Here is a 72,089-nt window from a genome sequence, read left to right as displayed (position 1 = left end):
ATGGCTGGCCATGGGCTCTATCAGATCCCTGAACTACCTCAGAGCTGGAAAAAATAAGAGCTATTCTAGGAAAGGGGTGAAAATTTATTGTGGTTTTTCTTTTAAAGTTCGAGGCACAGATGTCTGTAAATATCTACTATAAATAGAAGGGCTTCTTTTAAAACTCAAGGTCCCACTAAGCCATGAAAGGTCATGGAAGATTCTTAAATGCATGTTACTAAGTCAAAGAAGCCAACCTTAAAAGGCTACATAGTGGGTGATTTCAACACAGCGCACCAGGAAAGGCAAAACTAGAAGTAAAACCTCAGTTTTAGGGCCAGAGGTGAGGTGGGAAGGGGATGAACAGGGAGAGCAGAGGGCATTTTGAAAGCGGTGACAGTGTTCTATATGGCACTCTAAAGGCGAATACACCCCATCATGCTTTTGTTAAAGCCCATCTAGAACACCAAGAGTGAATCTTCGTCACCCTATGTGGGTGACAATGGTGTGTCAACATAGTTTCACTGATTGCCACAAAATGGACCACTCTGGTGCAGGGTCAATCTCAGGGAGGCTGTGCATGTATGGGTAAGAAATGGGAACTATGCTTTCTGATTTCTCCCCTTCCACCCAATTTTGTGAACCTGAAACTGCTCAAAAAATAAAGTATATTTTTAAAAAATCATCTAAATATGGTAATATCTGCCTATGTGCCTGGGTACTCCCCTTCCCCTCTCCCCAGCCAGTGTACTGACACGGGCATAAATTTTAGTGTTTGTATCATTGCATTTGGAGTTTGAGGGCACAGTTAGGTCCTGTACATCAGAAGGTAATGTACTTAGGGAATTATTCATTGGCTTCCTCCTTTTCCTCCTTGCTTCCCTCCCTCCCTCCGTCCCTCCCTCCCTCCCTCCTTCCTTCCTTCCTTTTGCAGAGTACATGCTATCTGGGAACTGATTTGCTTCTAACGTAATTTAAGGAGACTTCTGTGTTTGCTTTGAGGGACAGTGAAGAAAACTTCAGCCTCCAGAGGCAGAGAGCTAAACGAATGGCTTAGAAAAGACTGAAACAGGGACGGGGGCAGTTTGAAGAATGTATTAAGCATTCACGGGTCTTTGTTTTTCTCTCTCTAGTATTTATTAATTAGCAACTGTTTTCCAAAGCTGTCAGGGGGCTCATCATAAAAAGTAAATGTAGTTTTATTTATTGACTTAATTAAAAGTAGGTGCTCTGATTGGTTACAAAGTAAGTCCATTGGTTACGAAGTAAGTCCATTGGTTTAGTAGATTTTACCTCAGGAAGTACATCAGGCGGGCACGTGGGTGGTTTGAATGGAAGGTGGGGGCTTTCCTAGTTTTGAACCTTTGCCATGATGATTGTTCATGACCCTGGTTTGAGTTGCCTTTACCCTGACTTGTGGTCACGTGCGTGTGTGCACACAGACTCCACATTTGGGAAGGACAGGGGTTGTCTTCTCCAGCCTCTGGAGGGACCATATTGAGAACACTTCCTCTGGGCTGGGATTGTGCAGGACAGACAGGGAGAGGGGTCACCACCAGAGGGGTGCCCCTGATCCGCTGTCTGTGTTTTTCACGTAGGAATGACGGGTATGCCAGACTTGTGAATTAAAAACACTTTGTTACTCGCATTTATTAATTGATTAATAAGTCACCATATTTATTAATAGGTTTTTGGTTTTATGAAAGTTGTACGTGTAGCAGGTTTAGCAAGTCAATTTTTTTAGGATTTCCATTGAGAGCCAGCAGACCCCTACTCGCCCATCCTTTTCCATCTTGATTTTTCTTCACGGAGGCAATTACTTCTCTTTCCAAAACCTACTGCTTCTGGATTTTGCCTCCATGTTTCTTTTTTCTTTTCTTTTCTCTTTTTATTTTTTGGTACCAGGGATCAAACTCAGGGGCACTTGACAACTGAGCCATATCCCCAACCCCTTGTTGTATTTTATTTAGACACAGGGTCTCGCTGAGTTGCTTAGGGCCTCACTAAGTTGCTGAGGCTGGCTTTGAACTTGCATTCCTCCTGCCTTGGCCTCCCAAGCAGCTAGGATTATAGGCGTGTGCCACCTTGTCTGGTCCTCCATATTTCTTAATGTATGGTGGAGGCGATCCCCCACTCACTGTCTTGACAGGGTCACAGTGAGAAAAAGTGTTGGCAAAGCCGCTCTCCCACTGTCTTGACAGGGTCACAGTGAGGATGAATGCTGGCAAAGCCACGCTGGTTGGTGGGTAACCGAAACCAGTTTTATGAGAATAAATGTAGGAATCAATTAAAATAGGTTTATAAGACACAGTTTTAGAATAATGTTAAAAATATTATTTTATTTAGATTCTTAAGTTTAGAAATTCTTAACTCTTTAAGTTGTATAGGTTTCTGATATGTTTTAAGGATGATTCACAAACTTTAAGATATTTTAAATATAAGATTTAAAGGGACTTTTTTAGATGGGAATTTTGAATTAGAAATAAAGTACAAGTGTACTTTAGGTTAATGATTGGCTAGGAGACTTAGAGTCTGGTTACGTAGTTTGGCATCAGTTAATAAGGAAATAACATATCTTGGGAAAAATAGTAAATCTTGGGAAAATCTGAAGGATGTAAATTGGTGACATGTTTTATTGATGATTCTGTACTTTGATGATTGTATGGCTGGGGGTCATATCCTGGAAGAATGTAGATCGGTGTGCTCTCAATCATGGTTAAGGAAATGTCATGTTATATAATCAATGACGTATTGTGAATCTATAATGATGAGAAAAATTGTAATAAAAAGGGGACCCAGAGAAAGCTGCTTTAGCTCTCTCTCTGGAGATTGCTCAAACGGAACGACTCCTGTCTCATCATTTCGCCGACGCCACTCCTCCTTCAGGACTCCCTGGACCCCGCTGGGGCTGGACCCCGGCAAATGTATACTATCCTGCTTTTTCATATTCTTTTCTGTAAAAAGGGCGTAAACTGCATGACGTGGGTATGAACATTAGAAGGAATTAATCCATAAAAAAATCACTTTAAACAAACAGTACCTGGCACTGTTGTTGTTATGTTGATCTTTCAGCTTTAGTTATTATCTATGGTCCTCGTGCCACTAAGAATTATGATTGAGATGAGCATGGTGATGCATATCAGTAATCCTAAGCAACTCAAGAGGCTGAGGCAGGAGGACCACAAGTTGGAGGATAGCCTCAGCAACTTAGTGAGACTCTGTCTCAAAATAAAAAAATTAAAAAGGCTGGGATGTGGTGGCTCCAGTGGTAAAAGAATCTCTGGGTTCCATCCCCAGTACCAAAAAAAAATTTAACAATTTAATTCCATCCTATGTCCCCTTCCCCTTTCCCATAATCTCCTGCCATCTGCTAGTATATGAACCATATTTTTCATTTATATCATTATGACTATACCTATAGCAGAATTACATAGAATATTATGATCCTATATTTTTCTTTTGCAACTTTTTCATCTCACATTTCTTTTGGTTTTTGCTTAGTTTTCTAAGAACCTCTACTGAAATCACCCCAAACCCTTCACCAGAAATGGCGGTCTCCTCTCAGTAAGTTCTACCGGTGCAAACATCTGGGTTGGGACACCCCTCCTTCCTGGAGTGAGCTCTGTCCCCTGCTGCTATCCACACAGCTGGGATGTCCTTTAATTGCCAACCTCAAAATTCCTTTCAGTTCTCCTCTGTAAAAATTGTGTTTTGGTGCCATGAAACCCTCTTTCTTGTCATACACTTTCATCCTGGGGACAGCACATCCATGTCTGGCTTCCAGATCATGAATGTGTAGAAAATCATTTCCACCTCATTCCTGATCCATGTCGGGTGGGGGGTAGAATTCTAAATGGAAAATATTTTCCCCTTAGAAATGCAAAGGCCTTGCCATTTTAGCTTCCATTGCACCAAGTGAGAGGCCTGATTTTGTCTTTGGAATGAGATTTGTTATCCCCTCTGGATGCATTTAGAATCTTCCTTTTGTTCTTGGAATTCCAAAATCTTATGACGATGTGTCTTAGGACGGGACTTCTTCAACCCACTACACACAAAGAGCTTTGTGGGGTCTCTTGACATGAAAATGCATGTCCTTCAGTTCTCAAGATTTTCTCAAGTTGTGTTTTGAATAATTTCAACCCCTCCTTTTTCTATATTTTCCCTTTCTTTTTGAACAATGTAACTCTTCAAATTTCATATTTTTTTTCTCTTCTATTTCACGTTTCTGATTTTTTTTTTCTGCTTTCTGGGTTATTTCTCAGACTTTAACCTTTCTATTACTGCATTTTGCATTTCTGCTGTTATAGTTTTAATTCCAAGGGCTTGATTTTTGTTTTTATTTCAAAGAGCTTTTATATAAAATCCTAATTTTCTTCTTTGAACATATTGATTACAGTTTCTTGAAGTTTTCTTCTGCTCTTTTCATTATTTCTGTTTTTCCTGAGCTCTTGGAAAAATTATTTTTACCTCATTTTTTTTTAATTTGCAAGTTCTTTTTCAGATATTTGGTCATCCTTGGTTCCTATCTCATATTTAAGAGAGAGACACTAAAGAGATAATTGCAAGCTAGCAGTCTGTGTGTACCTGTTTTAGTGGCTGTTTGGGCTCTTCTCTTTCTCAACTCTGTTCCCCAAATCCTCTCTGATTTCAGAGTCATGGACCTGGCTGCCTGTATTCTGAGATCAAAGTGAAGGGAAGGGGTTGAGGCCCCACAGTTTACTAAGTAGAACTCCAGTGGATCCTGTGACCCCTGTGGTGCTCCATAGTGATGTCCCTGAAGCCACAGTCTCCCTGGCCCACCCTCTTGGGACAGCTGGCCTCTGGACTTCAGAGATTGAAGTCAGTGTGTGTGTGTGTGTGTGTGTGTGTGTGTGTATAGGGTGAGTACTCTCAGGAGGGTCTGTGTGCTGCTTGTACAGACTTGTCACCTGCCGCAGTCTGGCTGGGCACAAATCATGAGCCACTGAAGCAGGAACAAACTTTATTTCTGAACTCCACCAGCACACTCCACACACGCTCCCCAGGAACTCCAGGAACCAGCAACCGGAAATATCCCTCCTCCGGCACTTCCCCAACCAATGCGAGCTCTCCGGGAATCCCCTCGAGAGCTCAAGTGGAACTCAACGGGAACTCCGCCAGAACTCAAAAGTCATCATCTTAATGGCTCGATAGCGTCACCTCTCAACCACTACTTCTGGCAAAAATGCCATGCGTCATCCCGACTCAGCTGTGGCCCTCAACAGCCACCAGTCTTCTGTTCTCAGCCTTACTAGCTCCCTGGAGCCACCAACTCCTGAATCGCTCAGTGGTTCTGTGACTCAGGCCGCCTCCCCGCCTCCCCCAACATTAGCTCTGGCTTCGGTTTCCTTTGGTCAGCTGAGCCAGGAATACTTGTCCATGTGCTTTTCAGCTTTCCAAACATTTGCTTTCTTTTTAACTTTCTTTTCTCTTTGTCATTATGAAGATACATATATTCAAAGTTGATTTTCCTTTCAAAAATGGTATAACAAAAATGGGGTTGTGGCTCAGTGGTAGGGTGCTCATCTAGCACCTGTGAAGCACCCTCTGCTAAACATCATTCTAAATGGAGACAAATTGGAAGCTTTCCCTCTAAAAACTGGAACAAGACAGGGATGCCCTCTTTCACCACTTCTATTCAACATAGTCCTTGAAACTCTAGCCAGAGCAATTAGACAGACGAAAAAAATTAAAAGGATATGAATAGGAAAAGAAGAACTCAAACTATATTTGTTTGCTGATGACATGATTCCATACTTATAGGATCCAAAAAACTCTACCAGGAAACTTCTAGAATTAATAAATAAATTCAGCAAAGGAGCAGGATATAAAATCAATACCCATAAATCAAATGCATTTCTATACATCAATGATGAATCCTCTGAAAGAGAAATTAGGAAAACTACCCCATTCACAATAGCCTCAAAACACACACACACACACACACACACACACACACACACACAAACAAAAACTTGGGAATCAACAAAAGAGGTGAAAGACCCCTACAATGAAAACTAAAGAACACTAAAGAAAGAAATTGAAGAAGAGCTTAAGAAGATAGAAAGATTTCCCATGCTTTTGGATAGGCAAAATTAATATTGTCAAAATGGCCATACTACCCAAAGCACTATACAGATTCCATGTGATTCCAATTAAAATCCCAATGACATTCCTTATAGAAAAAGAAATCATGAAATTCATTTTGAAAAATAAGAGACTCAGAAAAGCTAAAGCAATCCTTAGCAAGAAGAATGAAACAAGTGGCATCACTATACCAGACCTTAAATTATACTACAAAGCTATAGTAACAAAAATGGCATGGTATTAGCACCAAAATAGACATATATACCAATGGTACAGAATAGAAGACACAGAGACAAACCCACATAAATACAGTTTTCTCATACTAGACAAAGGAGCCAAAAACATACATTGGTAAAAAGCCTCTTCAACAAACGGTGCTGAGAAAACTAGAAATCCATATGCAGCAAAATGAAACTAAACCCCTATCTCTCACCATGCACAAAACTCAAAGTGGATCAAGGACCTAGAAATTAGTCCAGAGACCCTGCGCCTAATAGAGGAAAAAGTAGGCCCAAATCTTCATTGAGTCAGATTAGGCTCCAACTTCCTTAACAAGACTCCTAAAGCACAAGAAATAAAATTAAGAATCAATAAGTAGAATGGATTCAAACTAAAAAGCTTCTTCTCCACAAAAGGAACAATCAATTATGTGAAGAGAGAGCCTACGTTTTGGGAGCAAATTTTTGCCACATGCACATCAGATAGAGCCCTAATATTCAGGATATATAAAGAACTCAAAAAACTTAACACCAAATAAACAAACAACCCAATCAACAAATGGGCAAAGGAGCTGAACAGACACTTCTCAGAAGAAGATGTTCAATCAATAAACAAATATATGAAAAAATGTTCAACATCTCTAGCAATTACAAAAATGCAAATCAAAACTAAGATTTCATCTCATGCCAATCAGAATGGCAGTAATCAACAATACAAACAACAATAAGTGTTGGCAAGGATGAGGGGGGAAAGGTACACTCATTCATTGCTGATGAGATCGCAAATTGGTACAATCAATCTGGAAAGCAGTATGGAGATTCCTTAGAAAACTTAGAATGGAACCACCATTTGACTCAGCTCTTCTACTCTTTGGTCTATACCCAAAGGACTTAAAATCAGCATTCTATAGGGGTTTGGTGTTGTGGCTCAGCCATAGAGCACTTGCCTAGCACGCGTGAGGCCCTGGGTTCCATCCTCAGCACCACATAAAAATAAATAAAATAAAGGTACGTAAAAAGATGTAAGCATAATATATTTTTTAAAATCAGCATACTATAGTAATATGGCCACATCAATGTTCATAGCAGCTCAAGTCACAATAGCTAAATTGTGGAAGCAACCTAGATGCCCTTCAATAGACGAATAGATAAAGAAACTGTGATATATATACACAATAGAATATTACTCAGCCTAAAAGAGAATAAAATTATGGCATTTGCAGGTCAATGGATGGAGTTGGAGAATATCATGCTGAGTGAAGTAAGCCAATCCTAAAAAATCAAAGGCTGAATGTTCTGATAAGTGAATGTTGATCCATAATATGTGGGGGGGGGCATGGGAAAATGGAGGAACTGTGACTGGGCCAAGGGGAGGGAGGGGGCATGGGGGCAGGAAAGATGGTGGAATGAGATGGACATCATTACCCTAGGTACATGTATGACTGCACAAAGGGTGCAATGCTACATCGTGTACAATCATTGAAATGAAAAGTTGTGCTGCAATTGTGTACAATGAATCAAAATGCATTCTGCTGTCATATATACCTAATTAGAATTAAATATTTTAATTAATTAAAATAAAATTTTTTTAAAAAAGAGAAAAGCATACAAGCTTTTTTTAAAAAAAAATATGTAATTCATCAATTAAGAGAAGAAAGGCAGTATTTGCACCAAAGTGTACATTTGAGATGCTTTGCTATCAGGTGGAGTTGAGGCAACTCGGGAGTTTTACCCATAATACACCAATCAAACCAGTAGTGAGGACATTTTATCCAATCCAGTTCATTGGCTGGGCATGGAGAACTGGGCAAGTCAAAACGGAAGGGGTGTGGAGGGGAATGCAGTGACAGAGAGAGACATACGTGGACCAGGCCCAACACCCAGAACCAGATATCAGGGATGCAGAACACAGCCTGGCGAGGAAGGCCCTCAGTAGAAAACAAATTCCCCTCACTTCCAATAAATACAGAAACTTCCTAAAGAGAGAGCTGGTTTTCAAAATATGTTAGCACTTCTTAAGAGTTGCTCAGTGTTTCCTAATAAACAACTGGTTCAAGTTCCTTTTGATAACATCTCAGCTAGTTTTGATCTATCCCATGTGTTCCCTGGTTAAAGGCTTTGGTCAGCTCTGACCCAAAGAGAAGAGGGTAGTAGGGGTTCACAGGGGTACACCAAGGAATGACAACTTTCTCCCCTTAACCTGCCAGTCTTTCCCAAGAGACTGGCCTCAGAGAGTCTGGCTATCTTTGAGGTTGACTGTATATCATTTTTCAGAATTTTGGGCTATCCACTTTAAGGTTGAAACCATGATGCCTTTTTTATTTTTTCCTGGTAGCGCGGGCCTACTAGCCTAGTGGTCAGGAACATGGCTTTTAGAGACAGACAGTTCTGGGTTCAATATCCAAGTTACCAACTCAACTGAGTCAATTTGGTTTCTTCTATAACCTAAGAGATTTGAAGTGAGTGTATGAGGATTCTCCAGAGAAACAGAACAGATAGAACATACATAGTTATAAGAGGGGATTTATTGGATTCAGAGGCTGAGTTGTCCCCTAATGGCCATGAGCAGGCTGGGGAGTCAGGGAACCAGCAGCTGCTCATTCCAAGAAGCTGGAGCCTCAGAATAAGGGGACTAATGATGTCACCCTGGTCTGAAGGGGAAGACTAGAAATCCCCATGGAGAGCTGCTGATGTGAGTCGGCTTTCAAAGGCTGAAGAACCTAGAGTCGATGTCCATGGGTGACAGCAGCAGAAAAATTCCTGCCAAGCAGGGACAAGCGAACCCTGGAGCGAGCTTCCCTCTTCTGCTGCTTTTTCATCCCATCTGTCCCCCAACCACTCACATTCCAGACAGGTCTTCCCCACTCAGTTTTACGACCCACATGCTAGACTTTCTGGAAACACCCCACAAACACCCCCAGAGGTGTGCTTTCCCTATTCTCTAGGTGTCTTTCAATCCGACCAGTTGACACCCAAAGTTAAACATCCCAGTGAGGCTAAGTGAATTCCTCTCAATCATGCTTACAGGTTCTAATTCATCCGTGTCTACTGAGACGTACGCAGATGTCTGTTAAGCAAACATTTATTCGTAAGCAAATCCAGAGACATTTCTGGAACCTGTTCTTTGGGGCGGATGGAAGCCCCAGCTCTCTGTCCATCCAGGTGCTCCTCTACTACCTGCATGACAAGGTCATTCGGAGCAGAAACACTAAAGCTCCAGATGATTCTGTTGCCCTGACAGCTGGCACTGGATAGAGAAGGAGCTGGAATCCTCTGGATTATGGCCATGCCTGGAACCCACCAGGGATTTAGCCTGGAGCTTTACCCTTAAGAGGGGAGGTGACAGGTGTCAGGGTCCTTGTATCTCATTTGTGTAATTGTGGGGAATACCTCTAACATATTTTAGCTACACCTTGTATTTAAAATGCCCTTAATTATTTTAATTGGAGCCCATTTCTAAAATCTGTCATGCTATTTAGCAAATAAGAACCCATTTTTTTATATTCCCTATGCAGATTGGCAACCTATTAACTGTTGATTGAGCTATAAATAACTGAAGTGTGCATATAGCTACTGGTAGAGCCCCTGTTTCCTGAGCAGAGAGCCTGCTGACCTCCCTCAGACTGCACATTCTTGCTTAGAATCTATCACCTACATTGTGGCTTCCAGTAATTCATATGCTATCACACTGTCTACATGGACATATTTAAAAGTAAACTACAGACATTGAAACAACCATCTCTGCCAAATCCTAAATAAAAATATGGAAAATTTATTCAACATTTCTTTGCCTTAGTTTGTCCATGCCCATGAATTATTGTGTCAATAACATAAAATAATAAACATAAAGCACTTAAGAGTTGTGTCTGGCATAAAAAAAAACACTCAATAAACAGTAACTTCTATTATTAACTGTATAATCTACTTACTTCTCAGAAAGCCCTGGTGCTCTGACAAAGTTTGGTAAAAATGGAGCGTCCACTAATGTCTACCCAGGTCTGCTGTGTGCTATTGTACATGGGGGTTGGGTAGACACAGCACAAACACAGGTCCTGGGCTTAAGCACTTGGGAAAATTATTTCCTTCATTATTGCCAGAGGTAATTCATGGTAACCAAGCTTATTAGAGACTGATGTATAAATAAAACTTTCAATTTATGAAATGGTAATGAGAACTACAGCTACTGAGTGCACTGGATATTTGAGTTTCTGGGAGTAAATGATGTCTTCAGGATGGGTTCATTTTATGCAATGAATACATTCCCAAAGACCGCATTATTCAGAATGTATGTAATTCTAAGCAATTTTCCCACATTAATAAATTTAAAGTACGAAGGAATATCTTTTCAGAGCACATAAATCTACATTTATTGGTGTGTAACTGCCTTTTAATGGTGCTTTTCATTTCTTCAGCATGAACTCTAATATTTTGCAGAAATCAATCTGCTGAATTATAAGCATATCACATCATAATGGCCATTAGATTTTCTTCAGAGCCTTTTATGACATCTACAGTCTGGAGTAAATGTATTGCTTTTGGTGCCTTTCTGCACCACCAATTATGAATGCTAATTGGCAGAGTCTTAGGATATAAAAAAAAGTATTTTCAATTGTAATAGCAGCTCAATTGTCACCAACATCACTTCAAGTTCGGAGCCACGTGAATAGAAACACAGTTCAGGAGACATGGCGAAAGAAAGAGAGGATTTCTGTTTCAGAGCTGAAGGGGCCCAGCTGACAATTCACTTGTCTGAGCGATTCTTAATTTTATTTTAATTTGGGGACAGTGTCCTCGGATTGTGGCACCATGCCATTGCCCAGGTCCTTTCTGTCAGAAGGCCATGCCAGCAGATACTACATCCCAGGCTTTGGCTCTGGCCCTGCAGAGAGCTCTTCAGGTGGAAGGAGCTCCCAGCCCTCTGCCTCTTTCCTTCTCTTCCTTCATTCATTCAGCGTCCACCTGTCTGTCACCCTCCACACAAGCACTTGCTGCTTGCTGAGTGGGCCCAGAGTAGTGCTAAGGGCCGAGGTGCCGAGTGGGAGGACAGGAAGGTCTCTCCTGGTTCTCATGAAACTCCATCCGAAGGGTGGGGAAGGGAGGGAGGGGTGAGCGCTCTGGCAGGGGTGGTGCAGGGTGCTGTGGAGCCTCAGAGGGGACACTAGTCCTTGGATCTGGAGAGGCGTTCCACAGAGAGTCATGCCAAGCACAAGTTTTTCCAGAGAAAAGGACAGTGAAGCCGTTCCTACCTCCAGCTCCCCTGAAATTAACCTTTGGGGATCCCCTGTGTGCCCACTGCCCCCCACCAGCACCCCGCTTTCCAAGCCCTGGTCTGCCCAGCTGTCAGACCTCTTAAGTGTCCAGGCCTCTGGGCAGTCCCATAGCTGCTGAAGCTACTTCCATCCCCACAACCACCAACACTCCACCCAAATGGACACGGACGCCTAGAAGTCGTTCTGAACAGACATGTGTATGTAGAGTCTTAAAGATGTCCACAGTATGTATGTCTGTAAGTCCAAAGCCTTGAAAGGGAATATAGACACGTACGTGTCTGCATATACACATATATGGGTTATATGTATAAAGTGAATGCACAGACATAATCTCCAAGTTCCCCAAAAACGAATTCCTCATTCGGGGTTATCTGTCCCTACCTCAGAAACCTAACTGCATTCCATGTTCCCCAATGGCAGAAATAAAAAATTGCAGCTTATTTTGCCATCATAGAGAAAGCCAAGAGACTCGGCAAACTTTGGAAGTGTCTGGCTGGTTTGAAAGTCAGGCTATGTTTCTCTTTTGAGGAAGATTTTATTATTATTATTATTCGCATAGTGTGAGTGACTTCCTTCCTTCCTTTGGTGTCTACAGTGGTCGTCCATGACACCCACCAAGATGTGACTGGCTGACAGTTAATAGTATCAGCTGCTTACTCAGGAGACTGGGTGGAGGATATATTTCTGTGCCTTGTTATCTCTGCCATCCCCCTCCCTGTCCAGTAATGATTCCCAAAGTGTTAGAACTTCTGACGGTCACAAGAGTGACCTTTAGGGTTGAGAGAGAGGAGGAAAGATTTCTCTTAGATTTTATTAATAGTAGTGAGAACAGTGATGACGGCATTCACGATAGCAATAATGGACACTTTTCATACTATGCACCAGGCACTGTTCTAACTGTTCTGGACTATTGCTTCCCTTATGTCTCAGCATTTGACATGTTATTTCATGTACACTTCATAGGTGCTCTGTGAGGTAGGCTCTATCGCATATTATCAACCTGGTTTTATGAATGAGGAAACTGAAGCACAGGGAAGTTCGATGACCTGCCCAAAGTCACATAGCAGTGGCAGAACCAGGATTTGAACCCAGGCAGTCTGGCTCTTTATCCCTAGACCTGTTGCTTTTTCCTGCCTACTTTCATGCAATCCAGCCCAGGAAGGGCAGGAAGGAGAAGAGAAGATGTGCTGAGAACCCTCAGACCCCAGACCCCAGGTTTCTTCCAGGTTCTTCCTTTCCAGCAGGGGGCGCCCAAACCTTACTTTTTTCTTTCCTGGGTTCTCCCTTGAGAACCTGACCCTTTGTGGGAAAAAGCCCTGATCTTTAAACTTTGTCTATCAACTCTTGAAGCACTTGTAGTGTACAAGTCAAAGAATTACCCAGCATGTGGAAATAATCCAGGGACTGTTCCAGTACACTTCTCGGAGGGCCTGCAATGGCACTGATAACCAAGAGCCCAATAACCCTACATAGGCCCCAAGCTTGCAGCAGTACTGCCAACTCCGGGAACCACAGCCACGTCTGAGACAGGCATTCCTCTCAGAAAGCATGCTCTTAAAATGGACTGGCCCTGATGGTGTCAATCTTCCCACAGGGCCTGTGAGTTTGGAGGAGCCACTCTGTACTTACTGCATGGGCCATCTGTGCTGGGGTGTTCTCTCTCTAGTGACCTTGGTAACCTCCTTTGCAGGAGGTTAGCTTAGAGGACAAGCCCTCGAAGGCCAAACCTCAATCTACATAGGCAGAGGTGCCAGGAGCTGAGAATGGGCAGGATGGCGGGAGGTGAGTGGCTCTGTCAGGAGTCCCCACTGGCTCTGGCCCTCACCCGACCTTTGTACTCTGCAGTAAACACCAGGTGAGAGGCCTACTTTTATTGGGGACCTTTCAGATGGGGAACAGGAACAAAGTTGCTTGGCCAGTGTATGCAAGTCTCTCCAGCTTCCTAGCTGATATTCCCCAGGTGTTCTGAAGTGCCCTAACAGGCTACAGAAGACCTACTAGGATTGAATGCTTGTGTCCCACCCACTGAAGTCCAGATGCTGAAATCCTCACCTCCAAGGTCCAAGGTAATGTAAAACAGAAGTGGCCCTTTGGGGGGGGGGAGGGATGATTAGGCAGAGCCCTCAGGCTCTGTGTGAAGACACAGCTGGAAGGTGCTGTCAGTAAATCAGAAAGTGGAACTTCACCAAATACCAGATCTACCGGCGCCTTATTCAGTTATTTTTAAGACAGCCCAGTTGTTGTGGCAGATGGAAGGAACAAAGACACCACCTCAGAGGGCTGAGCAGCCCCTTGAATAGGCTACTTACTCTCTGGACCATGGTTTCCTTACCTACACAATGAAAATAATGGCATCTACCTCACAGGGTGGTTGAGGGCATTCCACCAATGAACCTGTGTAAAATCTGAGGCCAGTGTGTGGCCCACGGGAAGTCTTTCCTGCAGAAAGGAATCGTGCCATCCCTCACCACTGGGATCTGTACTGGTGGCCCGGAAGTTTCTTCTTTGCTCTGGTGACACTGGCAAATCCCTGTCTTCCCCTAGAGAACAGGGTGCCCCTCCTGCCACCTCCCCACATGAACTTCCTCCTTCGAGGTAGCCACCAGATGCCACGCGGCCGTTTACTCTCCTGGAATCGGGTTCCCAGGCACTTGTCCTCTGTGCTAACTGGCATGGAGCTGGGGTCAGCTGAAGTTCAAGAGGGCCTCCATTCTGGCATTTACTCTTGGCATTTATCAGCGCTGGTCCTGCAGCCTCAAGGCCCCCAGGGACGAGGTGGCAGGCACACAATGCAGCCCTTCTTGGGGCCCTGTTTACCTTCCTGGAGAAGGCAGGGTGTGGCAAGAACTTCTGGGTGGCAGGACTGCGGGGTGTGGTGAGAATTCTGGGTGTGGCTGCCCAGGCCAGGCCTCTGTGAAAGCTGCGAGAAACCGGCCACTTCTGACTGCTGGGGCCCCAGGAGGTGGCCGCACTGTTGTGGGGTAACTATGGGGACTCAAAGGCTCTGGCCCTCCCTTTTCTCTGCTGTCAGTGCAACAGGGGCAGCAGGGAGAGCTCGCCTCTGCTCCCCACGGGCCACAATAGAGCTCTCCCTCAGGGTCCTGGCACTAGCTCACTAGCTCTGCCAGAGATGTCACTCCCTGTCTTGGTTCCTCGACTTCTTCACCTGTAAGAAGTGGGGCAGTTAAGAACACCTTCCCTACACCAAAAAAATAAAAATAAAAAATAAAAAGAACACCTTCCTTTTCAGCTGGTGTGAGAGAGAAAGGCCTGGAACACTTTCCAGACCAAGTATTTTTAAGGTATTTTCTAACAGATTTCACAGCGTGATTCTGTGTCAGTCCCATAAGAACCCTGGGCAGTAGGTCCCCTACAGCCTGGAGGCCCAGGGCACGGGGAGAAACAAGCAAAGCTGGGATTTGATCCCAGGATTATCTGATCCTGAATCCCAAATTCTGAGTCCACGTCACTGTGCCTTACTAGCTTTTATTTACTAACTTCACTTGAGGAGACATTACTGAGCACTGCACTCAATGGCCAAGCTGTTGAGACCTTACGTCACTGGTTGAAAGCTCCAGTTGAACTCAATTCGTAGGCACTTAGCAAGCTCCTTACAACTAGGTACTGGGCTGGGTCCAGGATCAAGTAACCCAGGCAACCCAAAGCACTAATGACAAGATCTTTGCAACTGGAACTCAGGCCCTCCTGGGGCTGCATAAACACTGACGGAGCTTGAGACTCTCCTGCCATTTTCGGGGTCTCCATGTTGCCCACACATTTTTGTGGTCACATCAAGGTTTTAGGCCCCCATGAAAATGTGAACCACGTACATCCGTTTCCCTGAACCTCACAGCTCAGGGTATTCAGAAAAAGATCTAAGACTCTACTTTACACCATCAGAGGACCAAACCCATGACAGGAGACTGAGGCAAGAGGATCTTGGAGCCTGGTGTTGGAGATGAGCCTGCGCAACAGCGGAACCCTGTCTCAAAACAAAAAAAAAAAAATAATAATAAAACCTCAATAAGCAAAACAAAAGTCAGAGTCCCTTCAGAAAACAGATGGTTTGAGGTCACACAGCAGCAGAACCAGGGCTGCAGCTGGGTTTTCCTGGCTTTACTCTTGGACTTTCTCTACCTGGAGAGGACTTTAAACAGGGATAATGTTCTGAGAGCATCAAACTTTATTCTGAAGCTAAGCTTAGGTGGCACCATGTAGGCTTTTCCCTAGACACAGTCTTCACTAGGAGGAGCAGGTGTCCAGAGGCCTGGCAAAGGGACTGGAGGTGAAGAGCCTGGTTTTACAAACTTGAGGAAAGGGTTGAAGAACAGGTGGATTTGAGGAGCCTCCAGGTCTTTGGAGAGACTGCAAAATGGTTGGGTTAAACAGAAAACTGGATGCCTGATAGGGCCTCAGAACAGCTCTTAGACTCTTTCTGTTAGGGCCTTAGCACCTCCTGCAATTAAGGAGAGAAGGGCCTAGGGCTCTCAAGGCGTTGGCTTGGGTGAGGCCTGGGAGTCAGAGTGTGAGTGACAGGGCTCTCAACCCCACCCACTTCCAGCCCTGGAGGTGTTAGAGCAAGACCCAGCGGATGCAATTTTAATTGGAAAGTGCTGGGGTTTGACCTTATTGAAAAAGTCCTCAGGGGAATTTGGCCTCCAGGAATCCAGGATATCTGAAAATGCCAGCAAGCACTCACTGTTTCAGTTCAATTCAGTGGGACAAGCAAGCCTAAGCCCCTCCCGTTCAGCAAGGGCAGGGCTGGAATACAGCAGAGATATAAGGAAGACAGTGGCCCCTGCCCACCAGAGGTTCACAGTCGAGATGGAGAGACAGTTAAATTGGCATTTAGTTACAAATTCAGTGCATGCTATGAAATGGCCGTGGCAGAGAATCAAGGAGGAGCGCTGCTCTAGACAGGGTGGCAGGAAGTGACTTGGCCCCTGCACTGGCAGCTGAGGAGTCCCCTGGGAAAGTGGTTGCCAATTAGCAGTTCACTTCTCTGCAGTTCTCACTGCTCCAGAGTCAACCCCTCCCAGTCCTCTTGCTTCATCCAGTCTGACGATGCTTTTGAAAGTTCTTTCCCCCAAAATTGTACCTAGTTTTTCCAGTTTTTCTTGGCAGAAGCTTTGATCTGCTATAGGTTACTCCATCCTACACAGAAGTAAAATTCATATGACTTTTCCTTCCACACATTGCTTTCTTTCTTATGTAACTGTACCAATTGCACATCAATATGGTATCATTATAGAAAATTAATTTTAAACAGTAGTTTATGGAAGAAGCCATGACAGTTCTCTTTGACCCTAGACATCGGACTCCCTGCCCTTCTCACCCTCTTGATGATTTTCCGTGTGAAGTTGTGCCACCTGTGACCTCTCTCTCCCTCTCACTTTCTGTGGTGGCTAGGAGTGAAAGGAGGTGGCTTAACCTGGTTGGCGAATTTGGAAACAATAAAGGGTGTGTTCAGCTCAGGAGAGTGAGCTATCTGCAAGAGACACAAATCTCCTCTGCTTCTACATCCCTTAAGTGTTACCAGGTCATCCCTCCCTTGCCCCCACTAGGGCAAGGCCACTACCTGTTCTGTGTCGCCCTGGTCTGGCAGTAACCTGGCCAGATCCTGGGCTTCAGTTGCAGGCCATCGGGACCTCATGCTAAGTATATTCTTCAGCTTAGCCTTTATCAATGAAAGGGTGATATTTTGCAATTCATCTGACTTGCCTTTGGTGGAACCTGATTCTTGTCCCAAATCTTAGAGCCATTTAAGAGAGTCTAAGAAATGTTTTAGTTTTCCAGGATGAGCAGTTCAGAAAGGTAAAGGGGAGCGGAATTTGCCACCCAAAATGTGGCATAAGGATTATTTAGGCCAAAGGCAATTTGGAAAAAGCAAATACAAGGAAAGCTCTCTGCTCTCCCTGTTTTCCTAAAAGCGGGACATAAACTTGTGCAGAAGTTAACCACCAATGTCTGTCCTTACCAGCCCAGAGATGGCAAACTGCACCACAAACTTCCCCTACCGGCTCCAATCTTCCTAGTCCTCCTTAGAGTTATCATCCTATAATTTCCCACCCTAGAAACCCAAGGCCTTTTCCTTGTCTTGTTACTTCTCTGAAATGTATTGATGCTGTTTTTAAAGGATGTGACAGAAGCCCCAATTCCAGCTGTCTGGGTTACAGCTCCTTGAGTGTCTCCCATGCATATAAGACACATGTCAATAAACTTCTTTTGTCTTGTTAACCTGTCTTTTGTTACAGAGTCCCAGCTGAAACCCTAAAAACAAAGAAAGAAAGGGATTTTTCCTGCCCTACAAAGACATAATTAGAAAGAGGCAGCATGAATCCAAAGGGTGAACTGGCCATATCTGTCATGAGTGTTAGCAGAGAGTCTAAACAGCTTATCTTGTTGTCACCCTAGGGACAGTGGGTCAGCATTTGAAGTATCCTAATCAGAAATCTACAGTTGAGGTGTGCGGCTCTTAACATGAAGTTTGGAGCCTTTACCTCTATTCACTGGAGTCAACTGAATTTTATTAAAACCTGGCAGTTATTGCCTAATCAAATGAGTTTAGCTTAGTATGCAAGTCCCTAGAAATTAGGTACGTACATATTAAATTTTGATAAACACTATCAAATTACTTTCTAAAAGATCTTTACCAATCTTCCTGTTTATGGCTAGTGTTTGAGAAGGTCCTTCCTCTGAAGCCACAACATCTCTAGGATCTCCTCTTCTCATTTGCATGTTTTTATTCTTTCTGAAATCACTAATAATAATATAGTGAAAATAACTATGATTTATTAAGCAAAGGACTAGGTTGCACTAAGTACTTGACAAACACCATTTTAGGGGTTGGGGATGTGGCTCATGTAGTTCAGTGGTACAGCCCTTGCAGCATGCTCAAGGTCAAGGTCCTAACCATTTTATCAGCTAATTATGATCCCTCCTCGTTTGGCAGCCCAGGCAACGGAAGCTCAGAGAAGTTGAGAGGTTGAATGACTTGCCAGAATGGCACACGACAGCAAGGCACAGGAGAGGAATGTGCATGGAGTCCTGGGCACTTAGGAGCAGAGGTGTCAAACAGAGACAGATTTAATGACAAGGCTTGAAATTGTCTTAAGAATATTATTTAGTTGGTATTTGATAGTTAAAATGTTAGGGTCGCGGTTATGAAAATCGTCTCCAGCAATGCAGAAATAAAGGCTTGTTTTTTAGTTTTTTAAATCCTTCAGATTTAAGGAGCTTCCCACAAACTCCAAGTGCATTGCATGGATTTCATCATTCTTCTGAACTGTGCGTCTGGGAGATGGGTGGAAATAGAATCACCTCCATTCTAGAATTCAGGGAGAAGACCAAAGATTTCCAACTTCCCAGTGACCAAACCCAGATCCAATGGCTAGGTTCTGCCCTTGAGTTCATGTTTGCCCTCAGGGTAGTAATTCACAGGCGAACAAGGCTTTGTGTGCACTTGAGCTCCTTATTTCAAAGTGGTCAGAACAGGTACCCAGAGGGAGAAGCAGGTGGGGTATGTTGGTGGTCTTAAAGGGAATGATTACAACTTGGAAAAGGTGAGCGTGGCTGTCATTTCTCAGGACCACAGGAGACTTTAAAAGGTGGTTGCCCAGACCAGGTAACCTGAAGATAATGATGTTAGAGGGCCCAGTTAGATCCCTCTGTTCTCTCCTCCCTGCCATCTCCCCGCTCACCTTACCCCACCCGCTTCCCATCACTTCCCTTTCCACTGAGGAAGCAGAACCTCAGGGTAGGGCGTTGGAGTCTGGATTTCTCTTATGGGCCCCAGATGGGCTTCATTATCTACTGTGCAGCCCCACGGGGTCGGAGGTGGATTTCCTATGTAGGTGAAAAGCTGCAGCTTCAGGGACCTTCCTTGCTCAGGCAGGAGTCCAGTGTTGTGCTCCCTGGACATTTGCAGAAACACATGCAATATTTTCACTGCACAGTGGTCGCCTGGACTTTCCTTCATGTACTTGGCCTGGAGCAGCTCTCTGCACTTTTGGGGTTCACCTAAAGGAATATGAACTAGGAAATGTCCTTTCCTTTGGGCTTATCGGGCTCTAGTCATGTCTTGTGTCACACCCATATAAGTTGTTGTCAGTGCATCCTGGGCTGACTGCACCTGGTTGGTGGCAGGAAGCTGCAGGCCAGAGGTTATATTCCAATATGTCCTGTGAGGATGAGATTTCAGGGTAAAAGCTTATTGCAAGTTCTAACAACCAGCTCAGAGAGTCGGAAACTAAATACCAGGAACTACTACTGTGAGAATCTGATTGGTTTTGAAAATCCTTGTGCTGTTTGTTTAGTTTTTCCAACTGATTGCCCACAGGGGTAACTTGATCAATAATGCAGCCTTTATTGACTTCTTTTTCTTCCCTTTCTCATGTTTCAACTCTCTTACCAGTGTTTCTTGAGGTAAACTCTCAAATAAACTCCTCCTTTCACTCAAAAAAAAAAAAAAAAGAAAGAAAGAAAGAAAGAAAAAGAAAAAAGAAAGAAAAGGTATGTCCTGTGGCATCTAGCCTAGATGTGCCAATAGAAGAGAGGCAAGGCTTGAAATGTGTAGAGACGGAGGTTGACCATAGAACATTCTTCCAGTCACCAGTTGTGTCATCTTGTAAGCAGGGGTTGTAATTATCGGTAACATCTGGTCCAAACAGTTCTTTCCTATCAAGAATTGACCTAATAATGCTACAAATTAAAAATGAATCATTTATGTTTTTTCCTTTTTGACAGAAGCATGAGTGTTTTAGTCAGCTTTTGAACCACTGTGACCAATATACCTGGCAAGAACAACTTAGCGGAGGAAAAGTTTATTTTGGCTCACAGTTTCAGAGGATCGGTTCATGGCTGGCTGACTCCATAGCTCTGGGCCCAAGGTGAGGTGGCATAGCATGGTGGAAGGGCGTGGCGGAAGAAAGCAGCTCAGGACATGGCAACCAGGAAGCAGAGAGAGCTTTGCTCTTGTAGGACAGAATATAAACTCAAAAGGCATGCCCCCAGTGACCTACTTCCTCCAGCCACACTCACCTGCCTATAGCTACCACCTGGTTAATCCATATGGGTGGATTAACCCCACCGATTAAGTCACATATCTGATAATGTATCATTTTACCTCTGAACATTCTTGCATTGTCTCGCATGAGCTTCTGGGAGACCCTTCATATCTAAACCATAACAATGGGAAATAGATTTTGTCAGAAGTTACAGTTACAGGGCATGACCCTGCGGCACTCATACAAAATTGAGTATATCAGTGTGTAAAGTCTCATGTTTAATTATATAATGATTAATAATAAAAAAAGAAATTTTAATCATTCATAGTAGGGTAAAGATAGATTTATCTTTATCTTTTCATGTACAAAATATTTCAAAATGATTGTCTTAGAAAGAGTCTATAATATTATGCAACCAAAAAATATAGAAAATATGTATTATAGAGATGGGTAGGCAGGTCAACAAGAGATGCTAGATTTTTCTAGATTTTTGTCATGTTTAACTTATCTATCAGTTTTCAAAATTTGTGATTTATTGTGACTTCTTCATCAAAATAAATATTCATAATCATAACTGATTTTGTATTCATTTCTTATAGGCTTTTCCTAATCCTTTCCCCTTTTTCTACCAAATGGGTGAATATCAGGCCTCACAAAACCTGGACCTGCCCCTGACTAAATTACCCTGCATTTCTGAGCCTCATTTCCAGTGTTGGCTGCTCGCCCATCCTTATCCTTGCCCACCCATCCCTCCTTTCTTCCACCCCTTCCAATAAGGTTGTAATTCTCCTGAATTTTTTTTTCCATTCTCACTTAGCAAGATAATCTCCTATTTAATCCCAGCCAACTTGTCTTCCCATGTATTAAATTCTTGTAAAATCGGCAGCAGTGATTTTTGCAGTGCTTGGCAGGCAAAGGGCTAGTAAGCATATTAAATTTGGTCTAATTAAAACCTCAGATACAACCAATTGTTCACTCCATTCTTTATTAGGGTAGAATGGCCTGTAAAAGAAAATTAGACAGATGACTCCTTTCTCATTTTGAATATTCAGTTTGGCCTTTTGCTCAACCATTTTATTGTTAGTAAGAAGGAAGTTCTGGTGAGTTGAAAGCTTTTTCTTATTGAACAAACTTAGGCTGGGTTGCACAACATTACATGGATTTTCCAGGCAGTTGTGGTAGAAAGTAGCTAACATAATTCAATAGCTGGCATGTCAGCTTTCTGTTCATTGTCACCAAAAGACCTGACAAGAACAATGTGGAGGAGAAAAAGTTTATTTGGGGCCCTCGGTTTCAGAGGTATCAGTCAATAGATGGTTGATTCCATTGTTCGGGGCCAAAGTGAGGCAGAATATCATGGCGGAAAAGCATGGAGGAGGAAAGCAGCTTAGGACATGACAAACAGGAAGCAGACAGCTTTCTGCTCACCAGGGACAAAATACAAGCCCCAAAGGTATGTCCCCAATGACCCACCTCCTCCTGCCATAGCCTATCTGCCTACAATTACCACCCAGTTAATCCATATCAGTGGATTAATCCACCAATTAGGTTACACCTCTCAAAATCTAATCATCTTCCCTCTGAACATTCTTGCATTAGCTCATATGTGAGCGTTTGGGAAACACCTCATATCTAAGCCATAAAAGACAGGAATAGCTAGACACAGAACTGAGTTACTCAGGTATGGATTAAAGATGGCTTTACACCACCCACCCTGAACTGAGGCATACTTCTCCCTCTTTATTAGTCCCTTATCTCTGTCTCCTACTCCCCTTGGCATCTATTTAATGTGTTTACTTTGTGACTTACAAGCATTTATTCTTGTACAACACATAGATTTGTTCTGTATGATTGTGTGTATCTAATTTCTAGTAATGGTATGTGATATTAGTATTGTTCCTTACTTTTCTCACTCAACACTGTTTTGAGGCCAATATATTTACATTTATATATTTACATTTGTACTGTTCTAGTAAAACAGTGGAAATATCTTCTCCCATTCTGTTAACTATGGCTAACTTTGCTGACAAAAATTAATTTTGATACAGTCAGATTCATCAAAAGTTTGCGGGGATATGGTTTATATGTTTTCTGCCTCATGGAAGAAATCTCTCCCCACCTACCACTCCATGATGGCCTCCTATGTTGCCTTCAGTTAGATTCCAGTGTCTTTCTTTTACAGACATCCATCTTTGGATAGCAAATTCAGCGTTTTCTCTAATAGTGATCCTATCTACGCATCATTTCCTAAGTAGCTTATCTTTTCTGCATTAATTTCTGCGACTACTTTTTACCTATCAAGAGCCCACAGAGTCTATTCACTTTCATGAGTCCATTTTCTCCCACCTACTCTAGTATATTATTGAGTCCAAACTCCAGATATGTGGAAACTGAATAAAATGCTACTAAATTGCTCTTGGGTTAATATATATATATATATATATATATATATATATATATATACACACACACACACACACACACACACACACATACATACATACATATATATTTTTAAAAAAATAGGTAGGGCCTAGCAGTAACTGCCCATTGGGCTTCTCACTGCCCAACGAGGTATCTCTGAATCAGAAAGAGACACCTGCTCTGGGCAATAGCACCCTTCGGCTGGTGAAGAGTGAGTGGAAGGTCCCTTTGTACAAAAAACAGCCTCTCTTCCCCTCTGTAGAGAGCCTTTGACCACCCCTCATTCAGGCCTGGTAGAGTGGGCAGAATGCACTACATCAAGGGCTACCCGACCTGTGTGCCAAAACATAAGGGGCCAAATCGAAGCAGAACTTAGAGAGAAATCCATAATGTTAAACACGTATTTAAAAAGAAAAAAAAATGAAATTGGAAACAAATGAGTTAAGCAATTATGCCAAGAGATTTAAAAACTATATAGCAACAATGCAAACTAAAACAAGAAAGAAGGAAATAATAAAGACAGAAATTAATGGAATTAGATGCTAATAAACTAACACAAAGCACAAACAAAGCATGCTTGACTGTTGGAGAAATCATTGAGAAGCAAGAGTTCTGGCAAGATTGGTCAAGAAAAGAAAGAAAAATACATGAATATACATAATATAATAAAAAGGAAAATAACTATGGACCTGGAGATTAAAAGCACTATAAAATGCTGCAATGACTGTTCTTTGATAAATGTGACAATTTAGAAGAACCAGATGTATTTCTGGAAAAACATAAAAGACAACAATTGATGGAAGAAAAAATAGAATAATGACTATTTAAAAAACTCAAAAAAGGAATAAAATATCCCCTCCTCCCAGGATTTTGCTCAGGCAATTTTTAAGGGAAATTTTACAAAATTTTCAGGGAGGATTCTATTTTTTATAAGATATTCCAGAAAACTGAAAAAGACTCAAAATTGGCTGACTCAGTTGAGAATCACTAAATAATCAGATAACAGCCTGATGGCATATAAAAATAAAACTCTGACCCACCATTTCAGCAACTAGGCAGGAAGCTAACCTATTACCAGCTTAGGAAATCAGGCTGCCATCTCTAAACCAGAATTTGAGGAAGTCAAGCCACTATCTCTAGCCAACAATAACTAGGACTTGATTAAAAATTGACAGATTCCCTAATTTTTGTCCCTGCTTCCAACTTAAGATCAACTAGGAAAAGCTAAATGTGCACCCTAGCCATTGCATGGGGTGCCGTCTACTAGACCAACCACTGTGTCCCCGGGCCAACAGCCTCCAGCCAGGGCCCACCCAAAGCCTTGCCTTCTGTTTTAGTTAGTTTTTATCGCTGTGACTAAACTACCTAACAAGAACAACTTAGAGGAGGGAGTTTATTTGGGGCTCACAGTTTCAGAGGCTTCAGTCCAAAGACAGCCAACTCCATTGCGTTGGGTCCAAGATAATGCAGCACATCATGGGGGAAGGGCCCAGCAGAGGAAAGCTACTCAGCTCATGATGGGGTCAAGAAGCAGAAAGGGGCATGGGGAAGGGGCCATAGGGAAAATGCACCCTTTTAGGGCACACCTGCAATGACCCACCTCCTCCAGTGACACCTCACCCATCTACAGTTACCATCCAGTCCACTCAAGCAAGGATGAACTGATTAGATTAGAGCTCTCACAATCCATTTTACCTCTGTTCCTGCACTAACAGAAACTTTTTCGGGACACCTCATATCCAAACCATAACACCTTCTTTCCACTATACGTCTGTTCCATGCTGCCTGCCTTGAGTCTCTTCCAAACTGCATGTGGTGGTGGACATTGCTGTCACAGCTTTGAACAAGTAGCTTTTGCCTGTTCTCATCTGTTCAGTCTTTGTTTATTTCCACATAGTTTAGGAAGGTAGTGAAATCTTGATCAGGCAACTGTAAGCTCATTCACTTATTTTCATAGATATAAAATCCTAAATAAAACTGGCCATATATATGTGTTTGTGTATATGTATACACATACACCATACACATATATATTCAAAAAATGTGTGTGTATCTTGTACGCAATCAGGCTTTATATAAGAAATACAAAGATGACTGCATATTAAAAAACATCTATCACACCCATTTACCATATTAATGATCAAAGGAAGAAAAATTAGGAGTATCTAAAAAGGTGAAGAAAGAGCTTTTGTTCAATACCTATTTATTTTAGAAATGCTCAGAAAACAAAATTTAAAAAAAAAAAAAACAGACAATTTACACTACTGGTGTGACTCAGCACCCTGTACAGAGGAAGGAGAAATTGTGCTCCATTTGTGTACAATATATCAAAAGGCATTCTACTGTCATGTATAATAATTAGCTAGAATAAGTAAAAGAATAACTACTTAAAAAAAAGGAAGAAACTTCTTTTTCAGATAAAGATTGTGTACCCCAAATCCCATAATAGAATCATGCTATTGGGAAGTTTAGGCACTTTTCCATAAAGATCATCAGGATGGTGATCAGCTTATGATGGGGTCAAGAAGCATTAGCTGCCACTAACGCTTAACACGGAGCTGTGTAATTTGGTCAACATCATAAGAGGAGAGAAGAGTATAAGAGATATGGGGATGGAAAGGAAAAATCAAACAGTTATTACTGTAGTTATTGCAAGTATTAGAACAATAACAGCAATAAACCCAAACACCATCAGGCAAAGGAATAGAACTAAATAGATGGTATAGCCTGTTTCCCAGATGCAAGATTATATAATAAAGCCAATAGTGTTCATCTACAGCAGAAACTAGAAATGGTAATAGAAACAAGGAGAGAAGAGTAAGACCATTCCAAACATTCGTGGGATCTGGCACAAGAATTCAAATGAAGACCCATTGTATGTTTAAATATCTAAAACCAAAGCTGGCCAGTTTTCAGACGTGATTTCTTCAAATATTTTTTAGCTAGGACCACTACTCAGGAGGTTGAGGCAGGAGGATCCCTCCCCCCCAGGAGTTGGGTCAGCTTGTGCAACATAGTGAGACTCCAAGTGCAGTGGCATTTGCCTTTAATCCCAGCGATGCAGGAGGCTGAGGCAGGGGGTTCTCCAGTTTGAGGCCAGCCTCAGCAATTTAGCAAGGACTCTGAGACCCTGTTTCAAAGAAAGAGGGAGACCCTGTTTTAAAGAAAAAAGAAAGAAAGAAAAAATGAAAAAAAGAGCATATGTATATGTACACACATAATCTAAACCAAACTATTTAAAATAAAGTATAAAATGGTAGTACATTTAATAATAATATCCACCAGCCAGCTCACCACTGTTGGTCTCACCACACTACCATCTGAAAGAGCAAACCAGGGTCCTCTTTCCCTGCCACTATGCCAATGGCACATACCTGTATCAGGTCACCTGGAAATGCATTCAAAGACAGATTTGCATGCAGGTGGCTTAATGGGAACAACACCTGTGATAAAGGAGACTCCTGACCGTGAAGGCGACAGGTCTGGACAGAGGAGAACCTGGGAAATTTTATTTAATTGTTTCCTACAATTAAATACTTTTAAAAGTTCTCATAAAAATAAAACCACCTACTCTTCCTGGAGCTAATATCAATCTAGTTTCTATATAAAAATTCAATATCAAGCTTCATGCATGTTGTGTCTGACTCCACATTTTGTTGTTTGTGGTTGGTCTTTGTTTTTCAGCAGTGTGATGATGATGTGTCTCAGTGAGAATGTCTTTGGATTTATCCTTTTTGGCCTTTGCTAAGTTTCTTAAATCCTTCTGTCTTCAACAAATTTGGGCAGTTTTCAGACGTGATTTCTTCAAATATTTTTCAGCCCTGCACTTCTTTCTCCCTTTCTGGGATCCCAGTGACATGGCATGACACCTTCTGTCCTTCTGCCACGTGTCTCTGAGGCAATGTTCATTTTTGTCAACTTATATCCTCCCTGACATTCAGATTAGACAATTTGCACTGATCTATGAGTTTTCAGATGCCTTCCTCAAATCTTTATTCTGCTTGTTGAGCCCATTTGGTAGGTTTTTGTTACCTTGGATATTGTTCTTTTCAGTTCTAGAATTTGTCTTTTGACTTTTTATATATATATATATATATATATATATATAATTTATTTCTTTGCTAAGATTTTCTAGTTTTCCATTTCTTCCAAGAATGTATTTATAATTGCTTTAAGGAGAATTTTTATGATAGTGATTTTAAAGTCTTTATCAGATAATCTCAACATTTCTGTCATTTGGGAGTTAGTGCTTTTTTTTTTTTTTTTTTTCTCTCGACCAGGGTGAGATTTTCCTGGTTCTTCCTATTTAGAGTAACTCTGGATTGTAGTTTCGAATCTGTGTATTAGGAGACTTCAGTTGAACCTTCTATCTTAGCAGACAAGCAATCTGTTTAGGTGTAGAACACACCTAAACCCTGGCCCACTTTTGTGGGCTGTGATTGGAATATGAATTTCATTTTTGAACCTGTGTAGTGCATTCTGGTCTGATGAACCTCATGCTGCTCAGAGGCCAGTCTGAGACCTGGGTGGTTTTCTACACAGTCCAATTCTCAGAGTTTTTTCAAAGGTGGTCGCCTAGGAGATGAGGCTAGGACTTCAGTCTTGTATTTAAATACCACTTTCTGCTGTTCCCTTCTCCCCATAATCCTCTCCCAACTGATTGAAAATGGGGATAGGGTGCATCTTTGGGGCTTGTGCTGGGCAAGTATTGCCCACAGGGTCCTGGTCCACAGCCTCTGCCATTGCACTTGGCAGTGAGAAGGAGCAGTGAACTATAAAAATCTTGAGAAAGACAAAATAAGAGAAAACCTGATGACTTTGGGTTGTGCAAAGATTTCTTAGAACAGGAAAAGTATGCTCCATAAAATTTTTAAAAAATTAATAAACTTCATCAAAATTAAAAATTTCCCCTGGTCAAAATATAAGCTATAGACTGGATGGAAAGATTAGCAAAACAAGACTTAATGTCCACAATATAGAGACTTCTCAAAACTTGACACTAACAGCCAGGCATGGTGGCGTACACCTATCATCCCAGGAGCTCAGGAGCCTGAGGAAGGAGAATCCCAAGTTCAAAGCCAACCTCAGCAACTTGGTGAGGCCCTAATCAACTTAGCAAGACCCTGACTCGGGCTGGGGATGTGGCTCAAGTGGTAGCGTGCTCACCTAGCATGTATGAGGCACTAGGTTCTATTCTCAGCACTGCGTAAAAATAATAATAAAAAAATAAATAAACTAAAAAGACCCTGACTCAAAATAAAAAAAAAAAAATTAAAAAGGGCTGAGGATGTGACTCAGCCGTTAAGCACTCCTGGGATAAATCCCTGGTACCAAAACAAGCAAATAAACAAAACTGAACAATAACAATCAACCTAATACAAAATGGGCAAAATATTTGAAAAGACCCTTTGCTGAAGAAGATAGATGAACAACAAATAAAAACATTGAAAAATGCTCATTGTAAGTCACAGGAGAAGTACAAATTAAGGCCACAGTGACATTCCACTCCACCTAGTAGGTGGACTGAGACGAAGCACTTGGTGATAGCAAGCTGGAGAGGTATGGAGACCTTAGCCATTGCTAGTGCAAGTGCACAGCTGCTCTGGAGTTCAGAAGCCGTTAAAGAGCCAAGTGTTTACCTACTGCATGATCTAGCAATGCCACTCTTCAGCAAATGAACAATGAACAAAAACATAAATAAATAAAAAATGAATAACAAAAAGGTTAATGCACAGCCTGTATATGAATATTATATAATATCATATAGTGACTTGATTCATAATTGCCCCCAAATTGAAAGTAATCAAATAGACTTTAACTGGTGAATATATAAAGCCTATCATGGGACATCCATATTCAATATTAAAAGGAACAAATACATGTAGGCACATGGATGAATCTCAAACCCACAGTGCTAGGCAAGAGATGTCAGACTCAAAACAGTTGCAGACATAAAAGGCGAAAAAACAGAGAATCAATAGACCGGAGGTGGGGTTGACTACAAAGGAGCCCAAGAGGATTTTAGGGAAAGGTGTAATCGAGCTGTGACTTGATTGTGACTATACTGTACGTGTTTGTCAAAGCTCCTTGGAGCCAAATGCAGTGGCACATGGCTGCAACCCCAGCGACTCAGGAGGCTGAGGCAGGAGGATAGCAAATTCAAAGCCAACCTTGAAAATTGAACAAGGCCCTGCCTCAAACTGAAAAATAAAAAGGGATGTGGCTCGGTGATAGAGCACTGCAGGGTTCAATCCCCAGCATCAAAACCAAAGCCCAACTCATTGGAATGTACATTAAAAAGCGTGGTTTTACTTTATGTAAGTTCTATTTGATATTTAAACATATACACCAAACTGCTTGTTTACAGAGTCCGTTAAACCCACCCACCCCTCACTTTCACCCCTTGGAGGAATTCTGATCTTGTAGTTATTGAAGAATTAGTATTTTTCTAGTCCAGGATGGGACTGGGGCCTGGGATGGTGGGAGGGAATTCCAGAAGGTGGCTGAATATGGGCACGTATGGGGCAAATTTTGAGAGGAAGCACTGATATGTCCTGGAGGCCATCCAGAGATCCATGTGAAAATCGAGAGGGTAGGCTCTGGAGATAGATGGCCTGAAATTGAAATTAGTTCTCCTGCTTCCTATCTTTGTGAGCTTGGGTAGATTACTTAAACTGTCAGTGTCTCAATTTCCATATATAAAAAGAGATTAATAGTTAAATGTCTTATGATGATGATAAGCAACCAATCAATACTTATAAAGTACATAGACTAGTGCTGGGGATATAATAAGTGCTCAGTTAGTGTTAGTTCTTATTATCAGGGGCTCCTTTAAACACCTCTTTGACATACTTCCAAATGCACACCCAGGCACACTTTGTGCCTGGCCCTGGGGACTGGATGCTGGGCACCTGGAGTAGCAATATGTTTGGGACATCTGAGATCTAGTGAAGAAGACATGTGGGGCAAACTGACAATATAAGGTGATAAGTTCTAATAACTGAGAAAACACAAGGACTATGGGGCCATGGAAGGAATTAAGTGTTTCTGTGAAGAGCGTAGTGGAGTTAGCCTGAGGAAAATCCCCCAAAGCCTTTACTTTTGAGGGGGGTTTTGAGGGGTAAATTGGAGTTTGGTGAATACTTCCCTGAATACCTTGTGTACCCATCAAAGTCAGAACCTGGAAAGTGTTTGAAGAGTCTTAGGGTGAACACACACACACACACACACACACACACACACACTTCAAGGTCCAGGTGCAAGGAGAGGCATGGAAAGATTTTAAATGAGATCAGATCTTAGTTTTAGAAGGATGGCCTGGGTGCCTGGGGAGGGAGAGAGTGAGGATGCCTTGTGCATCCCAAGCAAGAAATAAAGAGGCCTGCACTGGGCCAGGTTGGTGGCAGAGGATAGGACAGGCAGATGGAGAAGGTTTCCCGGTGGCCAGTTGCATGTGAAAGGGGAGAGAGGCTAAGGCCACAGCTGGGAGCAGACCTCAGATCTTCCTATTCTTTCAAAAACTATCTCACAGTCCCTTCTCTAGTTGTGGTGCCCAGGACACAAGTGGAAGAATTCCCAGTCCGCTCATGGACTGAGATCCAAGCAGAGAAGGGTCTTGGGCAGCGATCAGGGTGCGCAGGGTTGCGCACTGGGCCGGAGGTGAGCACTGGCGGTGATCCGGTGGCAGCTGGTTTGAAAGTGCTGGGGTCTGCAGTTCCGGTGAGAGATGGCCTGAGCGCAGCCCAGCAGGCCTGTCACTGAGGCGAGCTGTTGGGCTTGGCCGCGGCAGGTCAGGTCTCTTGTGGAGAAGAGCAGCAAGGCTTGGAGTCTTTAGATGCTAGTCCCTGAGTGGATGGAATTTCTGAATCTTGAGAGAAGGAGGAAGCATTGAATGCATTAATATGTGTATGCAAAGGACATGATCTAGGAGCAGGAAGAGCCTGTTCTGCCTTCTATTTTTAACAACTACCCCGTGCTGGAGGGAAAGCAAAACCAGGATGTCAAGCGCAGAAGCATTCACAGCAGTCAACTTGTCTCCACTCGTTGAGGACTGGCCCCTGCTCTCCCACCCCCAGGTCATAAGTTTAAAAATAGTTCTCATTTACAGCACCCGTCACCCCAGTTTGGGAATCTCTCTCTGTTCATACAGAGACATTATCAACTGCGACCATGACCTGCTCTGATAAAAGACAACAGGTTTGGTTGACAGATCTTAAAGTGAATGTGCCCGCGGGGGGCAATTCACCGTTGAGTTTGGTGCATGCTCTGGTCCCTAGCAGTTTAACTTACATGCTTATACGTGTTGACTACCAACTCAGCCCATTGCTAAGAAGAAAGAATTGGAAGGTGCTATAGTTTAGTGACGCCGTGTCCCCCAAAAGTTCACGTGTGAGACAATACAGGAACATTCAGAAGTGAAATGATTAGATTATCAGAGATGTAGCCTGACAGAGGATGGCTCTACTGAACAGGGTGGTAACTGTAGGCAGAAGAGGTGTGGCTGCAGGAGGTAGGTCACTGGGTGCATGCCTTTGGGATTTCCATTTTGTCCTTGGTGAGGGGAGCTCTCTCTCTCTCTCTCTCTCTCTCTCTCTCTCTCTCTCTCTCTCTCTCTCTGTTTCCTAGTTGCTGTATCTGGTGCTGCTTTCCCTCCCATGACCTTCTGCCAGGATGCCCTGCCTCACTTTGGGCCCAGAGCTACGGAATCAGTGGATGATGAACTGAAACCTCTGAAACTGTGAGCCAAATACATTTTTCCTCCTCTAAAACTGTTCGTTTTAGGCCTTTCAGTCACAACAGTGCAAACCTGATTAAACCAGGAGGCCACTAGGTTGAGACAGCTCCAGAGCCTTGGGTTCCCACATGAGCAAACTGAAAGGTAATCCAGGGGATGGTCAGAGCCTGGGGAAAGTTTAACCAATCAGAAACTGCCTTGATCGCTAGCTAGAGATTTCACCAATCAGAAACCACCAATTGACCGGCAGTGATTTAACCAATGAGAAACCGCCAATTGAATTCTAGCTAGAAATTACACCAATCAAAAGCCACCAATGTCAAATCATGGACTTTCCAGTTCAGCCAGTCAGTTTTTCTCTCATACCTTTTTATTTTTATTTTTTAAAAATATCTTTAGTTGTAGATGGCCACAACACTTTTAATTTATTTTTTATATTTATTTTTTAGTTTTTAGGTGGATACAATATCTTTATTTTATTTTTATGTGGTGCTGAGAATTGAACCCAGTACCTCATGCATGCGAGGTGAGCGTGCTACCACTTGAGCCACATCCCCAGCCCCTCTCATACCCTCTTGATGGAGCCCAACTACTGGTGATCACAATGTCTCACCCATTAGTTGCTGTCTGCTTTTAACTGTTTAGAATTTTAACCTACCCAAGTTTATCTGTTTTTTTTTTTTTATTATTTTTTTATTTTTTGCAGTATTGGGGATTGAACCCAGGAGTTTCCCATTGTGCTACATCTTTAGCCCTTTTCTGTTTTTGAGACAGGACCTCACAAAGTTGCAGAGGCTGGCCTTGAACTTGGAATCCTCCTGCCTCAGACTCCTGAGTCACTGGGATGATATCATCCTTCCCTAAACAGTTCCTTCCCTCCTTTAATTCACACTAGAAAGATACCCTCCACCCCCACCCTCACTGACCCAGCAAGATCCCTAATCCTGCTTTCTTCAACCAGATTGCATTTAAACAACTGGGCAATGATTATATATTGTCTCTTGGTGTCGAGCATTCTTACTTTGTTCAAGCATTCCTTAAATACTTTTCTTGTAGATTTGTATTTGTCACCATCCTGATCATTCACCTGGACAGAACCCATTCCTTGAAGGAGGACAGGTCTTATTGAACTTGGCAAGTGTCCTGTCGTCAATACATTAGAAATTCAGTAGGATAATGTCAGTCAGTCCTCTGGATAAGTCCCAGCCAAGATTCCACTAGGATTTAACAGGGAACTTCTCTGCTTTATGATGTAGGTGATCATATGTGACTGTTGAAGGTGAGTCATGTGGTAAGTGCAGGTCAGATGTCACTTCATGTTAAGGTGAAGTTCAGGCTGGAGGAAGCTGCTGAGATCTTTTCACTTACACTGAGCTGGAGATGCAGAAGACGGGAGGTTGCTGGAAGCCATCTGTAAAACACATGAGGATCTCTCTGCATGGATGCCAGGGAGAGAGAGGCCTGGCACTGTGAACTTTCCCTTGCTCTCCCATAGCAATAGATTGCCCAGTGCACATGAGCTTTCCCTCTGCTCTGCTAGGAAGGTTCCTCACAGTAGCTCTGGAGATGGGCGTAACTGTTCAGGAACTGAACAGCCCACCTTTAACCTTTTTTGGAAAGGAACATTCTATACAATCTCTTTCGATGTCTCCTAATATAAAAAAGCAGACGCAGGGGCCATTTTGCCAGCTTAATCCATCTGATCAGCTTGCCTCATCCTGCCCCTGCTTTGAAATTTTCTGTTTTGTGGTTTTTTCGCTCATTTCTCTTAGCTTTTATTTCTCAGCCAGCCCATTCCACTGAGGGGAACCCCTTTTCCACCACCTGGGTGGAAGGTGGGCGGGAGAAGGCTATTACATTTTTGCCCCCCAAAGAATTCTAGATCCTTATCAGAAACTTCCTATTGTCCCTGTGAGGCTGCAAAGACTATGTCCATGGATGTGGTCACTAAAGGCATGGACAGTAATCATACTGCTCCAGAATCATTGACTTATTATTTAATTATTTAATGTGGTTACATTCCTGTTCCTGACCACCCCCAAGTGATGAGCTGTGAGGTTTTATCCTATTTAAAAATTTAAAGCACGTTTGTGTCTCAAGTCTATTTTCTGTTGCTATAAACAGAATACCCAAGACTGGATAATTTATAAAAGAAAAGTTTATTTAGCCTCATGGTTGTGGAGATCCAAAGTTCAAGATGGGGAGGTGGGGGTGGCCACACATCTTGTGAGGGCCTTATGCTTTCACATAGTGGAAGCTGAAAAAGGAAGGGAAAGTGGTTGTGTGTGGAAAAGGCAAAACCCGAGGCAGCCTCCCTTTATAACAATCCGCTCTCCAGGTAACTAATTCCCATGAGAATCAAGAGTCATATGAGAAGGCATTAATCCACTCAGGAGGGCTCAACCCTTATGATACAAGCACCTCCCACCAGGCCCAACACCTCAGTGCCACTGTACTGAGGAATTAAGTTTCCAACACTTCTCAGGGACAGACTTAAACCAGAGCCAATGAGGCTCTGCAAATTCATCTTGGAAACAGGTAGGGCTTACAACAAATAAATATTTCAAGAATGCACTAGGTGAATTTATAGATTTATGCTGGGTTGTTTGTTTTATGGTTTGAGCTTAGACTTCCTGCTAGTTGGGTTATAGTTTTAGGGAAGAGTTAATTCCTTGAGTGCAACATGGAGTTGATCTGTTTTTCTTTCCTTCCATCAATGAGTGACTTATTTCAAAATTTCTAAGCAGGGTATTTACATGGTTGTTTTTTGTTCTTAGTGATCACTGCTTACATAGTAATCACATGATCACATTTAATATTCTGATGGTTTTATTAACAAGTATATAATACATATATTGCATACTGTATATAGTAATATGAGGACTGTACAGTACAAATTTATGTTCACAGTTTGACATGACAAAATGTCATTACTGAATTCCCATTGGACTACAGAGTAGAAACAGAGAAGGTACATTAAACATTCACATCTTTAGTAAGAAAGATTACCAAAATGTTTCAGTATTTGCAAGTATACTAATGCATGCTAAAAACCTTTACCCATTCAGTCTTATTAGCTTATAAAATATATTACACTTTATTAAAAATTTCTGCATAGTTTATACAAGTATTAAAGTACTGTAAATGTAATAATCCTGCTATACTTGCAGGTATGGTTTAAGAGATGCTAAGCAGAAAGATTATTTTGACCCTCTAACACTAAGTACATAACAGAAAAAAAAAGTGCTAGTATTTGTAAAACATGTTGTAGCCCTCGTTTAATGCATGTAAAATGGCTTTGTAAATGTATTAAGTGAATTTGCAATCATTTAGAAATTGTTAACCTTGACCAAGAAGAGAATAAAGACAACTCTGAGTGACTTTATGTGTGACAGCAATTCCTTCAAGACAACTGTGTATTTTCAAACCAAATTGTTTTAAACCTTAAATCTTTGAGATTGTCTTTAAACCAATCTAATCAGGAATGATGTGCAGATATACAGTCTCAGCAATAGTCTTTCAAATCCCACATTAGTGCAATACTGATAGTGCAGATGGGTGTTAAATAAAACATACATATACACATATAGTTCCCCTGTAATTCTGTTCCAAGGCTCTTGAAACTTCTGCATATTTAGCATCTCCTTGGTTGAACATAGCTATGCTGCAGACATTCTCCAAACCAAGCAAATTAGAATGTTAATGCCCATTTATGATGTAAATTCACATTTCGAAACTCTAATATGATGGATTCTGATTTAATTTTTATGACTTCTCCAAGATGACACTTGAGCAATGATTGAATAAACTAACAATTTACATGACGACTTCATGTTTACAAATCATTCTCACCAAATTAAAATATTGCAATTAAATAATGATTGAGAATAACATGGCGAATCATAAAAAAAAAAAACCATGTTTCAAGGGCATCTTATCTCATATCTGAGGTCTTCCACAATAATAGCTAAATGACTAAGAGACTAAATTTCTCAACTATCATAGTAAAATACAAATATATATATATATAAGAAAATTTGGTAAGGGCCAATGGCATCTAAAGAATATCAAACCAGCATGGGAACAGAGAATGGCCACTCTGAGCTGCTTTTCTTTCAGAGTAAAAATGGATCTTTGTTAATGAACTATTAACAAAGATCGAAGCACGCTGCACAGTAACATAATACAGTCTTCTGAACAAAACTTAAATATGCTGTAGCAGACATCAAATTTCATGAGAACCCATGAAGCCTTCTATTAACTGCACTCAGACTTTGAGCTGTTTCACAGATCAATTCTACCCTTTCTTGTCTCCTTTCCCCGCTTTATATGGGCTGGAACACAAGCTGGTGATCTTCCCTACAACAAAAAAAATCCCCTGCACTCCCTCTCAATTCTTCAGTGTATTGCTGAAAAACCACTTCAAGACAGGAACACTCTGGCATAAATGTGACTAAGCATTGACAATGCAGATGATACCTACTAGAAAAGAAGTCATTTCTGTTCCTTAGTTCATTTCATAATTGCAAAAAAAAAAAAAAAAAGGAAAACAAACAAAACCCCCGATTAGCATGTTGTAATATTCTAAACATTTTGCAGTGCTGAAAGAAAAGAAATCCAAGTGCCAAGATAAACAAATTTCTTTGCGTTTCTCACCTACATTTCCTTCCAGCTGGTTCACAGGGCTCACGAGTAGGCCCTCACAGGGGTGCCGGCCCTACAGCAAACTTAAACATAGCGCCACCAAAGTAAGCTCCCCAGGTGATTTGCAGGCCTCCAGAATCATTCAATGATGTTTTAAAACAGTTATGTATTCCTCCCGGTTTAGATTGTGTTGGATCCTGAGCTGTGGCTGGGATGAATCTTCAGGATTCCGTTCTTCTCTCTTCTCCTCCTCCATCCTTCATGGAGGGATGAAGGGGCATTTGGTTATGCAACCATATTGATGACCTTTGCTCATTTTCTTCAAATGAAGACTAATGACATTTCTACATTATCAATTATTTTTACTGGACTGTGGTACTCAAAAGCCTGCTTTTGAAAAACTTTCCGATAATGGTGCTATTTCTCTTAAATACGAGTCATTATTTTCCGTTTCTTCTTCTGACAGGATAATGGATAGTGATGGGAAACTGCTAGTTCTGACAGTAAACTTTTGGGAATTTTCAAGCTACATATATAAATCCCTGAACTGTGGTTTTCTATTTTTCAAAAGTCTGTTCCTAAAATGAAGGTATGTGTGCTTCACAACTAGTTATACTTACAAATAGTGTCACTCACGTGTTAACTCAATCAATCTCCTAAAGCCTTAGCAGATGCTCACTTATGATATGTGCCGTGAACACAAAGGACAGCCAATCTGGCACCTCCCAGCTCACACAGAAAGCTATGTGACTGATTTGACAGGGGAATACAAGTACCACTCAATGTTTCCCTGTATGCAAAAAAGCTATAAGTAAGTTAGATAAAAGAAAGACCATTCATACCCTTACCCAAAAGATTTTTTTTTTTTCCAATCATTACTGGGCAAATATTTCTGTGGATTCCTTATTCTCAAACTTGACCATCCAAGGATATTGTAGAGGAATGGAGACAGTTGTGTGGATAACCCCACAGGCACCTGGCTTTTCAGCATGGTTCTGCACTCTGTACAGAGACTGAAGCTCTACAGATGCACGGCACAGCTGACCAAATCTGGACACCTCACTGACAGGCCCTAGCTCAGGAGGAACTGCCCACTTCCCGCTTTGCACCCTGCATCTCCCCTCAATGCCCCTCTGCTTCTACTGATTGCTGTTACAAGGCACAGCAGTATCCCATGTCTTGAGCTGTCACATAGCACCCACCCAATTTGGCAGCCCTGGCTCATCACCCAATGGTGGCACAGCCCTCCACGTAGCTTCCGGCATACAAGAGGGCATTGATTTAGAAGTGACAATAATCCAGGTCCACACGGAAGATGTGTGAAGGACAACGGCAGAGTTGACTGGGCTCGTGTGACATCTTGCTGCATGTCCTAACTCCTTCTCTTTGCTGTCAAGCATAAAATGGAATCACCATGGAGAGAGGTACGGAGGTCTCTGGCAAGGACTAGCAGGCTTGATACTGTATTTCTAACACATTTACTTTGACATTCTTTGAGGAATACATGGAGAAACTGACAATTGGTATGTTAGTTTACATGTTCCCTTATTCTCATTACATTAAACGTAAGAAGGGTTTGCTTAGCATCCCCGGAAAAAAAAAAAAAAGTGTTCACATTCTTTAGGTCTGACCCGTGGTAAGGAGAGGGAGGATTAGAGAGTATTGACTACTGACCATATGGAAGTTTTGAATGATATAAATTCAGAGATTCAGACCAGCTGAATCAAAATTAAAATGTACATGTAAAAAATGAGTTAGATAATGGGAGGGAGGACAGAGAGAGAGCCAGGAGAGTGGGGAGTCACAATGAGGCGGAGACGGAGGCTTTCAGACTAACATGTGGCGTTTCCTATGTAGGGCAAGGTGGTCAGAACGGGAGAAGCTGCGGTCACAGTCTGGGCACTGGAAAGGTTTGATTCCAGTATGTTTGCGGAAATGTCTTGTTAGTTCATCAGACCGAGCAAACTTCCATGTACATCCTTCCCATGTACATTTGTAGGGTTTTTCTCCTGCAAAAGGAAAGAGAAAAGAGCTTAATTTTTTTGAAAAGATGGTAAAGGCTGAGTTAATGCTATTGAAAAATATTATTCCCAAGAGAAGGTCATATATTTGTCCCTTCGATAACACACTGGTCTGTAAAGCATTTCGGGACAAACAAGAAAAAAACGAATCAATTCTTCTAATGTTTAAATGACTGCTAGCAAAAACAAAACAAAACCCCCAAATGGGGATGGATTTTAAGAGTTCTTAAAGCATAAAGAAAATGAGATCCATTCTGAGTGACTACCAATCTGAAGCACATGGTGATCTATACTGGTATTTTTCTGAGTCTTCAACCTACTTGAGAGCTTAATTATATGTAGTACTACGGATTCAATAAGTCAAATTTCAAAGTTTGAGGCATTTTCCTATAACTATTCAAAAGTTTTCAAATAATATGCCATCTCTCAGAAGCTAGGTTTCTACATCACCCTCCTGTATTACAGTGATAATTACAGGTGATGATTAGAAGACCCTTATAGGAAAATGATGAGGAGAACCAGTCTGAAGGCTCTTACTAATAAAAAGCGCTATTAATAGCAATCTTAACATTTAAAACGACCAATACAGGTTAAGCATCCCTAACCCCCAACAATCCCAAATCCAAAATGAGCACTGACACATTGCTGTAGGTAGAAAATTCTACACCATGAAACTTCATCTCATGCAGAAAATTAAATTATTATACAAAATTAGCTTCAGGCCATGTATATAAATAAGGTACATATGAAACAAATCTTGTGTTTAGACTTGGATCCTATCCCCAAGATATCTCATTATGTATTTGCAAATATTTCAAATTCCAATCAAATCTGAAATCTGAATCACATCTGGCTCCAAGATAGCAGATGAGGGATACTCGGCCTGTAGTGGGTACTGGGTATCAGATTAACATGCCCGCTCTCTAGAAATCTTGCTAGATTTATAGGATCTCCTTTGCCCACAGAATATACATACCAAGAGGTATATTTGTACATCTGAATTGTCATCTAAATATTTCAATGCCTTCCTCATTTTAGGCTGGAAGTTGCTAACCATGCCTGAGTCTCACCGACAACTCAGGATGCTTCCAAACCCAAATTCCTCTCTTTGTTAATGTTCCTAATAAGAACATTCTCAAAATTCAGTAGGGCAATCTGCATTCTGAGTTTAGGCAATGTACACAGAGGCAAATTGCTGCTAAACCAAATTTTACATTGGACAGTCTGAGGTGACATGAGCTTACTGTACACATCAATCATCAATACTGACTGCAATCAATCAGGCTATTGAAAACGTTTCTATATGATTTCCTTAAGTCAGGAAAGCAGTGATAGCAAGTGCACATTTTCTCCATCTATGTAACAATGTTTATATGATCTGGCTACTCACTATCTATTTTCAGTATTGACCAAAATGGAAGATTTCCTAGAACAAATAGTGTAGGCAATGGCATAGAAGTTCCTTCAATTTTAAAAGATGGACACTACCTGAATAATATTCAATTTTTATTTCTATGGAGGACAGCCTTCTATTTGAATTCCATTTCTATGGCACTGTTGCATTTTATTGCTCTGTGTAAAGAAGTGTTCTTTGCTATGATAAATTTTATCATGTACGCATGCTACAAGAGCTCACAGGAAGGCCACATCCTTGGTGGTGAGAGCGCTTCCCCTTCTGTTCCAGCAACAAAGTCTCCCTTTCCTGGCTAGAGGACAGTACTTCAAGTGATTGTGAGGGACCTGGTTGTAAGGATTATTCTAATCTACTCAAATTCATTACAAAAGGCAATCATTATAAAAACTGCTCTTCTATGACTGACAGACACATCTGTGGGTGACTGTGGTAACTTTGCAGAGGCCTGGAAAACTTTCATCAAGCAGGCTGAGAGCTCCTAATACAAAACCCTGGAGACTAGAAGTGTCTCAGATTTCAGAGTTCTTCAGATTTTGGAAAGTTTGCACAGACTTTGTCATCAGTTCATCAGGTCTAATCCAGAAATCCAAAGTGCTCCAAAAATTTCAGATTTCCAATTTTTAGGGATGCTCAACCTGCAAAATATGGTGGAAGCCAGAAGTTGACTTTTATCTGCCTACTTCTTAAGACAAAAGCGGGGCCGGTGTTTCTACTACCTGTATGTGTTCGTCTGTGTGCTTTCAAGTGGGAGCTTTTAGTGTACACTTTGTTGCATCCATCATAATCGCATCTGTGTATCCTCCGCTTCCTTTGGGTATCTGGAGATTCCACAGGTAAAGGTCTCTTCCCAGGCTGCACTATGACTGAAGGGTGATTCCTGTGAAAGCCAAAGTCAAGTGAGAACTGTTGAGTGAAGCTGCTGCCTTTTCTTCAGTCGACTAAAAGCATTAACAACATTGGGCAAAAACAAACAAACAAAAAAAAACCCAACAAAATAAACAACAACAAAAAAATTAGCCGTTCAACCCAAGAAGCACTGCTATATTCATTCAACAAACATTGAGTGAGCACCTACCATGAGCCAGGCACTGTGCTTGGCACCAGGACACAAAGATGAATAAAAACAGGGTTCCTGCCCTCGAGGAGCTCACACTCTAGGGGGAGACAGACATGGAGATAAGTAATGACAGCAAGAAGGGTTAGATGCTATGCTAGAGGGAGGTGCCACGCTGGGAGAGGATCTTTCCCGCAGTAAAAACCTGCCTATCGATAAGATTTCACGGTACTAGGCAATGCTGAACACGGTACTATATTTTTCCATCGGTGGCACTGTTTTTTATTATTATTCTTTGGGGAAAAATAGAAAAAGTCAAATTCTTATATCTCGAGCAACAATACTGTAGGATGTCTCTACATTTCATCCTTTATATAACTAACATTTAGCAGCATCTTTTAAAGACTGCCAATTCACGTTCAAATTTCAAATGCTGGCTCTTATGAGGAAAAAAAAAAAAAAACGTTGGCATTGCCATCTTCACAAACATAAATGTGTAGTACAGATAGTAACCAAGCCTCTGGCTGCTCACTGAGCTCCACATATGTGGGATAGAAGACTGATAGCAGCCTGTGCTGGCACGACCACTCCTGCACTAGAAAGAGTTCCACTGCAGCGTTAGGAGGGAGGGTGAGGGCCAGGTGCGGTGGCAAACACCTGTAAGGCCGGTGATGTGAGGCTGAGGCAGGAGAACAGCAAGTTCAAGGCCAGCCTCAACAACTGAGTGAGACCCTATTTCAAAAAAAAGGACTGGGAATATAACTCAGTCCTAAAGCGTCCCCCTGAATTCAATCCCCAGTACTGTCTCCTCTCTCAAAAAAAAAAAAAAAAATTCCCAGAGGGGAGAGAGGAAGGCCATTCCCCACGATGTCAGCTCCCCAGCATCAACCTGCCAGCTCCCCTGGGATGCCTGACATCCTCCCCGCTCTCCTGTTTTCTCTCACATTCCAGAATTTGCATAATTTTCCTAGGTGGATCTGAAATCAAATCCCATTAAGCATCATTACTATCGACTGTGTCTTTCTCAGAAAGGAAATTTGGTCGAGAGAAAAGGCAGATGGGGAAAGGCTGAGAAAAGCTGTGCCTCATGTTCTCAGGCTTCCCTCTGACAGCATCTGCCACCAAGAAGCTCCAACCGCCCATTCACTCTCCTGATGATGGAGCACTTGATACATTACAGGGGCACGTGCTGGCCTCCAGCTGAAACCAAAGATGCCTTTCGCTCCTAAAGATGTTCTGGATCACATGGGAATGTTTTGTGTGAGTGTGCAGGGGGAGAAAAAAGACTGGTGAAAAGGGGAAGAGACAAGGATTTGATGAGGGTGAACACTCAAGTTGTTGAGTCCCAAACAAATAAATCATGAAATCAAAAGGGAGCCCCTGAAATGAGATTTGTTTTTTGTCTTGTTAAAAATCTGAATACACATCCCTTGTCAGTAAGGTTGACAGGCATGCTAAGAAGTGATGAGAAAAAAGAACAAAAGGTATGATTATTTTAAGTGACCTTGACTTACTCCTCACACTCCTATTAGGAAAGAAAACTGTCAGCTGCGAGTGTCACTTGGTCTTCCTACCCTGATGCCTGGAAAGTAGGAGGGAACAGATGGACAAACCAGGAGTGTTTAGAGACTCGGGGCAGGATGGAGAGAAAGTCTTTAATCTCACACACACACACACACACACACACACACACACACACGCATGCGCACTTACAAATAATGGGGGAAGCCAGAGGTTTACAGACATGCTTTTTTAAAATGCGGAACTATTCATTTACAATCCTTCATAAAAAAGAAATTTATCAATTTATTTTTAACTTTCAACTCTAGGAAACCAAATGCCGAGGAAGAAATTCAATGGTTAACTATATCTCCTAAGTCTCTGGGATACGGGGCAAATACCTATCCCAAGATAACTTTAGAAATCTCTTGCAATTATTGGACTTTATGGGACAGGAATCTAATAGTTTCAGCACAGTGATTACGATTGCTTTTCCTAGCTGTGGATCTGGATACACCGAAAGGTTTTGGGCTCCAACTTTAAATTCCAGTTCTGTCACTGACAGCATCTGTGATGCTGGGCCAGGTACTTAATTTCTTTGTGACAGGCACGATGATTGCAATGCTACCTCAGAGGGCTTTTGGGAGACACAGTATTTTCTTCAAAGGTTATTGTGGGAAATGTGCTCGAAGCACCTAAGAATGACATTTGCTCCAGAGGTAAACTTCCTAAATGATAGCTGTTGATAGGGTCTTGAGACCTCACAGTTTTCTGGTCTTCTAACTCCTCATTCTTAAGAGGAGGTTCAGGATCATAACCAAGAAGTGAGGACAGCTATCAAGTATCAGATACCTGATCGCTGTTTATCTGGTCTTTGTTTTGAGTTAGGCTGACCTCTCCTAAGTTTGCTGCAATACAGATGCCAGAGCAATTGGATCCTTAAGCTTTTTGTTCTACATACAGCTTCACATATGCAAATGTATAACAAGAGGCATCTGATATACCTGTGAGTGCTGTTAAGGCTAAAGTTCTAACTCTAGGATCAAACAAATGAATGTTAAAGCTGTAACCTCAGTCTTTGGGAAGAGGTGCTTCCTAAGGCAAATATTCCTGGGTCTGCCTCACTGCAACAGTCCTGGGCTCTTGGTTCAAGTGATTCGTTCCTAGCTAGCTGGTTTCCTATGTGGGCTGCTACTGGGCCCACTCCAAGACATTACTTAATCACATCTGTAAGAGAAGTTACTTAAAGAGTCCATGTCCCAGTTGTGGCTAATCTGAATTTTTTTTTCTCCCCTTTTGGAGCAAAATGCATTCTTAGGTCAGCATTAAAATAAGCACATTACTCATTCTTCATTAAAAGCCATTGGGTTTGAGATCACCCAGAAAATGAGAGACTGCTTTCAAATATTCTTCTAAAATGTTTTGAATTATAATTCAGAATAGCCTAGACTTTGGACAATACTTTTTCAGTCAATGGATCTCTCCCTATGTTGGTTCTTGGCTTTATTTAGTTACATGATTATCTTTTCTATCAGGGGGCAGGAACAATTACAAGTTAACAATTATATGTTACCTTGCCAGAGATACCCCTCATCATCAGAAAGAGGTGATTCAGCCCACAAGATGTGACCATTTTACTCAGTCACTGTGCTTCCTTTTACCTGAGTGCTTAAATAGATGCAGTCAGCTCCTTAGCTATGGACAAGACAGCAGAGACAGCACTCATCAGGAACAGATCAAGTGCAGGTCCCCACGGCAAACTGTGATTAAGGCCAGTGACTGAACGTCTAGCTCATCAGTTCTCTATTTACCCTGAAGGAAATAATTCCTTTGCAAATACCTGGAAAAGTCTCTTTAGGGAGGGCACTATGTCATTGTGAGTAGTAATGGTATACAACTCTCTCAGACAGTCTCCCTGCTGGCTGCTGTAGCTGGGTAAGAAGATGCATTCTTTACTTCATCTATCAGGGAATAAACGATAACAAAAACAAAAAAGACTACAGCTCACTGCAAGGGAGAATTAATACGTGGGCTACCAGGAAGGCATCTCCCCAAGCTCAATGTGGGTACCATTAGAATACATTTGAAGTCACGAGAAAACAGCTCCTCTAAAACCAGAGACTTTGATTTGGCTGTTAAGTGTGTAAGAGGAAGGTAGAGAAGTGAAAAGATGGGCTCAGCATTTATTCAAGGTGGAGAAAAAAGTGATACAGGAGGAAGATGATGGTGGGACCCAGCAGAGACAATGGCTATTGCCCTTGAACTAGGCCACTGAACTGAAGCACCACAACATAATTACAACAGCAATGATTCTAATCAATAATGAAAGTAAAGAGGAGTGATTAGCCCAAGGTCATACACGTGGTGAGCAGCCAGGATTCAAAAGCCATCTTTGCAGCAACCGCAAACATAGCCTGCAGAGTGACCACCCGGGCAAGGCAAGGATGTCTACAGTGGCCGATCCCACATGGGATATTATTTGACCTGTGTCAGAGCACACAGCACAGGCCTCCTGGGGATGGCACTTGTACAGGATACAGAACACCCTGCAGGCAGCTATGAAGATCGGAGAATAGAGTCCTTTCAGCACTGAGCTTCTCTGGGTCTCAAGAACAAGCTTCTATTGCCAGTGCTGTTTACAGGACTCTTTTGGAACTCCTCTTTGGGGCTTGAGGCTGGCTGGAAGACATCTCCCATAACAGACATATCAGGAATGACACCTGAGAGGAATCTGTGTCCACGTGAACCATTTCATGACCCCAGCTACGTGGACTCTCTAGAACACCAGATCCAATCTATGCAAGGATTCGCCCTTTGTACAGGAAAACTATGCACACAAGCCAGGAAGGATGGAAAAACAAACAAAACGAAAAAGATTTATGTGGTGAGGTGAAAAATCATGGGTGAAACATTCACTGAAAAGCTGAGGTAACTGTTGTCACAAGGCTAGAAAGTGCAGTTTTTGGAGAGAGTCTCTGTCTTTGACCAGAGCTACCATCCACTAGATGCAACACAATGTAAGAAGTTCCTGGTCATTCACAGCATGTCACGTTTGTAACCTGTCTTTCCACTCCAGGTCCCAAGATGCAAAAAAGCCAGGTACGCCTAAATATACTTACTCTTGCAACAATGCTTGAGGGGGGGACACCGAGTTCATTAAAGGGGGTGGTGACATTTCTTCGGGATAATAATCTGTTCTCTGTGGTTCAATCCCAGGTTCAATTTTAATTTTTTTCTGTAATATGGGCTTCTCATATGATTCAATTACAGGTACTAAAAAATAAAAAAGGAAAAGTCACTCTACATATAATTTGCCAATTTCAGCTTTTAAATGCTCACTACATAACTCCTATCTACAGCATTAATGTGTGTATATTTATTTGCCTTTGGCAGGATTAGAGCAAGAATAAATTTGTGAGAGACTTTCTCCTGACTATTGTTTTACCAGCAAGCAGCAAACATGGGGACCTGGACTTCTTTGCAGAGATTCTTCCTTATGAATTCTGGTCATCTCTTTCAACCTGTAGCCTTGTGTCCGACCAGCTGGTAAACAAGGTGGCTTTTCAGAGCCACTACTTATCACTGTGACCAAAAAGTATTTACTAAATGCCTTCTGTACCCCAAACCATGTTAGTATTCAATAAAACAAGGTACAAAATCAAGATTTTTTACTATCCCAAGGCTGACAATTATATAATGAAAGCAATCATCTCAGGATAGTAAACAGCCTAACTCTCCAATATGGACTCTTCAAAATAAAAACAAAACCAAGGAAGGGTCTCGGGCAGATGAACGTTTCCTTCCCAGAACTCAACAGCTTTGCCTGTGCCCCCGCCCCCCTCCCCACAGCCACTGTCCAGGGAAGACCTGGCACATGAAGGGGCCAGCAGCTCTAGCGCCGGCAGAGCTTACCTTGCATGCTACTGTTTGAATTTTCCATCTCTTCCGACAAGGAGACCATGAGCGGCTGCTGGAGGTGGCTGGTGTACATGAAGGGGACGGGCTGCACCACGACTGGCTGGATGACAGGCAGAATGCCCGGGCTCCGGATTCCGTGCCGAGAGAGGGCAGCTGCCATCACCGGCGGCATGGACAGCGGCACACTGAAGGGCTGCACGCCCGGGGAAGGGGGTGAGTACTTTTTGATGGGCGGGCTAGAAGAAGGCATGCTCAGCCCAGGGGACGCCCTCCTGTGAGAGGACGGGAACTTGAGCGAAGAGGGAGAATTCCCAGCCGAGGGTGGCGAACCCCGCTTGTTCACCGTGAGGTCCACTGGCTCCATCTGTATTCCGTGTGACAGGCCCTCTGGGGTCTGAAAGAACTTATCGGGTAACGGCGTGGAGTAAATGACCCCATACTTGTTGGGCTTCATGGGCTCCATGTAATTAGACGGGTAGGACTGTTGGAAAGAAGAAAAAAGAAACACGCGTCACCACAGTCAGATGAGAAATGTTATTTGCTTGAAGTACAAAGTAAAACAACAATATCTAACAGGGCACAATCACATGGGCTTTAAAAAACAGTTTACATATATAATTGATTCCCCGCCCCCAAAGACCATGAGAGAGATGGTCTAGCAAAAACGTTCGAACCAATAAGACCAGTGTGGTCCTGGGATATGTGGGAATCTGCAGTTTTATTCTAAGATTGCCCAGTCCAATGTCAAGGTTGATACCGGGTGAGGCTCTAAAGCAGGTTGTATCACAGGCTTGTGGGTCTTTATTATTAGGACTCAGTGTTAGGAACCCCCAAGACCCAGCCAAGACACATTAACCTTGCTGCTTTTCTGATGGGACTTCTTCAACTGGCAGAAGCTGTCTAGTTTTCCTATCTTTAAACTCTGCAGGACATGAAACATTTCTTATGCAAGTGGTACCTTCTGATGGGTTCCAGCTGTGAACAACCCATTCTTAGAATGGCAGAGGCAGGAGGTTTTCAAGTTCAAGGCCAGCCTTGACAACTTAGGGAGACCCTCTCTCAAAATAAAAATAAAAGGGTTGGAGGTGTAGCTCAGTGGTAGAGCACCCCTGTTAAACTCCCAGTACCAGGAGCTGGGCTCCCGGGGAATGAAGCAGGAGTGGTTTTGACTGACTGAGAGCTCTACTGGGACCATACCTTTCCTCTCTGGACCTAGACTATGTGCATCTCCACCTGACTACACATCAGGATCATCTCCTCTTTCTGAAATTCCAGGTGCCTGGTTCCTACTCCAAGCACCTAGCATCATCAGAGTACCCAGAAGTAAGGGATTAGCCAGTGAAACCTCTTTATTATCTAATTTTGATGTCAGTTCCGTATCCTTATCCTTCTGTGTTTTGTTTTCTTCTGCTCTTTCTGTATCTGGATCATGATAATCTGTATAATCTCCCAAAATAGCAGTAGGGTGCATGCCCACGGGACACCTATGATACCCAAGGAGAATGACATTCATTGCTTTAAAATGGTTATGTGTTTATTTAAATGTGTAAGAGAAAATGGTTCAATTTCTTATAGTAGTGATATATAAAGAGTTCAAAGCCAGCCTCAGCAAAAGTGAGGTGCTAAGCAACTCAGTGAGACTCTGTCTCCAAATAAAATACAAAATAGGACTGGGGAGTGGCTCAGTGGCAAGTGCCCCTGAGTCCAATCCCTGGTACACCCTGTGTATACCAAAAGCAATTCTAGAAAAGAAGGCAAGAAAAATGACTGACTAAATATCAGAAGTGCAGGTGCTCTGAAGGTGGGTACCCAAAAATCCAACTTCCTGGAGGTTGTGAGGTCAACATTTAAAATTGGATTCAAAGAGAAAAACCATGTAACGAGCTTAACATAAAACTTGACACACCAGGATGTCTTAGGAGTCCCTTCTTGTCCTTACACAAGAGATGCACACTGTAATGGGCTGTGAAATTCCAAACAAGGCTTCTCAAACTTCTCTGTCCACTCAAATTCACTTGGGCATCTTGTTAAAATGCGGATTTTGAATGACTAGGGAGCAGTCCAAAGTGCCAGAGACTACTTTTTGAATAGCAAGGCTCTAAATGACAGAATAAAGATTGACTGAAGTGGGGGGGGGGGGGCAAAAAGAATTGTAACTGCTAATACTGTTCAAGGACAGGAAGGATATAAAATTAGGAAATACAAAATACACAAAATTTTAACACCAGCTTTGAGTTATATGTCAAGGATTGAATGACGATGATTTCTACATTTCTTTAGAACCTATCACAAAGAAGCACACCAGCAAATGAGAGGTCCAAAATACACAGCAATATCAATATTACATATGTTTCAATTTAAATATTAACCAACAAGAAAAAGAATCACAAGGTTCACTAGAAATTATTATAGATGACGCATAATGAAGAGTTCAGGAATTAATTAAATTCAGGGAAGAGACAGACTTCTCCTAGTTCTAAAGTTGAGCGTGCTTTTTATAATTCTCCAGAGGGCAAAAGTTCTGGTGCTAGCAGAAAAGTTCAGGAAATGGAAGGCAGCATCGATTCTATTTACCAAAATGTAGCTTCTCCCTTATTTTCAGCCCTATTCTTCCAAGACCTCCCTCTGACCTAGATTTTAAGGCCAATAGTTATTGGCAGCTAAATAGGAAGCAAAATGAGGACATACTTTCATTGCTGGATTTTTCTATCCGTGGCATGGGTTTAAGGCAAGTAGGAATTTAGAACCTTGGGGGATTTGTAAATTTAATATTCTCAGGTTTCTCAAGCCATCAAGAAAGAAGTCACACATGAAGCTCAGCTTTAGAAAAACGCAGTTTTTACCAATAGTTTGCTTTCAAATGCATGTCCCCTCCCCTACTGGACATGTATTTCTTCTGAAGTGCCAGGGAGACATATATATGTCGCCAGTCACCCAACTCTTAAGTACTAATTAACTATTTCCAGTCCAACTGCCTCACAAAAGGGTGAAGAAATATGGTCCTCCAAACCAGTTCACTGGCAAAATGCACTGCAGTGTTTACCAGAATCTTCTCCGAGCCATGTTTACTTTAATTATTTGGGTGGAGCACGCAGCTACTGCAATCAGCTGGCAACCATTTCGATCTCCACAGAGTTAAGAACTGATACAGGGCTCCATCTGGGTGTGCCCCGGGCGAGTCCACTCTGGTAACAGTTGCTTCCCTTCTGCTCCAGACCATTCCTATCTTCTAACAAAGCAATGCAAATAGGCGTGGCTGTACTGGTCCTAAATCCAAATCAGCGGCAAGGGTGGATGAAGCAGAAAATTCGTTGTTTGTGGCCATGGAAGGACATTCAATGCCGACCCCCCTGTTCTGGAACAGATCATCCCAAAGACAAGACACAATCAAGTTCTACCCCAACCCCCAGACTCATCAAGGGAGGAAAGGGGTCTAGTTTTCAAAACCATCTGTTATGAAGGAAAGTTCCTTCCTTCTGTTGGAACATGCACTCAAACATCCACACCTCCAGCGTGTATGTATTCACTGGCTGCTGCTTCTCACTGGAATGTGAAGCGAGGGCCTGGCATAGGTGCTCAATAAACACTTGACGACTGCTTGGAGCAAATTAACACGCTCTCAGAAGGCCTTCACCAATGCCAGGCTAAGCAGAGGACCAATTCTTTTGAATCTTGGAGGGGGGTGAGGGGCGGAGAGATATGTTGGGGAAAAAGGCAGGGGGTTTGGATAATTTTCCCAAAGGTCTACCACTTTATACCAAAATGAGAATTTCCATAGCTTCTTATTTTATTAGGAAAGGTTTTGGTGAGTTTTCCATAAGCAGTCTGTTTAAGTGGGCAGGGTGACTGAACACATCTGGAAATGACTTGCCCCTCTGTGCAACCAAAGCAGAAGGCTCTTTTTCTACCAACCCAGAAAATCCATGGAAATTTAGTTAGGATGAAGCAAGGGAAACTACTGGTTCTAAGTACCTCTCAATCTCTAAAGAGTCCGAAAGAAGACAATATTCACAAACCAAAAAGAAAAAGAGAGGAACACACTTCTTCAAAAGTAATCTTCCCATAGGAACACAAGATATTTATAAAAAGATATTTATTAAAGGACTTTTTTTAAAAATTGGCTTTTTAAAAAACAATTTGCTTTCTGACTTCCTGAATCATATCCTTTAAATTTTCAACCTTTTTAGAAATGGTAAAACAAATAAACAATTTCCTTACATGTGCATATTTCACAAATTAAAAAAAAAAAAAATCAAGGCTCAGGGACCTGCTAGAGAGTCTGCCAACCCCGGGGACAGTGAGCAGCAACGATCCCTGGCGCAGACCTGGAGGGAGGGATACTCCACTCCTTGTTCTCACACATTCTAACAGGGTGAGCCAAAGCCTCAGAACACAAGCTTAGCAGCAAATAGTATGAAGGCTTATATTTTAGTAAGAGAAAAAATGACATTTTTCACTTTTTCTAAGCTATGGCAAAATACCAAATAAGCAGATTGCTTCTGCTGGGCTCTTCTTTTAAGGGGTGGGGAATAAGTTACCATAAAATATTTTTATTCATAAGCGGGACTTTAAAAAAATTGTATAAATGTCCCATGTTGCCTTAACATTTATAACATACACTTGAATAGTCAAAGACTCTGACCCTCGAGCCAAAGACTGAATTAAAAAGAAAAAAAAAAGAATAATAAATTAGATTCATACAGTGCATCTATGAAGGTAAAGAAGATGAAATCTGAAGATGTAATTAAGAGTGGAAACCAAAGCTCTTTATTTAACTTTTTAAAACAAAAATAATTACAACTCCTTACTCTTCTAATGTTTCAGTTAACTAAAATTTCTTCTCTGAATTAAGGGAAAAAAAACCCTTCATTGTAAAGACTGACATTAACTTTTGGTGAAAATATTTAATTAAATTTTGTAGGTGTCAGTTGAAATCCAGCACATGAAGGAGAAAAAGATTATTAGCTGCAAAAATATACTTCTACATATTTTAACTTCATGTATTAATACAAGTTATAGCATTACAAGTTAATAGTTACTTCCAATTTATTTTATTTTCCATTTTTCACTAAAGTGCATTTCCTTTCACTTAATTATTTCATATCAATTTAGCAATGTGGATCTTCATTTTAGCTTGAAATGAGGCTCTTGAGCCATATTTCCATGCTTGATTAAAAGCACTGGAAGTACACCCAAGAGTGAAACCCATCAGCGATGGTTCTGCATCATTTGTCAAATTAGTCATATTCTTCAGCACTGAGAACCTATTCACATTTCAAAGACAGAATTAATGGGGAAATTGTTTCACCTTAATTTTCCTCCAAGAGGACCCTGCACGGCTGGGGGAAAAGGGGTTGATAAATGGTAGCATGGACTAAAATTAGAAGTAAATTTACTTTTTCAATTAATAAAATTATTATTGCTTGGTTATTATCACATTCAGACACTCGGTTATCCAGTTATCATGCTGGAATGTAAATGTCATTTCCTTCAAGACCTCTGACTTAGCTTTTCATTACAGACACTGGTAAATACTTCACTGGCTTAGTAATATCCATGGCAACTGGGTTCCGAGGGCCTCGAACTGACCCCCGCGTATAAACAGTTTTGGCAGGAACCTCCCTCAGCCAATGCATAAGGATGATCTAATTTTGCAAGCGTGTCATTACCAACCTTCGGATACACAAACTCAGGCCAAGTTTTTCCCCTTGTGAATATTTTCCAAGCCCGAGGAAGAAAAAAACCAAGACAGAGTGGGAGCATCGCCTTGTTGTTCAATTTTCACTAAAACAGATCCGCTCTAGTCTAAGCCACTCCTGTTCTGAAGTCAGACACCCCTCTGCCCACCATGTCTCCTCTTCATGGCACTAGTACCGCACCTACATAAACACCGGCACCAGTTACTAGTCCCCTGGTGTCTCACAGTACCTGATGGCCTGGCTCGGGAGAGAGGCCAGCTTAGCAGGAGGACCTTGAAGACAACAGTGGACATAATTCCCACCCAGCCAGATTCTTCCCAATGAAATGAGATTCTGTCCTCACTGCCAAGTTCCTTCTCTCTGGCTTCTCAGCCATCTCTCATGTGGTCGCAGCCCCTTGTGGCTGCTGTCGATGATTTTTAAGCAACTCATTTTATCCGTGATATGGTTTTACGTACAAAAGGTTTGGGGAGTTTTGTAAATCTGCTTCTGTGACAACCACATTCTCCTGTGGCCTAAGAGTTATGCTGAGCATGTCTTGGAGGGTGTGGGGGACACATCGAGGAAGCAGGGGTCACGTTCATTAAGGGATGCAGCTGCTGCTGGGGGGACACACCCCTCATCTGTTACTGCTCTACCTGCCAAATGACTGGCAAGTGGTGAGTAACTTCAGGGACTGACACAAGACACACCCGAGTTGGTATGACTCGGAATGAATAAGGAGAGGTATTCAACCCTGGAAAACTTACCACCGAGACAGGGTCCATCGCCTCTTGCTTGACAGGCACTGGGTCAAACATGAGCATTCTTTTAGTTAAACCTTCTAGGGTGCTCTGGTGTTTGGCCTAGAAAATAAAACAAGATGTCCATTTAAATTCCAAGGTCACTTTAAAAGTAAAATTTCATACTCTATACATCCCCCCCACCCAACGGGCTTGGTCTACCTCTTTCTCTCTATGCTCAGAATGACTGGAATTTGTTTCCTTTACCTACGAAAAATGCCCTTTTATGTTATTAAAACCATACTCCATGGTCATAACCAGACGAGGGTCAACCAGCATTGCTAACTCAAATACACAAGCCCTGATATTTCTGGAACAATATGTACAACCTCTTTTGAGTAGCAAAACTTGCATAAGATCTTGCTGTGTGACTCAACAGAAGTTCACATTACATAGGACTGTTAAACATCTTTTCTTCTCTATGTCCATCACAGAAACATGGGAGAGGGGAGATGAGCCAAAAGAAAATCTAAAACCAACCATCCTTGTTTATCCTATCAAACCTTCATTTTTAAGTGGGAGCAAAGAATACATACTATTTAGTGCTTATAATTTCAGTTAAAACTTTATTGTGAAAAACGCTATTTTATAAAACATTCTGTTGGTCTCAAATTTGGTACCAGGGATTGAACCCAGGAGTGCTTAACCACTGAGCCACATCCCCAGTCCTTTTTATTTTGGGACAGGGTCTCACTAAATTGCTTAGGATCTAAGTTGTGGAAGCTGGCTTTGCAATCCTCCTGCCTCAGCCTCCCTAGCTGCTAGGAATACAGGCCTGCGCCACTGCACATGCCTCAAATGACAAATTATTTTTTAATTACATTGATTTAATTATTAAAGTAGAATTCATCTTTACCATTTACATTTCTTTGAGAAATGCCCGTTCAGCCTGAGCCTTACCCTCTCATTGTTTTCGAAGCACATTTTACATATGAAGAACATAATCTTATCACTTCTTAGGAAATTACCCAATGTAAAGGAAACATCTACCCTCATCCTCTGCTGTGCTTCTCTTCTGTTGTTCTACTTTTTAATCACACTGCTTTGTTTTTTGTTCTATACTGGTCCACTTTTAATACTAATCTACATCAGGTCAACTGCCTCTTCACAGGACAAAATATCTAATCTGCACAACGTTCAACTGCCTTTCACAGCCCACAGAATCACTGCCCAGCTACCACTCGGATTCTCAGAAACCTGCTTCAGGTACTTACTTATTATTTGCTCAGTGCTTTGGTTACAGGCAAGATCTTTATACCTCACCCTGGCTTAAGGGGCAAAGTGAACAAGCTCTAGATTTGAGTTCTACCTGAAAAAGCTGCAGAAGTCCCAGATTCTGGGTTACTTCCTATGTTTCAGTATCACAACCCTTCACCCCACATCTTCTTGACAGCAATTCTGTAGTTTGCTGTCTATGCTCTATGGGTCATGCTAGTCCACCTTTACCTACAATTATGGAAGTATAGTTGAATTATTTGAAGGAAGCCTGTTCTGAGTCTCACGACAGCATGTGAACTTCATCCATAACACAACATATGACCTTCACTTCCAAAGGACATTTTCCTACATCACAGGGTGTATTATAATCTACAAATACAATCTGAATACCAGGCTGCTCAAATCCACAGTGCCACTGTCCTCTTATGAGTAAACCCAGCAGGAACAAACTAACAGCCAGTGAAAAATGAACGACTTCATAATGAAGAATGAAAATCCTTTTGTGCCTTGAGATCTATTATTAACCAGTCCCAGCATAGCATGTTCGAATGGTCATAGTACCAAGAACTGTTATCCATGCCCCTCATCAGGCTGTAAACACAAGGTGAGATCCCTTGCTTAGATGGATCAAGTCAGATGACCTGCTGTCCTGCTGCAGGTTCCCACCAATACCACCTACACCCTAGCTTTTAAAATGAACGCACTTACAGATTCATCTAGACCATCAAGATGGGATCTTCAGGCAAACCCTTCTAAATAAAAGCATTCACACCCTTAGGTGTGAATGAGGGAAAAGAGTCCTGATCCAAGCAGATTGCAACCTGCCATGGGACAACTCTTTGCAGGTATGATGTAGACCACACCCCTGTATCTACTTCTCAAACTTTTAGGATGATCAAATGAGATAAAAAATAAAACAAAAACCACAAGTGGGGCACAGTGGCCCATGCCTGGAATCCCAGTGAGTGGGGAGGTTAAGGCAGGAGAGTTGCCAGCTAGAGGCCAGCCTTGGCAATTTAATGAGACCCTATGCAACTTAGTGACATCCTGCGTCTAAATAAATAAATAGGGCTGGGGATGGAGCTCAGTGGTAAAGCAACCCTGGGTTCAATCCCTAGTATCAAAACAAAACAAAAACAAAACGAACAACAAAAAAGCCCAGAACCCAAATCAACAAATAAACAAACAAAAACCCACAAAAAGACAAAAAACAGAAGTCAGGTGTGGTGGTACACACGTTAATCCAGCTACTCCCTACTCCGGAGGCTGAGGCAAAATTCTGAGTTAGAGGCTTACCTCAGCATATTAGCAAGACCCTGTCTAAATAAATAATTGGGGCAGCGGGTGTAGCTCAGTGATAAAGTGCCCTAAAATTCCCAGCACAGCAAAACAAAAACAAAAAACAAAGGTTTTTCCTTCTAAATTGTTTCTGCCAACAAGTATGCACACAAGTATATGCACAATTTTTGGAAATACAGGTACATGCTATACACACAAAACTAGATTGGTTGGTTTCAAATTCTGGAGCCATATTTGATATTTTCTAATAACATACGTAGCCTTAAGTCAATCCCCCCAACCTTCAGTAAAACTGAGATTAAGTTCAGTACAAAAGTTAACAGCAGCCTCTGCCCTATACTGGGCCTCACACAGGGGCTTGTCATTTCACATCTGGACTAAGGCAAAGAGCTTCCCAACTGGGCGGGCATCTCCATACTAGCTTACCTTGTACTCTGTCTATCAGTAACTACAGCATCGAATTCATCCAGATGATGGGCTGTGAAGTTCCTTTGGGTTGAAATTTTAACTCTACCCCTTACACCTCAGCCTGCAAGGACTTTGTCTAAAGCCTAAGGCATTGACTATTATTAGAAATAATACTGCTGTATCTTATCATTTTAAGACAATATTTAAATCAGTATTGTCCTTTAATTTTGACATTTTATCTAAATTCGTAAGACTTTTAAGAGAAACAAAGTCAAATATAAAACACTGGACCTAACAAAACCAAGTTTATTTTTATTGGAAAACCACAGAGTATGTTTATTTGTCCAGAACTCTACCTCAAAGTAGTACAAATGTGATGAAGAGATATTTCTAATTACAGAACTATTTCATCTAATAAATTCAGGAGAATTAACTGAATTAGAAATTTTGAAATGCCTAGGTAAATAATGCATCACTGGACAATAAAAAAAATCTGCAAAATTCAAATATTGCAATGAACAGCACCAAGTTCAATGTCTGTCCATATAGCTAACAGCACTTTGGTCTCAGTTTGGTAGCTGTGAAATTGACTTAAATGATATTATAGTGATAATCACAGGCTATGGAACAAGAAAATGTTGGAAGCTAAGATAGAAAGGAACCAAGTTTAGGAAGACAATCAAATACATTAACATAATCAGGTTTTTGCTTATTTATTTGCAAAAAAATTTCTACATTTTGAACTAACCACTTTGTCACTGGTATGGACTTTATGGATTCTGGTCTAGAATCAGAAGAGTGACTGCAGCATCTTCAAGGTGCCTTCCACAGAACTAAGAAGTAACTTCACTACTGCAAGAATTAGGGTCCCTCATTTGGTGTCCCTTGTTACCCATGGGCAGCTCAGTGCTCCGGGGGATATGATCAGAATGCCTTAAAAGAATGCTGAATAAACCAAAATGCTACAGAAAATCTACTTAAGATTGCTGCTGGTGTTGTGTGGTAGAACAGTAGGTGGCGCACTAAAACAGGTATTAGAGGCTAGTGCGCGGCAGCCAACTGAGCAGGCCAACCCCAGGGTCTTTAAATCCAGTGGGCTTGAACCAGGCTGAGGATGAGGCATTCTGTGAACTCTGTGGGTATCACAGATGAGGAGGCCTCAAATACGGCTCTGTTTTTCCTATTTTCCAATCACACGCATTTACATCTCAGTTACATTCAACTTGCTTAGCAGAAATACATTCTAAACCAAGTAACCCCAGAACAACAAAACTGCAATAAAAACCAAAACCAAAACAAAACAAAAAAAAACAACAACAAAAAACCTTTATGTTACTGAGGTGCCTACAAGTAAAAATACAGGATATCACCACTGCCAAAATAATCTCCTACAACTGGGGCATTTATGTTATTTTACTGGGAAGGGCCCATAAAACTGAATTTTTCCTAAAAAAAAAAAAAAAAAAGAAACAAACAAACAAACAAAAAACATTTCCCTTCAGACTCTCTCCACTTCTGACTTTTCAGATGTCAAAAAGGGTCAGATTTCTGTCAAAATGCAAAACTGCGGTTATATATTAAAAACCTGGCAAATCCCTGACGTGGATTCCAGACTATGGAACAAGCAATACGGCTCTGCTTCAGAGCTGAGGGAGCCCTAGGAGGCCCCCTGGACATCGGCTTCCAGAGGGAGGAGGCATGAGCTCGGGGCTCAGAAACACAGGGTCCTTAATGGAAGGCTGGTTCTGTGGTTACAAGCTCCTCTGCAGGGAGCTGGGGATGGACGAGGGCGGGAGAAGGCAGAGTATGAGGGATGCTGCCCCCCCACTTTCTGGGGACGGAGCAAGACCTGCCTGACATTCTCCTTTCTTATTCCCTTGTACTATGTTCTGTTTCTTTCCTCAGATCCTCAAAGGGTTCTAGCTTTACCTTCTCCCCATCCAGTCTGACCTAAGGTTCCCCACTAACCTGCTTCCCTCAAAGCAAACCTTCCTAGCTGACTCCCCCAGGTGTAGAGATCAGTACCATTAAAGCAACCATTAAACCATCTCTAAGTATCCCCTCGGCGCTCCTCAGTGTCTGGAATTTACAGGAGGAAGACTGACCATCCCCTACCCTTCACTCCCCAGAGGGGGTTAAAATAGTAGGTGTGGGTGAGTTTGTGGGCAGGAGCACCCCGGGGTGTGTGTGTGTGTGTGTGTGAGTGTCCCTCTCTCAGCCAGAAGGACTGCCAGGCAGGCAAGTGAAGTCCTTGCAGGTAAAACTTCCTTGCCCAGGTAACTTTTCTCTTTTCACTCTTTTAACCCAACTCTTTGAAAGCTGCTGATGGGTTTAATTATATTTAATGGCAGTTGTGCTAGCCAAAAATACAAGGGTACCGATGACACATGGGGGCAGGCATAAGTTGGAAGGTTCATCGAGAACAGCGAAATGCTGGCACCTACCTGGAAAGGCGTCCCGTTTTCATACCACCCAAGGATTTCCACCTACCTCAGTCTTCTATTGTTGGTTTGAAAGGAAAAAAAATTCCGCGAAATATGTCCCAATCTCTGCCCCTCATAAATTAGTTATTTTGCATTAATGTGTTTTATAAATGGGAGAGAAGTTAATTATTTTGTTTCAGATGAAATAGAATGATCCAGTGAGCAAACAATCCGCCCTCTCTCCTCTCTCCGCGAACAAGCCACCCAATTTTACTTTCCTGCCTCCACCCATCTGCTCCACCCCATGGAGAATTGCCAAGGGAGTCCAACTTGTCCAAACAGGACATGGCTTCAGATAAGATTCTGCCCACACCCTGTACTTCGGAAAGACCAAGTGAAGCAATTGATTTTGCATGTAAATAAGGACAGGTGCAAAGGTAACAAGCAAGCAAAATCCCTACACATTTCCAGGCTGGGGCTCAGCAGAGCAGGGGTAAGTGCGGGGAAACCCAAACCCATACTCCCCTTTAGAGCCACTCCTAAGTTCAAGGGCACCTGGTTAGAAGGCCACACCCTTCTTCAAAGAAATTTTAGCAAACACGAATCATTTTCCCTACTAAGGTTACACACTTGTTTTCCTTCTTTATGCTCTCTGCCGATTTTGCGCTTCAGTTTTAAGGGCAGGCAACCCAAGATAAACTGAAAAATACCCACAATGTCTAATCCTGCTGTGCACATAGCTCCCAAGCCTCGCCTAAGCCCTCACAGTCCTCCTCTGTGCAGCGTTATATAATCAAATCCAGAAGGGCTGTGTGAGGCCACATGGCCTCTCATCTGCCTCTGCCCGGTGCCCTCCCTATCACTGGAGACCCACCCCACTCCACCCTGCAGGGCCTCCACCCATGCAGCCCCACCCCGAGGGAGTGGGAGGCTGGGAGGGACCGACTGGCTCCAGGCAGCAGCCAGTTCCTGGAAATTCCGGCCTGAACAAGGATGGCTGGAGCCTTCCACAGAACCAGAAAGACCGTCAGGGAGGTGGCAGTTCCCACTGCCCCTGAGAATCCTCCACTACAGTTTATCTCAGACAACCACAGGACCTTTGGATACAAAACCTCTAGCCAACACTGCCCTGTCCCTCCAAAAGTAAACAAAAAAGAAACAGAAAGGCATTTGGAACCACTGCTATTCAACAGGGCCCAAACCCAAATCTTCCTCCTCCTGGCTCCTGCCTCCAAGAGGCTGCCCCTGACCCTCCCATTTGCCTGATTTTGTCATTCACCATGGAAACCTCAGGTCATCTGGGAAGCCTCCCTCACCCCCTTTCTTTCCCTCTCTAGTCCGGCCCTCAAGGGCAGGCCCTAGGGCCTCACACCCCTGTCCTTGAGAATTTTTTACCCCAGCAATGCAGCCCACCCCCTAGTCACCTCCAGTTGCCCGTTCTTTTTAAAATCTCATCCTTCCCAAGCTTACATACCCTCCTCCAAGGGGACCCCAGGGCTTACAGGGTGGGTATAGGTGCTTGGCACCCCCATTCTAACTGGTTACCCCCTGCTCCAAAAAGTGTCCCTCATGCTGGCCCCCCTGCCTCCCCCTCCCTGCCCAGGTCTTTGTTCATTTTTGGCCCTGATGCTGGGCAACCAGCGAGGAATGCCCCCCTCCCCTTCCGGCTTATCTAAATCCTCCTAATTCTTCAAAGACCGGCTCAAGGCCCTCCCCACCCTGGGCAGCCAGCTGAGGGCTCCCTGGTAGATGCCAGGCCACCTCTTCTTACCTAGATTTGCTTTATTTCCTCAAAGGCATGTACAATACCACCAGCAGGACTGAGAACACCTGATGGCCAGACAGGTGCCTCGCCCTGCCTCAGAGACTGCCTCTCCACTCTCCAGGAGACCTGGTCCCTTCAGGATTTGTTTAGGAATGCCACGTTGGTTCAAGGGTCAGGCCCAAGGAGCTAGGAGCTAACAGGAGAAGCAGCCTGAGCAGGGAGGGGTCCCACCTCCCTTTGGATGCACTTGAAGTCTCCTTAGGAAAGAATGGGGGTGAGGGAGGGCCTGGCCCCACAGGAAACCTAGTGAACCAGACTTCCTTTAAGAAACTCACTGTCCCTAACCTTATAACCTCACCTCTCAGGGTCCTCCAGAGTCATTCTCAAAGAACCTTTTATAACCCCTCCTGTGAGGTCTTCCAAACAAGTCAATGTCAAGGTCTCTATTCTCTGTTTTAAAATCCAAAATAGAAGACAATGGAAAGTAGGAGGCAGTGATGGCAGGGGAAAGGTGTGCATGGGGGACAAACACTGGGCTTTTTCAAAAGGACACTTCTATTAACCAAGAAACACAGAGCTAAGTGACCCCCCCCCCCACCTTCTGCTGGCCAGCACCACCTTTGAGACAGGTAATCACAGGTATTGTTCTTTTTCACACTGACTGTATCACTTAATGCCCAGGAGAGGTGTACTACTGCCTTCTCATTGGATAAGAACACCGAAACAGAAGTCAATTAACCTCCCAAGACCACACGGCTGCCAAGCTGGAGAAACAGGATTTGAACCCAAGGTCATCATCCGACTTTGAGACTGGTGGCACTCCACTCTACCACCTCTCCAAGCAGAGGGCAACTAGGACTATGAACAGTAAGAGTGGGACAGTGATTTCTGCGAACAGACTGGTCCTTGGGGATTAGGGAGCATGGGGACAGTCTTACATAGACATGATTTCAGCCACTACCAAGTGGCCCCAGCTGCTGCCTCTCTCCTTGAGAGAGCATGCTCAGATGCTTGGACACAAGATCAAAGACACATTTTGAAGGCCCCAAATTAGGCTATTATTCTTCCTTAGCCAATGCACCTGCAATTGGTCCATAAAACTGCTGAGAAAAATTGGCAGCTTTACCCAAGTAAATACGGAAATCCTCCTAATAACTGTACAAAGGTGGAAGGGTCAGGTCCTCATCCCCATTTTAGAAATGAGGAAATGGAGGAACAGAGGTGAAATGACTCGCCCAAATTCACGGAGCTGGTTGGAGTTGCAGCCAAGTAGAGAAGTGTGCCTGCCTGCAGACTGGGGCTCTTTCTGTTCTGCTTCACAGTCTGCAAGGTGGGACCCAGTTTTAGGTGAAATCGCCTCATCCTGAGGTCACTCCACAGCACGGAGGATGTGGGTGTGTACACTGGTCTGTGTTAGGCAGTGCCATGGGAGGTTCCTACTGGCAATTAAGATTTCAAAATGCCTTTTCAGGTTAGATCACGGCAGACCTACTCCATCCTGTGGCATAACTCAGAATAATGATTGCACGTAATTTGAGATTAGCACTAATGAGTAGGTGCTCAATAAATACTTGGGAGATGAATAAATGAATGGATGTCAAACTACATTCTCACATGCTAGGATGAAGTGAAGGGCAAGGGCCCTGGAATGATTGCACAGCAGGTGTTTCCATGGAAAACCGGTTGGGGGGGGCCAAAGTCAGGCGGAAACACCATCTTCTAAAATGCGAAGTAGATGTGAAAACTTTGGACGCTTGGGAAACAGAGAAAAACTCCCTTGTTTGCAGAACTAAGCAGAACAGGAACTTGATCTTACTAATGAAAATACTTTGGGGTGCAAAGTTTTGGAAGGTACCAGTGTACAAAACGCAAGAATAGATAAAGGAGTGGATTTCAGTGATTAAACTCAAAGAACGGTAGAAGCAAAAAAGAATGACACGTAGGCCAACTGAGAAAAAACCTTCACTGGATTCACCGGTCGCTCTCCAGGGTAGAACAAACTAACCTCAATACCCAATCCATGGCTCCTCTTTAGATTTGGCCAAACTCCACGGTTCGGGGTTGAAGACAGCTCAACCACCCCTGGTGGGATCCTCAAACCTTCTGGAGACTGGCAACCACCACTAATATGTCCCAGACTAAGTGAAGCTCTTTGTAAAGTCTCCTGGAAAAAGGGCACCCCTTTCCTGGAAATCAGGAGAAGAACTAGACCGAGAAGTTCCGCCAAATGAACTGGCTGAAGAGCCACACAGCTTGGTGTTCTCTGTCTCTAGCCCTCCTTAATTAGCTGGGGAAATGATAATGTATTCAGCCTACCAACACAATGGAATGAGTTTCAAAAATCTCCAGAAACCTGTTATGCTTAAAGAAAGAACTTCACTATAAACACTCTGGCCAAGGGACACAAAACAGATAATTTCTTCAGTGTCCCATGAAAGATTGTTATATTTCACAATCAGCACAGGCCAACTGAAGGGTAGACAGACATTTTTTTTTTTTTTTGGGGGGGGTGGTCTTGGGAGAAAACACCTCTAGTTCTGGTTCAGAAACTGTGTCTACAGTATTGTGTCTTTTATTACTACTAAAGTTCAAGGAAGGAGAGTTTGGGGTTGGGGGAGCAGGGCTACCTCCTTTAGACAATGCCCTCCCTTATCAGGGCAGACTGCTGTCTGGTTTCCTGTCTCAAACTCCAGTGTGACTGCTTAAGATGAGAAGCAGGGCCTGGGTCTAAGAAAGGGGCAGGCCAGACTTGAAAATGAGAATTCTAAAGACCATCATAATCCTTTCCCAAGTCATTATAAGAGGCACCTCCACTAGAATAGCACCTATTAGCAAACCAGGTATCACTTGTTCTAGGACTCTAGAGATTACTATACTATTATTTTTAAAATAAAGTTGAACCAAGGACAAATGAAGCAGTTCAGAAAGAAACTCCATTTCCAGAAGAATGTCATTCCTAGTACTTAAAGGATGAGGTTGCTTGTATTTATTTATTTTTCTTAAATACAACTGGCTGTGAAAATAGAGCAAGAAACACTGTCTGTGAAAGCTGCCACTGTACAGCAAAAATGTGGATTTGGAAAAATTAAGAAAGGCAAGTACTGAAAAGCAGGATAAAGAAACGGAATGGAATTAAATTAGGAATGATGATTTACACTATTGAGATAAAATTAGTATTCAGTTTTTGTTTAAAATAGTAGCTATTAGAATAATTTCTGTCTACTATTTCGTACAGCCTTTAAAAGCTGGCAGAGATTTTCCTGATAGACTCCGTTAGACCCTAGACCCTAATCATTCCTATTAATTAACCCCCTCTCCATACCAAAGAGGAAGGAATGACCTGGCTAAAGCCACATCAACATTCTGCCTACCAAGTCTACTTGGATGGTTAACAACCTTAGAACCCAAAAACCTTGCTTCAGTTTGGGATATTTCCGAATTTCGGTTTAAAGGCCTCTTGTTCTGTAAGTTAGCCTAATATTTCAAGTAGTTTTTCCCAAAGGAGAAAGAGGAAAAAAAAAATCTTACTGGGACACTCTAAATCTCCCATCATTTCTCAAGGAAGGTAAACAGTAGCCAACTACTTGATACCAGTAACTTAAACATCAAAATATTTTATACTTTCCTTTTCTATATGAAAGAGTATGATGGGATGTGATATTTAAAGCCAAAGTTCTATTATCAACAACATCTGAGAGTACCAGGCCTGATCTGCTGCTTTTGCAACTCTTTGAATTGATTCCATTAGAGGACACTATAGATCTGTCCTTTAGATTTTAAAGAAAATCCCAAAGTGAGTTTAAAAAATATGCTTTTTCCTTCCCAACCATTTCTTTAAAATTAAGTTTTTGAAGATCCAAGAGAAAAATAATTTCTTAGGGTAGGTTTTAAACCTAACCCAGAAATTGAAATTCATGACTTACAATGGACAGAATATTTTTAAAAATTGGAATTATAAAAAATTTGTTGCTGAAAAACCAAAAAGAGGCATTCTTCTTCTGTTTTCAAAAATATAAGATTAAAAATTTCCAAACTATCATTAAACGAATTTCTTATTGCTAGTTTCCCTTTCCCTTGAGCTTTTTATTCTTAAAATGGTTTGGAAGTCAGATCCAGAATACAGTAAAATCTTTGTCCTTCAAAAATTGTCCTGGTATTTTAATCTCTCTCCTTAAAAAGCTATAATCCTGGAATTTTTTCAATATATGCTTTGCTTGAATTTTTTCCCCCAAAGATTCTCCTTCAAAACATAAGCATGACTTAACTTAGCCCAGGTTGCTAGGACTGCTTCAATTCTCCACTCACTCATGAAAGTCTACCTTGGGCTGCTGTTCATGTTAACAAAGGTGGATCACATCTTCCAGATAACACAAGGTCTTCTCTACTGTAAGGTGTTAATCCTAATCCAAAATTGACAGCTTCAGGGCAAAAAGCCTATCTTAAAACAAACACCTGGCCCACCTTCACAGAATTATAAACACAAATCAGGACAACCTCCTTTAGATTTCTTTGCCAATATGCACACACATTTCTTCAAATCACAGTGTGGCAATGAAAAATTTAAAAAGGTAAAAGTATTGATTCACCCATATAAACACAGTGGAGCGAAGGGTGTATGTAAAAAAGGTTAACTGACTTCTCATTATGACATAACACAGGCATCTTGAGCAATCGCAAGTGTGTAGAGACATGATAACTCCCTGGGAGGGGATGCTGAGTTTAGGGGCAGGGACCACGGCCTGGTCTAGGCTACTGATCTACCAGAAAACAGCCTGAAACAGGAAAGAGCACACATATGCCACTTGGAATGTATGACGCAAACCCCAGCCTTGAAACAAAGAACAGGAAACAGCTCTGCTGGCTGTGCTGGAGAGAAAGCACAGAGAAACATTTAGCCGGCCCTCCCTGACCCTATATTCATGAGCAGCTGGAGTTTTTTAAGACAACAACAGGGGGGTGGAGGTGTTTGTTCTATGGGTGTGAATAATAACACCAGCTTTATACTGAGGACCTGCCCTATTTACAAATAGGAGCTGCCACATATAGTAAACATCCTAAGTGCACATGTGATTTTATCATAGTCAAGCTGCAGAGACCTTCCAAATTAACACCAGCCTCCCTCCTGATTTCTTTTGTCTCTTTCTGCTCTATCCTAATAGCTAATCCCTGGCCCTAACCAAATTTGGGGGGGTCGTCGGGGTAATGATGACCTTACAGTTTCATGTCATCAAGAAGAAAATTAAGATACAGCCCTGCTGTTAAGAATTCAGATTACAATTGGGTTACCCCACATAACTGAAATTGGGCCAGTTTTAAGCCTCCTTTAGTCACAGAACTAAATTCCAAGACACAGACTGTGGGCCACTGAGAGTCACCCAAATTTTCACTGTCTTTTTCAAATGCAGTTAACAGACATAGTTGCACAGAGATGCTCATCTGTTCTACATGTTCAAACATCTCCAGAAATTCATGTTTTGAGATGTGATTCTGTCCCTGACATTTCCATTAATTCAAATTGTAATGCAGTCTGCAGACTAGAGTACCAATTTTTATAGGTACCCTAAAATACCTGTTTTCCTTTAAGGGTTTTTAAGGTAACAAAGTGCATTTATAGTCCCATTCTCATTATTTATCTTCCTGTTGTTAGCCAGAACGGATTAACTCAGGTTTCCACCCTTAACGATTTGAGGATTGGTGTACAGACATAACCACAGGTTAAAAGGGGGGTGGGGGATCACTGTACCCATAGCAACAAGATTGGGTTTTAATTTAGAAAGTTTGCAGTGAAGAAAACAATAGCTTTCTCCAAAGCTATGCTGTTGTTTTATATCTGACAAGGTTTTGTGGTCTAAGCAGCTACTTTTCTTTGTTATTCTCACAATGCAAGTCTTATAACTTGCATTCTCCCTCATGCAAGGCCAAATGTTGTTTATAGAATATCTTCATTGAACTTAACCAATAGTACCTTAGGCTTTTTTCTCCTAATAGTTCTACAGCAAATCCCACTGACTGTAGAAATTGAGAAATCAGTTTCTCTAGGGAGTTTAAATCAATCAAACATCTTATTCCGGGTTTCTATTAACAGCCCAAGGTTAACTACCATGCATACTTCATGTTTCAAGCCAAGGAAATCACTTGAGGACTCTTTCTTTAAACAATACCACTAACTTGCAAAATTCTGGAAATGTTAATGCTACCAGATTTTTTTTTTCTTCTAAAAACAAGACTTCCCTAGGGTGAGGCAGATCATCATCCAGATGGAATTCTCTTATAAACATGTTCCTCAAATTCATATATAAAACACTCAGAAAAGGGCAGCACAAAACTGCTGTTGAAAAACCTATAATGAACAACTGCCTATGCCCCCACTTGATTTTGCTTAATAATTCGATACTAAAGGTAAATGAAATCAGAATACCACTTCATACTTTTCCCCATACACCAGACTCCTGTGAAAATAATCCATGTATTTAAGGTGTCTTGGGTGATATTAATGGGAAAATAAATTTTGAGTTAACAAAAATTCAGTGCAAAAATGTTTATTTGTGTAAAATACAAGAATGTGGGTAAATCCCAATTTACATTTAACTCAAGTTATTTTTAAAAAATGTCTTAGTAGATTCTTCATGTAGTATCACCGTATATTGCTGTAAATCTTAAAGCAGTAAAGTGTTTCTGTTATCTGCCAAAGAAATGGATATGACAATTCCAGGTCTTATCTGCTATCTCCAAGACAGCCCTCTGAAATGTTAGGTAGGTCCCAAGGATCCGGGTGCAGGGATCAGTCCCCGGCGGTCCCCTCTCGGCTCGAGTCCCTAACGCTGCAGGCGGTCGCCTAGGGCGCTCTCCGCCTCCAGCCACGCTGCAATCCTTGCTCCAGGCACTGCGGCAGGTTCTCTCCGTGCCCCCAGGAGGACTCCAAACCCGGTCGGCTCTTTTCCCCTGCCAGGAGGAGCCAGACGCTCCTGCAGTTCCCGGGTTCCAGGACCGAGAATGGGATGCTCCTCCAGACCCAACTGCCCCAAGTTTCTTCCCTGAGGGGCCAGAGGCTGCTCCAAGTTTGCTCTGCAGGGCGAGCGGTTGCGCGCCGGGTCCAGGGAAGGGGGGCGGGGGGCGCGGACGGAGGGCGGGGAGGGGAAGGACGCTGGAGCCCGGGTGTGTGCTGGGGGTGGGGGGACAAGAGGGGGAGGAGCAGGAACGCGCGGCCCCGGAGCTACCTTTCTCCTTACAACGCAGCCACACGCGGAGAGCACTGGGGTTTCTGGGGCTTTGGAGGGAACCGCGAACGGGCGGGCGGAGGCCGGGGGACCACACAGGTGAGCCCCGGTCCTCGCCCTCCCCGTGGCCGCCGCGGGCGCTGCGGGACTCGCTCCCCCGCACCCAGGATCTGCACGGTGTCTCCCCAATCCCACACTTTTGGCCGCGAACCAGGGGACCCCCTCCCCCTCGCTTCCCTCCGCCCCCACTCCTGGCTGCTAGGAGCAGCAGCACTTTCCCAAGCCCACAGGCAGCCCCCGCTGCACCCCAATCTATTCCCTGCGCTCCCCCTCCATGAGAAAATAAAACAAAACCAGACAAGGCAAAAAGGGGGTCGCAGGAGTCAGGGCAAGGAGCAAAGGTGAGGAAGAGGAGACTTACTTTGCGAGGCGCGGTGCTGAACGCTGCCGGTGAGAAATAAAGGCCCAGATCCCGGCTGCCGTGAGCCCCGCGAGTGCAGTAATGTCAGCGGTCCAGTCCTGGCGGCGTTGGCGGCTGCGGCCGCAGGGGACAGGGACCGGGACGGGCGCGCGTGCGGCGCGGTTCGGCTCGGCTAGGCGGGCGCTCGCGTTGCGCTCCGGCTCGGGCCCCGGCTCCGCGCGGCTCCGCTCCTGGCTCCCCTCTGGCTCCTGGCACCAACTCTGGGCAGTCACATGACGCCGGCGCCGCTCGCTCTGCGAGCCTCCCGGGGCTGGCGGGGTAAGTAGAGGCTGGGACCCGGGGTGGGAGGGTCAGGGAGGGGAGAGGGAGCCGCCGCGGCCGCCCGGGCTGGGCGGGTCCCCACCCACTTGGGTGGAGGCAGCCGCCAGAGGGGTCGGCCGAGTCACTCGCGCAAACACGCACCCCGCCCTGCGCCCTTCCCCCGCCACCCCCGCCTCCCGCGCCGCCTCCGCCCCGCCCCGCCCAGTCACCCGGGGACGGCCTGACAGACACTCATTATTCCCCGGAGCGGGCGCCGCCCCGCCGGCCGAACCTGTCCCGCGAGGCGCTGCGCGGCCGTGGGGCTGGGCGTGCGCGGCGCGGCCCCCGCCCCGGCCCTCCGCCCTCGGCCCCCGCCCGGCCTGGCGCGCCCAGCCCCGCGCCCCAGCCGAGTCCCCGCCCGCGCCCCCTCCCCGCGCCCTCGGCCCCGGAGCCCGCGCCCCGCCCGCCTGGCCGGGCCGCCGCGCCGCGCCGCCGCCCGAGCCCGGGGGGAAGGAAGGGTGGCGCTGCCCGCTCCGGGCGTCACACGGCTGCAGCCCGCTGCGCCGCTTCCAAAACACACAGCCGGGCTCGCGGGCGAGCCGAGGCGGGGGACCCGGGCGGCCAGGGCCATCAATCACCGGCTCCGGCGGGAAGGGCGGCCCCGGGCGCGGCGGGAAGGGCTGGGCCCCGCGGCCAGCGCGGCCCCTCCTCGGCCAGGCACACACACAACTCTGAAAGAAAAAACAGCGAAGGCAGCAGTGGTGCAGAAGTGGGTGGACCTGGACGGATTCGGGAGAGAACGAGCGGCAGCTGGGGCGGGGGGTCAGTTGGAGGGGCTTCAAGCCTGAAAGGGTCCCGAGTTTTCAGGATCAACCGGACACCCTGTAGGCGCGCTCTTTCTTTTTGCCCTGGGGCTTCGGGGCCCCCTCTTCGTCTGCCCAGCGTTGAGGTGGCCTGGGCGGCACCCCCCAGGCTCGCGGGACTTTTCTTTGAAAGCTGGGAGACCCCTGGGGGCATGCACCTCCCACAGGCCTGCCACTGGAGCGAAAAGGCGGCCGTTGCTCAGACCGGCCTGCCAGAAAACTTGGCAAACTTCGGTGAGATTCTCCTGCCCAGAGCGAGAGCTCCGGCTGGCTGAGGGCTCGGCTTGGCGACCTTTCATTTATGTCGCTTCTCTGGGAGCCAGCGCGAGCGAGCTCAGTGGCCTTCACGCGCTGCATGTGAGCGGGACGACGGAAACGCACTTTCTGTCCAAGCCAGGCCCTTAGCTCGGTGCTAGAGTTTAATGCCTTTTGAATTTCTTTTTAAACAGCATTAATATAATAAGGAATGCAATAAAAAGAACAAAGGACAAATTGGTTCAATTGTTTTAGTCCCGTGTAATGTTTAAAAACACCCCTGCTTCAGTCTATAGCTTGTTATTGCTTCAAGATGTTTTAAAAGCCCTTTAAGTTCACCATTCTCACTTTGATGCTTCATCCTGGCATGGTCCTACTTAAAATGCAATGGATACATAGATTCTCAGCCTCTTTATGTAGCTGCACGGCGTTATAATAGTACTTGGTAACCTCAAACGACCACGTGGAGGACAACCAAAACTGACACCAGTTCATGTGCCATCCTGCAGTCCCATATGATTAATCTTTACAATGTAAAGCGGTGAGGGTTTTATTTTTTAATGAATAAAACACAAAAAGTTGAATGTGTATCAATTACTAATTGCAATTCAATGATCACTGACCATTAAGTGTCTTCTTGGATGCCTTAGATTTATAGTAGCTGAAAAGCCATTCTAGTGAGAATGCTGGAAGTGTTTGCATTGAGTGCCTGGCTCATAGTAGGTGCTCAAAACATACGTTTCACTCAAGGGGCATAGAGTGATGATAAGTTGAAGCCCATAAACCATGGGTTTTGTACACTGATCATGTGGATACAGGCCCAAAGGGAAAGAGTAAAATAGGTCTGTTGGAGAAAAATGTGATCCCAAGTAAGAAGGGAGTTACTTTGATATGGAAGGTGGTGAAGGAGAAAAAAAGGCCATAAAAAAAGTTTAACTAATGAGCACACTGTGTTCAGCACCCTGTGGGAGTCAGCTCAAATGAGACATGTATAAAAACTGCATCCATCCAGTGCTGGGTAGCTCAGCAAAGGACACCACCATCCTTCCAGATGCCCAAACCAGAAGTGCCTGAAGTTACCCATGGCTCCCTGCTCTCTAACAGGTCCTAGCCTATCATTCACTGAATCCTCCTTGACCACCACCCTGGTCCACCCTGTTGCCACAGTGCCTTGTTGGACATCCTATTTGTAGCATGGGCTGAAGTGTGGCAAGGAGATTAGAGTAAGGGGGTTTTTCTAAAATGCAAACCTAAGCATGTCAGTCTGTTCCATGGCTTACTTCCTTTGGAATAAAGTCCAGCCTTCCCACTCCTGCTGCCCTGGCCTCTCCCTGTCATTCAACACCCCATTTGTACCTATTCTCCCCTTCCACTCTCTCCTTCAGTAATGCTGAGCTTGGTTCCTTTCCTTTCCTCACTCTCCCCACCCCTGGGCATTTGCTCACAATTTCTGGGTGGAACAGTCTCCTTGCCTTCTCTCCCAACTCCTGATTTCCACTCTCATTTCCTTCAATTCTGTTCATTCTTTGAGTCTTGACTTATGTGACATTTTCTCCAAAATGTATCTCCTTGTGGCACCTTCCTGTACCCACCTACCCTTTGGGCGAGTTGAGTTGTTCTTTGCTCTGGAGCACCTGCATTTTACCTCTTGTAATACTGTCCATTCTCTCTTTCAGGCACTAGAATGGAAACTCTGTGAGGACAGGAACTGTTTTTAACATTTATTTATCTGACTGCTTATGAATTGAAAGGCAGGAAAAGTCATCCGGAGATGAAGGGATGAGAGGAAGGTCCAGGAACACATGTGGCTATGGACTGTGCCTTGGTCAATCCAAGGGCTTTGAAATACCCAGGAGGAGCGAAGAGGGCGCTCTCCTCACTGAATGTTCTCAAGCAGCAGAGATGGTAAAAGTGGTGCCTAGGTTTTCTTTTTATCGCTAACATTAGCACAGTGTCTAATACTTCCTCAGGTGTTCAAGAAATCCTGGGTAAATCAAATATCAAATCGAAGCTTAGCCTTTGGAGTGGCCGCTTTATCCTTGTTCTTGCTGACAACTGGTGGTCTGGGCTAGGTTAGGGGTGGCATGTGCTCAGGGAAGGCTCCGCCTCCCTGGTTTCAGTGGAGCCATCTTTGTTTCCAGCCCTCCATGGCAATCTCAGTCTCTGGCTGGTGATTGGTTGGAGAGTAGGTATGTGACCTAACTCTGTCCATTGGAACCTGAAGGGAAGTGTACTAGGGGCTTATGGGAAATAGTCCTCTTTCTCCTAACAGGACACTCCCACACCTACTTGGGAAGTTCTGATGTGAGGGTACGATGCTTGAAGCTGCAGCCATTTTGTAATCACAAGGCGAAAACCCATGCTTCAGAATTCCATTTGGATGGTTCTTTTCTCGCCATTTAGTTTTCAGCTCAAATATGACCTCTCCAGGGAGGATTTCCTCAACCACACAATCTGAAATGTCCCACCCTCTCCATTCATTATCTAGTTCTTGTCCTATTTTATTTATTTATTTGTTTATTTTGTAGTACTGGGGGTTGAATCCAGGGGTACTCTACCACTGAGCTACATCACCAGCCCTTTTTATGGTTTTGTTTTATTTTGTTTTTCCATCTTGAGACAGAGTCTTGCTCGGGTTGGCCTTGAACTTACAATTCTCTTGACTCTGCCTCCCTAGTATCTGGGTTACTTTTTTTTTTAAAAAAAAGTCTCTGTAACTAAAGTGACTTTGCCCATTTTCTTATGTACTTATTACCCCTTTTTCTGAGTGTGACCCTATGTGTGAGATACTGTCATTCTCTCCTTTTTTCTAAGTTCTTAGAACAACCTCTAGCCAGGGAAGGTGTTCCATAAGCATTTGTTGGTTCACGAATAACAGCTAAACTGTCTCGAGACAGCAACACCCTGTTGGAACTGACTCCGGGGCCTGGCGGACACAAGCCACTACCAGTTCCCACTTTCCCCCTGTGGCTGTGTCACACAGTTAGTTCCATTGCAGGTAACCATTCTGAGGCAGAAATCGGTATTCTTAAGATTTCTTCTTACTTCTCTAATGTTATATTTTTAGAGCTTCTCTATTGCTTCTCCAGGAATTTTTCTCCTTTTCGTTGGATGGTGGCGAAATGACAAAGGCAGAAAAATGTCATGTGCTTG

General features: G+C 43.1%; 1 protein-coding gene across 1 annotated transcript; it reads right to left on the bottom strand.

Moving 5' to 3' along the window:
• Positions 1 to 34,546: 34,546 nt before the first annotated feature.
• Positions 34,547 to 67,962, bottom strand: Klf3 (KLF transcription factor 3). Its single transcript, XM_076864584.2, has 6 exons — positions 67,519 to 67,962; positions 52,735 to 52,830; positions 46,281 to 46,767; positions 45,488 to 45,641; positions 40,531 to 40,691; positions 34,547 to 38,388 (listed from the first exon to the last, which is right to left on the bottom strand). Exons 2-6 carry the CDS (start codon positions 52,789 to 52,791, stop codon positions 38,207 to 38,209), a joined length of 1,041 nt encoding a protein of 346 aa, XP_076720699.1. The 5' UTR covers positions 52,792 to 52,830; positions 67,519 to 67,962; the 3' UTR covers positions 34,547 to 38,206.
• Between the last annotated feature and the right edge of the window lie 4,127 nt (positions 67,963 to 72,089).

This window comes from Callospermophilus lateralis, chromosome 8, assembly GCF_048772815.1.
Source record: "Callospermophilus lateralis isolate mCalLat2 chromosome 8, mCalLat2.hap1, whole genome shotgun sequence".
NCBI classification, from domain to species: Eukaryota; Metazoa; Chordata; class Mammalia; order Rodentia; family Sciuridae; genus Callospermophilus; species Callospermophilus lateralis.
This window is presented reverse-complemented; position numbering and strand designations above follow the sequence as displayed.

What these genes read in the sequence shown, in the direction of transcription:
- Klf3 (XM_076864584.2), bottom strand. Translation starts at nt 52,791, where the DNA reads ATGCTCATGTTTGACCCAGTGCCTGTCAAGCAAGAGGCGATGGACCCT. An exon ending in CGATGGACCCTGTCTCGGTG is followed by an intron (nt 46,768 to 52,734) that starts GTAAGTTTTCCA and finishes TCTTTCCAACAG; the next exon opens with TCCTACCCGTCTAATTACAT. An exon ending in ACACAGACGAACACATACAG is followed by an intron (nt 38,389 to 40,530) that starts GTAGTAGAAACA and finishes TTCCTTTTGCAG; the next exon opens with GAGAAAAACCCTACAAATGT.